Genomic DNA, 72,089 nt, shown 5'->3' with positions numbered 1-72,089 from the left:
GAATTCACTCTCTCTGTCTGTTTTCAAGCTGGGACATCAGTCTTCTGCATTCAGACAGGAACTTACACTATTGGCTCTTCTGGTTCTCAGGCCTTCTGACTTGGATGGAATTACACAACTGGTTCTCCATCTTCATCTGGACTGCATCTCCAGCTTCAGACAGATGATTGTGGAAATTTTTAGCCCCCATAATCATGTCAGCCAGTTCTTTATAATAAATCGTATGTGTTATATATTATTTATTTATTATGATAAATCATCTATATTTATAATTATATAAATAATCATATATAAACTATATGTTTACATATCAAAATTATGTATGCATATATACACATATCATATATAAGGACATAGATATCTCATATATATCACATATATATATATATCTCATATACACATATGTTCTTTTTCTCTGGAGAACCCTAATAGTGTTATTGCCTCTATTTACTAATGAAAGAACTAAGCCTCATAGAAGTTAAGGGAGAGACCGAAGTTCACCATGGAAATAGCTGATCTTGAATTTAAACCCAGATCTCCTTGACATTTGAGACTATGCTGTTAACTACAGCTATACTGTACTACAGTGGTCCCCAACCTTTTTGGCACTAGGGACCGGTTTCATGGAAGACAGTTTTTCCAAGGAGTGGGGTTGGGGGTGGGGTGGCTTCAGGGTGAAACTGTTCCGCCTCAGATCATCAGGCACTAGTTAGATTCTCATAAGGAGCACACAACCTAGATCTCTCACATGTGCAGTTCACAACAGCGTTTGTGCTCCTGTGAGAATCTAATGCTGCCGCTGATCTGACAAGAGGCAGAGCTCAGGTGGTAATACTTGCTCACATCCTGCTGTGTGGCCTGGTTCCTAACGGGCCATGGACCAGTACTCGTTCATGGCCCAGGGGCTGGGAACTCCTGGGGTACTGCTTTAAATATGACCTCACCTCTGGAACTGGCCTCTTGTGAGGGCAATGCATTGGCAATTTGTCTCTGGATAGAATCATCCAGTAAAGTGAACTATTTAAAAGAGTTCTAGGTGAAATGCTATGTAGGAATATGTCAGTCAGGGTCCCATCAGGGAAGCAGACCACTATTAATGATGTGGAGTAAGCGATTTATTATAGGAATTTGATCTTACACAATTGTGAGGTCTGGTAAAAAAGTCTATGAAAGGTTTGTTGCCCTGCACCTGTTGGTGGGCCTGAGGTGTCAGCAGGTCAGTGGAGCTGATAGTAGGGAAGCAATGCTGGATATAAAGCAGGAGAGAGAGGAAAAAAACTGGAATCTGCATCAGTTCCTTACCACCTCCAACTTTGATGACACAGGTGATCTGCAGAAAATGCTAACACTTTTTGCTATATTTCAGCATATGCACCTGGCTTGGGACTTGGAGGAACTGAAGAAGGAGATCTTGTGAAGCTGGAGGAGCTGAGGGCTGGCTGTGGCCCCACGCCAACAAGGTGAGACAGCAGATTAGTGATGATGTGTGCAAGCAACAGTGGTAGGTTGTGATCTACACTGACCTTGCTTCTTCACTTTCTGAATCTCATGCAAATATCTCTTGTGGCAAACCCTAACCTAGAATCATACAGGAAAGGGAATTTTGGGGGATGAAATTCTAGATTAGTTAAAATAACACATCCCAAAACTGCCTTAAGGAATTATTGAAGGGATTGTGTGATTGGATACCTATGTTTGGCACACATCCACACTGCCAAATTAACTTCCTCTACCCAGAACGCCTTCCCTCTCTTCACCTTTTGCTAACAGACTCTGCCTCCCTACCAACTGGGTGAATAAAACAGACTGTCCCTGACTTCGTGGAACTTATAAACAAGTCTACAACTTTGAGAATCAAAATATTAAATTCATACATGTGGGTAACTCAAAGAGATTTATCATGAGTAAAGTCATTTTAATTACATGGGAGAGTTGAATACATTGGTGATCCATGTTCTGGGAGACTCTCCCACTCTACTCTCTACAAAAAACACTGAAAAAATACCGTCACACTGCGACTAGCTATTTGCTCAAAGGGTTGCCATATCTTAGATGCACATTTTCCTTCTGAATTCCTCTGTTTTGGAACTATATAATGGAGTCTGTAATAAAATCTGTATAATAGAAAAGATTTCTCTTATTCCAATCAAGGGTTCCTATAAGCCATGGAATGATTTTTAAGCAATGAGAATGACATGGTCAGATTTGTGTTTTAAAAAGATTTATGTGTGAATATAGAAGAGAGGAGCTAGAACAGGTGTAGGTAATGAATTAGCCTGGTAGTTGGTGAGAATCTGGTAGTCTGGATATGGAAGGTGATGTTGGAGAAGGAGAGAGGCAAGTAGATTTCAGAGACACTTGAGAAATGAAATCAATAAGAATTGATAAAGCAGATATATGGTGAGGGAAGAAACTCTTCCTAATTTCCTCTTATTCATTCTTATTTTGAAGAATAACTTCAAAATTCTGGCTTGTGTGAATAGATGGATAGAAGTGCTAGTCATCAGGATACCAAATGTGGAAGTGTTGTGGGAAAGATTATGAGGTCACTCATGGATCTGTTGAGACATGATTAAATTGGAGAAGCTCCTGAGACCTAAATGGGGGTGTCAGTTGTGTATTTCAGACCTGGAGCTCAGAGAGAAAAAAAAATGGATTGGAGACATAAGTTCAGGAGTCAAGCATGTATAAGTAGTAATTAAAGCAATGGAAATCATAGAATTTTCTTTTTTAAAAAAGAATATTAGTAACTATAGTATACAGAGTGGTGGACATGTTTTGGCCATCTTTTCATTTTGAGGTAAATTTTCCATCATGGAAGCCCAGGGAATTAAATATTCCCCCTACCCACCTGTGGAAAGTAGAGAGCAGGTAGGGGACCTAGACTCAGCCAAGCTGATACTCCCACTCAGGACTTTAACTCTAAATTGACACAAACATGCAGGGACTCTTCAGAAATTATTCATAGTGGTGACAATGGCAGTGGCAAAAGTTCAGCCATTAAGATGGGCAAACTTTGCCAGCAACAATGTCATAACAAGCACGTTCTTGTGGTGTGGACTTGAACATGCTCTCAGCTACTTGGCCTCTACTGGATCCTTCACATTTTAAAAGCAGGCTATTTAATTTTTCTATTGAATATGTGAGTTGGGTGATACATACTCTATTAAATCATTTTGCTGCTTAAGTTAGTCAAAGTTGGGCTCTACTGTTTTCAAATAAGAATCCTGTTTATATAATATGTATGTCAGTAAAGTACATACTCTATTGTAGAAATTAACACATTACATTGTGATGATACATTTATACATCTGCCTCCTCTATCAGACCAAGGTTTTAAAAACTGTAGTTCATGACCTAATTAGTGGATTGTGAAATCAATTTAGTGGGTCATAACCAGCATTTTAAAATGACACAGAATAGCACATAATAGAAAATAAAAGTAAATGAATAGAACAGAGTAGAAAAACAGAGGCTAAGCTTTGTTTTCTGAAACCTCTCTTGGTTATATGCATTGAATGTTTGCACTGGCCATAATACAAAGCATATTAACGCAAAAACCACAGTGCCCTCACATCTTCTTGGAGTATAGAAAGCTGACAGAAAGTGTCATTGCCACACTAACATTAAGAAAAAGCTGGATAATCTACAAAATTCTAACTTTTCTGGAGCCCATCAGAGAGGTGAGGTTACAGGGTAACCAGGTAAATAAATTGCAAAAGTCAAAAAGCCCCCTCTGAAGACAGATGGGACCCATGAACTGATTCACCTTGGGTAGAGCATGAGAGGAAGGAAGATAAGGTAATTCAAGATTAAAGGACAAGCAAAACCAAGAAAGGGACATTATATTAGTACATTTTCATGCTGCTGATAAAAACATACCCGAGACTGGGCAACGTACAAAAGAAAGAGGTTTAATTGAACTTAATAGTTTCACATGGCTGCGGAAGCCTCACGATCATGGTGGAAGGCAAGGAGGAGCAAGTCACATCTTAGGTGGATGGTGGCAGGGAAAAAAAGCTTGTGCAGAGAAATTCCTATTTTTAAAACCATCAGATCTTGTGAGACTCATTCACTGTCACAAGAACTGCATGGGAAAGACCCATCCCCATGATTCCATCATCTCCCACCAGGTCCCTCCCACAACACGTGGGAGTCTACAAGATGAGATTTGGGTGGGGACACAGAGCCAAACCGTATCAGACATCTTATGACAAGGTGGAGTATAAGTGGAAGCATTTAAATACCCTTGACTGTCATTGGAAACCATGCTGCTGTGAGGTATTTAGTCAGGAGGCTACATTTTAATCAAAGTGATGTTATTGAGAGTTTATTTAAAATAACATAAACACCTATGCAACAAATGTATTCCTCTTTATAGAACAGATGTGTTCCTGAAAATTGTGCATAGAAAAAAATTGTTCAATTAAGTCTGTTTTCTTCCATTGTTGTCACTTAGTGATATGTTGTATCAATTTCTCACTAATCTTCATTGACCTCTAAGCTTAACGTTTCTTTGCCATCCTCCTCTTCCAAATTAATTAATCATAAAAGCATCAGGGATATTTTGATGATTGAAGAGATTTTTTTTCTATAAAGAGAGAAACATTTCTAAAGTCAGCAATGGTCACTTAATTTATAGTCTCAAAATGGACAACACCAATTCTCACATTTAAAAAACTCTAAGTGGAATACTGTTGTATAGCAGCATATTGATTCTAAACATAAATATTTATACTCTACAAGGATTGTTCAAAAAGTAATTTATATGACTTTTTAAGATATTGATTTTATTGAAATGCAAAATAATTATTACAAAAATATAAACAGAACTTCCTGTCACTTTTCCATATAAATTCCTTGTAGAGTAAAATATTGATTATGATATAATGGTATTGATTATAATAGAATTATGACATAATCAATGAAATAAGTTTCACTGATGATGAAATAAAATGTAGTGTCTTTAGTTGCTCTCTGTCTGCTCATATGCTTTTTTTTTACTTTGAGATGGGGTTTCATTATGTTGCCCAGCTGGTCCTGAACTTCTGGGATAAAGTGATCCTCCTGCCTCAGTCTCCTTAGTAGCTGGGACTATAGGCACATGCCAGTGCATCTGGCTTATCTACTTTTTTAGAGCATTGATGGTTTCCATCACTTCCTTCCCAAATGTGATTTTCTCTTTCTCCAAAAGCTGCGCTATTTGAGGGTTGCTCAGCCTGATTTCTCAGCGGCTTCTTCTTGACATGAGGATAAATTTTACAACACATTTTAACAAGGCTTCAAAGGATCTGACTTGGCCTCCCGCTCAGCAGCACTTCTGTGTTCAGACTAATCTCTGTAATCTATCCTCTAACATACTGAACTTATTTTAGTGCCTTGTTCTTTATTTTTTACTTATTTTTATTTTTAAAAAATTTTTGTAGAGATGGGGGTCTCACTATATTGCCCAGGTTAGTCTCAAACTTCTGGACTCAAACAATGCTCCTCCCTCCACCTTCCAAAATGCTGGGATTACAGGTGTGAGGCACCACACCCAGCCCTCTTAGTGCTTTGAATAGGCCATGCTCTCTCCCTGCTAGGCCTTCTTAGCTGAGTCTGGGGAAAGGGGCTGTATTGTCAAGTAAGTTTAAGAAATTTGTGTACCATCACTGCCCCTTACAGTTTCACAGTACAACAAAAGCAAATAAAAAACCATAAGAAATCCTTGACTTAATTTTGTCTAACCCCAAATTCCACAAGCTTATTTTTCCTGTGTGCCTTTTTTCCTAATACATACTGTATCCTGAAGTATTGGAGTTCTATGATACTTCAGGGAAAGCTAATCAAGACAGTCTGTCCTTGATGGTTTCACAAATTCTTTGGCAGGCATGGGCTCCATTTCATTACACAGGAGACATTAGTAAGTTAGAGATCCAGCTTCTAGGGACTTTCTGTCTTATTCTTTCTACTGTTTCCCTGGACATCCTGGACATGCCCATGCCCCCCAATCCTGAGATGAATTCCAAATATTGTCAACAAAATGAGTATATTTATTCTTGGACAGTAAGACTAGGGATGAGGGAGTAATTCTCCAGACATATTGCAGGCAGATTTGATGAATGCAGTGACCAATTGGATATGAGGGTGAGGGTGAGGGAGAAGATGAAGTCAAAGATGACTTTGGTGGTGAGTCCATTAACCAAGAAAGAAAATGAAAAGACATATTCCCACCATAGCAGGAATGATTTTAAGTTCTGGGGATAGAGCAATGAACACAGAGACAATGTTTGTTTATTTGTAGTCATGTAGTTCTATGGAATATCTAGCTGGAGCCACCTGGTAATTCATAAATAGCCTTCAAGCAGACAGAACCATATGAGCAATACATTTATCTTGTAAATGTACTTCTTGAGCAATTCTCACAGTGTAACAGTTATCTTCCTATTAAAGCACTTCCTCTTAATCTACTGTTAAAAATATGTCATTTCTGTCCTTTGAAGGTCTGTAAAGTAGTAGAGGTTTAAAGAGCATGCAATGGAAAGAGAGGGTGGATGAGTTGTGATTCCTGCATAAGTCTTTTCAGCCGCAATAGCACAAGGGAAAAGCCATCAGCAGTATAAGCAACAGTTGAATGTGATGTGCCTACTATCAGCACTTGATATGTGCTCAGCACTTAGTAGGTGCTGAGGACTCTGTCTTGGGTGCTTTCATGCATGTCATCACATTCCCCCAGAAGTGCAGCATTTTCAACCCTGGAAATAATTGAAAACGTGTCAGGAAGGTAGCTCTATTCTATCAGAGGGAACGTGTGTTTTTCAAATGAACCAATAATAGACAAATTCCAGTCTATGTAATTCAATGTAATTTCAAAATCAGTTTTTGAAGATGAGCACAAATAAAATTTAAGAGGCTTACTAAATTTTTTCTGTCATCAATAGTCCCTAAGATAGAGAAAAAGAAAACCATAAACTAGAAATTGGTTGAAAACTCTCAGGAGGTCTTAGCTTCCCTAAGAAAAATATATTCAATTCTTTATTTAACATGAGTTCATTCTTGGCTTGAGTTTTCAGAAATCTATGTTATGCTCAAACCAAAAGGAGAAAGCTAATGTGCAGTATATTCTTTAATAAAATGGTGACTCAAGGGTCTTTTCTCCTGTGTCATCAAGAAAGCAGGTCAACAAAAGGCTTTTCTTAATCTTGTTTTTTTTTTTTTTCTCTTCTATGTTTTATAATTTTTCCCAAATTAAAATCCATTACTTTTGTAATAAGGGGAAAAAAGCAAGAAAAAAGGATAATGGAATTATTCTTAGTAAAGTGTATTAAACCCTCAAATATTAAAATTTGCAAAAACAAGTTACTAAAAAAAAAAGCATTTTTTTTTAACATGATGAAACAACCATCCCGATGTCACATTTGGTTTCCTTTTGCTAATTTAAGAAGAAAGTGTTCAGGGAGAGTTTGAGGTATTAATCTACCTTGCTATCAGCCTTCCCCACCTCTTCTCAAATGACGTTTAAAAAGGTCGATTTCTATGTTCAAGTCCATTTGTCTAGTACCTGGTCCTGATGTAAGCTTCTTTTAATTACAGTTTTTTAAAACAGTCCCAAGCCTTGACAAGTCTGTTTCTCCCAGAAGCAAATTAAAGAATCAGAACTCTGAATATCTGATTCACCATTTTCATGACTAATCGATGGCAAAAAAAAAAGAGTCAAGATTATAAAAACACAAAAAATTAAGCCCGTAAATTATCAGCTATACAAGCAAGAATCAACCAGTAAATGGACAGAGAAAATGGGGTAGAGTCATACAATAGAATACTATCCAGCAATTAAAAGGAATGGGCTACAGACACATGCTATGATATGGATGAATTTTAAAAACATTATGTTATGTGAAAGAAGCCAGATACAAGAGACCACATGTTATATGATTCTGTTGAAATGAAATTTCCAGAAAAGGCAAATCTATAAAGACTGAAATCAGATTACTGGTGCCTGAGCGGGGTGGGTGGTGAGGAGAATTAAAAGTAATGGGCAAGAGGATCTCACTGAAGTAATGGAAATGCTTTAAAACTGATTTATTGCAATGGTTGTGCAACTTGATAAATTTATTTTTAAAATGATTGAAATGTACACTTTTTGAAATGAATGATTTATACAATATATAAAATTTGCCCTAATTGGTTATAAAATAAGTTAATTTTAAAAATAGAAATAATTTTAAACTTTGGTTTATTTTTATTCTTTTTTCCGACACCTTTATTTCTGGATATATGAAACGTATAGTCAACTTTAAAAAGATATGTTAACCCCAACAAAGAGCTAGACTTGCAGCTAGAATATAGACTACAAGGGGACAATGTATTTGTGGGTTGCATGGTCAACTACCAGCCTTAAATCACAAATATGCTCGATTGAGGCGAACAAGCACAGAGATTAAGAGCAGTGTTTGGAGTCAGACAGATCAGCATCAAATCTTGCCTCCACTATTTACTAGCTGGGTGAACTTGACTAAATTCCTTAACAACGTACAAAGTGAAGATTATAATGGTGTGACCACAGAGGGTTGTCAGAATTACATGAAATCATATTTTGGGAACATATAAATGGAGGCTACATGCCATTACTGAGTGATAGCTCAATAATTTCCCCATTCATTATAGTTTTAAAAGTATATAGTTATTAGAACAAATACATTAAACCATTTGAAAAACACTATATTTAAGTAAAACATTAAAAATTTTTAAATGAAGTTTAGAACTGGACTTGAATTTAAAATCCACACTATTAATGCCACAATAGTTACTCTCAACATAATGTGTCCCATAAATTAGTGTTGTTATTTTAAAATACATCTGCAACACATTATTTATGTCTTTATTACAGTTTTAGAGTTAAATTGGGATATTAGTAAATTTATTAGGGCTTATAATTTTTTGTTGATACATATTCTACTGACTTTAAAAGTAAAATATGGCCGGGCACAGTGGATCACGCCTGTAATCCCAGCACTTTGGGAGGCCGAGGCGAGCGGATCACGAGGTCAGGAGATCGAGACCATCCTGGCTAACACGGTGAAACCCTGTCTCTACTAAAAATACAAAAAATTAGCCGGGCATGGTGGCGGGCACCTGTAGTCCCAGCTACTCGGGAGGCTGAGGCAGGAGACAGGCGTGAACCCGGGAGGCGGAGCTTGCAGTGAGCCAAGATCGCGCTGCTGAGCTCCAGCCTGGGCAACAGAGCAAGACTCCGTCTCAAAAAAAAAAAAAAGTAAAATATTTAAATGTAGATTTTGCATATCAGTGTTTAATACAGTACAATATGTTAATCGAAAAGTAGTTTTTAAAAACTATGTAGTTCTTGTGACATTAAGCCCTAAGATATAAATTAAAGCTTAATCCAGCTTCACTTTCATCTCCATATCATAGTAGATTTTACTTTCTTCTTTACCTGGCTAGCTTATATTTAGCTGTTTCTAGGGCTAGGATGGATAGCTACAATATTTTAGATAAGCATATTATCAGAACTTTCCAACTTCTTAGCCATGGATTATCAACATCCTAGATTATTTCTTCTATAGTTTTGAAAGCAAGGATTTAGTCTTTTCTTCTCAACCGGTGATTACTGGTTTATAGCCATCTTGCCAATATCAACTAGCAAAAGAAAGAAAGGCCAGAAACAAAATAAAGATAGAATCTCCTTTCTTGTTCATAGTTCTTGTCTTCCCTGACCTTCTCTCTAAGCAACACAAAGAGAAGAGTGAGCATTGCAAACTCTATCTCCACCTCAATAGGATGGTTCCTTTAACAATCCAATGATAGTCATTTCCCATAAAGAGCTCTTTTTCCTCCTGAAAGATATCTCTTGCTGTGACCGCCCTTCTCAATATTGCTTGAAATTAAATTCAATGGTAGTGTCTTCACTGCTGAGGCTTCCCATGCAACTTGGAACTGTTACAGCTTAGACATAGAAAAAGGCATTAAAAAGAATGTCAGACACTATCCTAATCCAATTCTTTTTAGTAAGAAAGTTGTTTGTGATACAACTGTTTTAGTACAAGTTTCTTCTAACTAATATTTCAAAAATTTTGTGTCCATACATGTGTATCTATTTATGTGTATAGAAAAATACTCTGAAACAGAAGCGGTTCTAAACAGACCTAAAAGGTATTATAACCACTGTGGTTCTCAAACTCCTGTGGGCTTCAGAACCACTTGGAGGATTTGCAAAACAGATTGCTGCCTCCTTTCTCTCTTACTCCTTGCTCCAGTTTCTAATTCAGCAGATTTAGGATAGAGACATGGAATTCACGTTTCTAACAAATTCCCATGTGCTGCGACTGCTGCTGGTCCAGGGGCTACACTTTGAGAACCATCATTCTAGAAGCCCAGCTACACTATCTGCTGACCCCAATTCTTATACAGTCCCCATTACAGATGCAGTATTTGAACATCAGAATGGAAAGAGTTTCCATTATGAATCTCCTGAATGAAGAATACCTCTGAAACCATAACTACTCCAAGTGCTTTTTTTTAAACACAGACTTCTGTTGCCTAGGGAACAGACTGAGCTAGAAGAGGTTTCTTAACCAGAATGTTGCTCAGTTCAAGATTTTATTTTCTACAATCCAATAAATGTCTCCAAGTAGGTCATTTTCTTTTCTGTATCTCAGTTACCTAATCTCTATATAGAAATATATATGTATATATGTGTATGCATATATACAGTCTGTGTGAATATATACACATCCTATACACTTGTTCTAAAATAATAAAAAGTAAAAGAATTAGATTGTAGTTTTTTTACAAGAATTTAAAGCAAGAGATGACACACATATGTTACTGATTCTCACATTTGTCCTTTGTATAGACATTTTTAAATTGCATAGCATTTTATCTTCTTCCTTCTGTGCTTGTGGGACATACACAGTGAGAAAAGTATCATAATGTAATTAATAGTATATTGTAACCTGGAAAATTCTTAGTATAGGTTTGACTTTATAGAATAGAGGTGCTTCTAAAAAATTGAGTATAAATGAACCTGGTTGTCAAATCCAATTCTCTTACTGATTCTCATTATGAAACTGAAGATAAGCTCCTTTGGGGGGGAAAATTGGCTCTAGTACATAATAAAAGTATACCTGAGAATATAGTAAGTTCTTTAAATAGAAAAATGGTAATTTTCTGATAAAAATAATAATAGCCAATATGTGCCACAAATTATGAATACCGAGTAGCTAGGGTCATTGTCATGTTTTATATGCTTGCTTAAAGGTCAAAAAGAAAAATAACTGTCAGCCTAGCTGAAAAGAACTTCCTGGATGAAAACATAACTAAGACTTTGCAAGCTCCTTAACAGTGAGCAGTAGGATGGTGTCAAAGTTGCTTGGGATGATTGGATCAGCAGCACTTCGTTGTGGAACTAACGGGCTTTTAAAAAATATATATTTTTGCCTTATTTGAAATGGAGGGAAAACTAAGAAAGTCAGCAATTATAAGATATAGCAATGAGTGTTAAAGAAAAAAATCAATGACACTTGTTAAAACAAGACATTTGTAAGAAATACTTTATTCTGAAACTTCATGATGGGTGTAGGGAGCACTGCAATGGGGTTTTAGAGTGAGGGAGAGAAAGATTGGTCTCAACTCTGAATACGGCACAACCAAGGAGGAATTTATAGCCAAGGAGAAGTGTGGCAGTCAGCAGATGAAAAATTACGAAGAGGAAACATCATGGGTAAGGGGGATTCTGGCTAAACAGATCTAACGGGATTCTTGCTGAAGACAGGCTAGTGTATTACCTGAGGGGGTTGGTAGAGGATGAGGAACCTGATCAGATATTGAGGGTGATCAGATATGAAGGGTAGGGGTTCTTGCTAAACTGACTTAGCACTGTTCTTTGCTAAAACTGGATTTTACAAGAAAGTGCATAGATGAGTCTAAGAAAAGGTTCAGAAGCCTGACGAAAGTTGAGCTAAGCAAAAAATATTTGTCATAAACAAATGCTTGGAGTAGCATGTCCATTAAAGCTGTAGGCCAGGAGACCTGAAAATGCTCTAAAGCTAGTCAGTCTGGCATCTATCAAGTTAGTTCCCTGGAATTAAAATTTTAGCAGAGGATTTCTTGAAGAGGCAGTGCAGCAGGATGATAATACCACAGAGTCATAATCAGACAGGCTAGGTTCTACTCTTGGCTTTGTAGCATTTAAGCTACATGACAACAACCTTGCTACCATAAACCAGCAACATTGGCATTGCCTGGAAGTTTATTAGAAATCCCAAAGCTCAGTCATAGCCCAGACCCACTGAATCAGAATCTGTACTTTAAGAAGATCCTTGAGTAATTCATAGGCACATATATAATAAATGCTGGATGCACTGCCCAGTTTCTCCTTCAGAACTGAGAAACTTAATCTCCTAGTGGCTGCCCTTTTCTAGAAAGTGCACTTGTCTGGAGAGAGACGCTTCACCAAAGTCATGTCCCCTTCTCCAAGGGCAGTATTCATCACATGACTGTCTATGTAGAAGTCCTAGTCCCCTCACCCTAGCTGGAACTACTCTGAAGGGTCACTTCAGCTTCAGAGTTCCCAGGGCATTGATGAAGGATATTGTTATTACTGCATTCAGTATAAGTTCTCTTCCTGTTCAATGCCACTTCTTTCTCTTCCCTTCTACACATGTTTATCCTGAGAGACCTTCTAAGGAAACTCTACACACTAATATCCATCTCTCGATGTGTTTGCTGGAGAACCCAATCTGCACCAACACTGACTTTTGAAAAATCTGAGCCTTGGTCAGGTAAATTAACCTCTGGCTTTTTAGTTTTCTCATTTATAAAATGGAAATAATAATAGTATACTCCTTACGGTTTGTTGAGGATTAAATTACTTATATTTAAAAGTACTTAGAGCAGTGACTGTTTCGTGCAGTACCCAAAAAGTGTTAGTCATCATTATATAGTGGGTCTGTAGACATAAAGTTATATTAATATCTGTCATGATCATATTCCTTGTTCAAAAAACACTATTATTAATATGCAAAACCTAGGTTAATTGGGGAATTATCTATTTACTTATGTATTCAGGCACTTTGTATGGGCCAATGGGAAGGAAGTGCAGGTACACATATACTGACATGTTATCTGAGTTAGGGTAGAGAATATTAAGCTGATAAAAGCCAGTGGGTTACACTCTCTTCAGTACATAGTGACATTCTTATTTCCTCTTAAACAGAGAACAGTATAAAACAGAGAAGAGCTCTACAATGTGAATCAAAAAGACAGTGATACATGAAAGCATTAGAATCAAATAATTTCAGGAGAGAAAGGGTTCTTATCCATCTAGCCCAACTATTCATACAGGAATAAATAAATCTAGCTGCCACATCTAATATATATATTTAAAGCTTATCTTGTTTCTCCTTTCTGCAGGTTTAATAGTGAAGGTTACCATTCTGTCTTTCCAGAAACCAAACACATATATATGCATGTATACATACACACACACACACAAAAACAAGCAAACAAACAAACAAACAACAACAACAAAAAAACCCATACACTCACAGTCTTGGAATTAATGCCCTGGACCCTTGTTTTTCTACTGATTTTGGCTCCATTTATGTTTAGCTGAATGAACCAGCACTATCTTCTGGATGGTACTCCTTTTCTTCAGTCTCCACTGGGCTCTGTAAGGTCACATTTTTAATACACACATCACTACAGCTCAAGTCCTCAACTCAGTGATGTTATACATCTAGTCTTTGTCAGATTCCCCTTCCTGGGTACTTTTGGGAATTCTCAGGAATTACACTGGCCAGCCATCTGGATGTGAACTGCTGTCTGCTCTTCACATATACCTCTGTCAACCCCTTTGTGGGTCACATTTTGTGGGCATTCCTCTTTCTGCGCTCCTCTATACTTCCTCCCTGCAAGTGCGAGGGAAGGTGGCAATACCCTTCTCTCAATTCTTTCCACTGATGACAGCATCTTGATGGCAACCTTTAACCAGACCTTACAGAAAGCATGGAGATGACAGAAGTAATTTAGTTATCCAAGTTATCTTTGCTGTGTAACAATAGAGGCTTAAAACAACAACCAGCACTTATTATAAATCACACTTTTTTTGGATTCCTTTGCATCGTGGTGTCAGCTGAGGCTGCAGTCATGTAGGGGCTCAACTGAGCTGGAATTTCCAATTATATGAAACAATACAAAGCAAAGTTTGCAATAAAGTTAATTCTACAATTTCTATAAACAGAGAGGCATGAGACCCAGGTTTTAGTGTTCAAAAGCTGGATTTTCACACTCACTTGGGACAGGAGATGTGACTGGGCTCTGGATGAGGTGGGGAGTTAGGACTGCATATCTCTATATAAGAGGATCTATAAATACTATGCTCTTCAGCCCAGGTAAACCTGCTGTCTACCTGTGTTTTAGGGTAAAATTATTGTTTTGCTTGAGCAATCGAAATCACACATCTATGCTAAACAATAGTTAGAGAAACTAAATATATACTTCTCATGAAGTGTAGAAATCCCAGGTACAGAAATTAACGTAAAATATGTTTTAGGGCCAGTGAAACTCCTGTCCTTCTCTAGCAGAAACAGATGCAGAAAAGAACTATTTTATATAGACATTTAAGGAACCTAGGATATTAAGAAATTTCATGGAGGATGGGTACATAAAATGGTTCAAAATGAACAATTATTAATCTACAAGAGATGATTATCTGCCAGAGTCTCTATAATAGTAGACGTACCATGCCATTTCCCTATCATAGTAGAAGCCATAGAGAGAATTCACTCCCCATGAACTCAAATAATAACAAGCTAAAAGAGACTATGAAAAAAGTATCCTTGAAATGATTCAATAAGACAAAATTTTAACATATAACATGACATGACCCAAGGATAAAAATAAGAGGTCAACTTGAAAATAAAACAGAATTGACAGAAATGAAAAATTGAATCATTGAAATTAAATATATATTAGATAAGTTTAATAGCAAACAAGACAAGCTGGAAAAAAATAGCAAACTGGAAATAAGTCTGAGGAAATTATCCAGAATGTAGAATAGAGAGAAAAAAAGATGAAAACATAAAAGAAGTTAAAAGAATGAATGAATATTAGAGTATGTTGAAGCTAGACCGAAAGGAGTACATACTGTATGTATAATTATATGAAGTTCAAGAACAGACAAAACTAATCAAGGTGATGGAAGTAAGAGGAACGATTACCTCTGGAGACAAAGTGTAATTCTGCTTGAAAAAGGACAAAAGGGAGACTTCTGTGCTGCTGGTAATATTCTATATCTCAGTATGGATTGTGGCTACATGGATGTGTATATGTATATGTAAACATGCAAGTTTTTCAAGCTCTATGTGTTCAGTTTGCGGACTTAGTTCACTTCGCTCTACGTGTTTCATACCTCAAAACAAAAAAGACAAACAGCAACAGACAAGTTAACAGACATGGTAAATAGAATGAGAAGATCCAACGTATACTTATAAAATAAGGCCCCCAGAGAGAAATGAAAGATGTAACATTAGAAGAAACTATAACAGATAATATTTTCTAATTGAAGAAAGACCTGGGTTCTCAGAATGAGGACACATTCAATGCCTGGAGAAGAGTAAGTTTAAAATATAAATAAATGCCACCTAGATGTGTCTCAGTAAAATGGCAGGATACCAAAGACAAAGAAATTCTTAAAAACAATCACTGAGAGAAGAGAAGTTACCTGTGAAGAAACAAGTAGACTAACATTGGATTTCTCTAAGACAGAAAATGATTGTTAGACTGGAATTCTATACCTAAGTAAACTAGCACTTAATACTAAGGGTAAAAACTGCTTGCTGAAAGTTTCTTAAAAGATGTAAAAAAGAAGAATTAGAATGCAAGAAAAGATGCAGAGCAAAGAAATTGGCAGACATGTGAGTAAATCTAAAAAAGTAATAGCTTTTGGGGTATGAGTGATTTTTGGTTAAGGATGAACTCTGTAGTGGTGAGTTCTGACATTTTAGTACATTCATCACCCAAGTTGCATACATTGTGCTCAATATGTAGTTTTTTTTAATCCCTCTCTCCCCTCCCACCCTCCCCCTTCTGAGTCTCCAAAGTCTATTATTTCACTCTGGATGTCTTCACATCGTCATAGCTTAGCCCCCACTTGTAAGTGAGAACACACGATATTTGGTTTTCCATTCCTGAGTTACTTAGAATAATGGCCTCCAGCTTTATCCAAGTTGCTGCAAAAGACAATATTTTGTTCCTTTATGACTGAGTAGTATCCCATGGTGTATGTATACCACATTTTCTTTCTTTACTCATTGGTCGATGGGCACTTAAGTTGGTTCTGTATCTTTGCAATTGTGAATTGTGCTGCTATAAACATCTGTGTTCAAGTATCTTTTTCGTATAATGACTTCTTTTCCTCTGGGTAGATACACAGTGGTGGGATTGCTGGTTCAAATGGTAGATCTAGTTTTAGTTCTTTAAGGAATTGCCACACTGTTTTCCATAGAGGTTGTACTAATTTATATTCCTACCAACAGTATAAAAGCATTCCCTTTTCACCACATCCACACTAATATCTTTTTTTTTTTACTTTTAAATTATGGCCATACTTACAGGTATCTCATTGTGTTTTTAATTTGCATTTCCCTGATGGTTAGTGATGCTGAGCATTTTTTCATATGTTTGTTGGCTGTTTGTACACCTTCTTTTGAGAAATGTCTATTCATGCCCTAGTCCGCTTTTAGATGGGATTGTTTGTTTTTTTCTTGCTGATTTATCTGAGTTCCTTGTAGATTCTGGATACTAGTCCTTTGTCAGATGCATAGTTTGCAAATATTTTCTCCCATTCTGTGGGTTGTCGAGGGATGCTATTAACCATCTACAATGCACAGGACCGTCCCTCACAACAAAAGTAAAAATGTCAATGGAGGTAACCACCCTTTAGAGAAAATTACATACACACACACACACACACACACACACACACACTCGAGAAAATTTACAAGGCTGTTCATTGCAGCATTTTTGTAGTTTATGAAAAATAAAACCTGAGAACAATGTAAATGTAAATGTAAATTGAGGAGTAGACAAATATACCATCATATATTTATACCATCGTATAACACAGTGAAATATTCTACAACAGTTAAAATGAATAAATTAGATCTATTTGTCGACATGACTAAAGCACAAGGAGAGTTTTGAGTGACAAAAGCAAGTTGTTAAAAGAAATGGATTTATGCCGCTGTATATGTAATATTCTACAAACACAATGTGATACTCTAATATATTTAGGTAGATTTTCTGCCAAAATGGACATATATTTCCCCTTCCTGCATCTGTCCCTATGGAAAGGCCCCTCCCACATGAAGTTGCATGACTTGCTTTGGCTAATGGTATCATAGCAAACAACATGGCAGAGACTTAAAAAGTGCTTGGACACCACTTTAATCTTGGTTCTCTTGGGAACTCTGGTGAGCACAACAGTGTCAATGAGTAAATAAGCCTCATCCATTCTGTTGAACGATGACCAAGGTGATTAATATGCTAAGGATGCTAATGAAAAAAGTAGACAACATGCAAGACAGATGGGTAATGTAAACAAAAAAATGAAATATTTAAGAAAGAATCAAAAAGAAATGTTAGAGATAAAAAACACTGTGACAGAAATGAAGAAGGGCTTTGATGGGCTCATCAGCAGTCTAGACATGACCAAGGAAAGAATCATCAAGCTTGAAGATATAGCAATAGAAACTTGCCAAACTGAAATGCAAAGAGGAAAAAAGAATTTTAAAATGAAACACAATATCCAAGAACTGTGGGATGATTTCAAAAGATGTAACGTATGTGTCATAGGAATAACAGAAGAAGAAGAAAGGGAAAGTGGAACAGAAGAAATATTTAAAGTAACAAATGCTTGGGGAACTTTCCAAAATTCCCCAGACACCAAACCACAAATCCAGAAAGCTCAGAGAACACAAAGTAGGATAAATGCCAAAAAATCGACTTCTAGGCATATCATATTCAAGCTGTGGAAAACCAAAAATCTTTAAGGAAGCCAAGTTGGGGGAGGTGGGCATGGTAACATCTTACCTGTAGAAGAACAAGGTTAAGGATTACAGTGGACTTCTTGTTAGAAACCACGCAAGCAAGAAATAATGGAGTGGAATAAAGTGTTGAAAGAGAAAAGCTAAGAGTCTAGAATTCTATCCAGTGAAATTTTCTTTTAAAAGGGAAGAAACCTAGACCCTCTGACAAATAAAAACCGAGAGAATTCATTGCAAGGTATCTGCCTTGCAAGAAATGTTGAAAGTGCTTCACAAAGAAGAAAAATGATATAGGTCAGAAATTCGGATTTACATGAATAAAGGAAGACTATTGAAGAAGGAATAAATCAAGGTAAAATAGCGTATTTTATTTTTCTCATTATTAGTTGGTCTAATGAATACAGCTGTTTGAAGTTATAATAATAACAATGGATTGGGAGATTATAACATATGAAGAGGTGAAATGAATGACAGCAATGTTTTAATGCATGGGAGGGATAAAATACATTTATCTTCTTGAAACTCTTATCTCTTGCAGTCTATTACTTTGGAAAATGGACCTTTGTGACTGACTTGACAAACCACTGGAATATTATTACCTCAGGATCTGTATTTAGTCTTTTTTTAATTATTATTGTTATACTTTAAGTTTTATGGTACATGTGCACAACGTGCAGGTTTGTTACATACATATACATGTGCCATGTTGGTGTGCTGCACCCATTAACTCGTCATTTAGCATTAGGTATATCTCCTAATGCTATCCCTCCCCCCTTCCCCCACCCCACAACAGTCCCCGGTGTGTGATGTTCCCCTTCCTGTGTCCATGTGTTCTCATTGTTCAATTCCCACCTATGAGTGAGAACATGTGGTGTTTGGTTTTTTGTCCTTGTGATAGTTTGCTGAGAATGATGGTTTCCAGCTTCATCCATGTCCCTACAAAGGACATGAACTCATCATTTTTTATGGCTGCATAGTATTCTATGGTGTATATGTGCCACATTTTCTTAATCCAGTCTATCATTGATGGACATTTGTGTTGGTTCCAAGTCTCTGCTATTGTGAATAGTGCTGCAATAAACATACGTGTGCATGTGTCTTTATAGCAGCATGATTTATAATCCTTTGGGTATATACCCAGTAATGGAATGGCTGGGTCAAATGGTATTTCTACTTCTAGATCCCTGAGGAATCGCCACACCGACTTCCACAATGTTTGAACTAGTTTACAGTCCCACCAACAGTGTAAAAGTGTTCCTGTTTCTCCACATCCTCTCCAGCACCTGTTGTTTCCTGACTTTTTAATGATTGCCGTTCTAACTGGTGTGAGATGGTATCTCATTGTGGTTTTGATTTGCATTTCTCTGATGGCCAGTGATGATGAGCATTTTCTCATATGTTTTTTGGCTGCATAAATGTCTTCTTTTGAGAAGTGTCTGTTCATATACTTCACCCACTTTTTGATGGGGTTGTTTTTTTCTTGTAAATTTGTTTGAGTTCATGGTAGATTCTAGATATTAGCCCTTTGTCAGTTGAGTAGGTTGCAAAAATTTTCTCCCATTCTGTAGGTTGCCTGTTCACCCTGATGGTGGTTTCTTTTGCTGCGCAGAAGCTCTTTAGTTTAATTAGATCCCATTTGTCAATTTTGGCTTTTGTTGCCATTGCTTTTGGTGTTTTAGACATGAAGTCCTTGCCCATGCCTATGTCCTGAATGGTATTACCTAGGTTTTCTTCTAGGGTTTTTATGGTTTTAGGTCTAACATGTAAGTCTTTAATCCATCTTGAATTAATTTTTGTATAAGGTGTAAGGCAGGGATCCAGTTTCAGCTTTCTTAGACCAATGGAACAGAACAGAGCCCTCAGAAATAATGCCGTGTATCTACAACTATCTGATATTTGACAAACTTGACAAAAACAAGCAATGGGGAAAGGATTCCCTATTTAATAAATGGTGTTGGGAAAACTGGCTAGCCATATGTAGAGAGCTGAAACTGGATCCCTTCCTTACACCTTATACCAAGTCAATCCCAAGCCAAAAGAACAAAGCTGGAGGCATCACGCTACCTGACTTCAAACTATACTACAAGGCTACAGTAACCCAAACAACATGGCACTGGTACCAAAACAGAGATGTATTTAGTCTTAGATTTTTTAGCCATGCAGCCTTTTCTAGCTTTGATTTGTAGTACATCTAGAATCACCACAACTTTCAAGAAAGACCTTAATCATGTGCACTGTCAAGTCAACCTTTATTTGCTCCCTCTTCCATAATCCTATGTCTGTAAACCAGAAGTAGAATTCTATGGAACTTGAACTAAACTCTTCTCAGACTGTCTTTTGATAAAGTTGGAATCATGTGTGTGTGGAGGCACTGGTTGTTGGAGTTTTTAGGTGCACTAAACTAAACTACAGCCATTTGGCTTGGTTGGCCTTTAAGTAATTTCTTTCATTGTGTCCAAGCTAAATCTTACTACTTCTTATAAATTATCAGCAACAACCAGGTTTATTTAATTCTCGGTGGATTGTGGAGGTTTTGCCATGCCACCCTAAATTATTTGCATTTTAAGAGACAGCTTTGAGTCAAACAGAGTTGACATTTGAACCCAGCTTCCTTTAGAGCACATTTTAAATTCCTATTACCATTAAATGATTTATTCTATTTTTTTCTCCACAAATGTAGTAGGTAGGCTTATTTTTCTTTTTAAAGCATCTGTTTTCTTCTGTAATTTTCCATAGGCAAGAATGAAATTGAAAATCTGTAGCCTTAGCAGTTTTAAAAATTGTATCCTTATGATGTCAAGAGGCCAGGGAGAAAACTTCATAGGCAACTTGCTTTGGAGCAATTGCTAAAAATATTTTTTCCATAAAAGGTATGATTTTTCTGCTGGATATTTACAAAGATAAATAACCCCATAACCTACAATGAGACAGCTTCATTTCATGAAATTACAAAAGAAACATGCATTAGAAGTAAAACAGCAACAACAAAAATAGAAATCTAAGTCATTAGAGGGATTTGTATGGAGTAATAGACATTTTAAAAACATACTATTAGCAAATTGATCGTATATACAGTAACTTTCCAGCTATACTTGTTTTTACCCTGTAAAATACAGTAAACAACTGCATTCCTTGAAGTTTTGACAATTGACTCTTTATTCTCCATTCCCCAGAACACAATTAACTAGGTTTTATTTCTTATTCACATGGCACTGCATGCTCAGTTTAGAGATATTAAAAGAATAGGATTAAACTCATCTTTTATTGTGTAGTATGTGAAAAGTCTTTAATGGATATGATTCCAAAATAGCCTGTCTTAATGCCAATGCCATGGAGCTACATGAATTTATATTGGATATTTACATTTACTTTATAAGAAGGAATGTAAACAGTGCCTGGCACAATGCTTGGTTCATATAATTGTCATTACAATAAGGTGTACAATTCATAGTACAAATGATCATTTAAAGAATACAACGTACCTGTACCAGAAGGCTCCCCAATGGCTATTATCAGTTAGGGTTTTTCATGGGAGGTGACTGAAACACATCATGACAGTACTGGCTCTGGACTGTGTAACACAATCAGGCTGATCTGGTCAGCCAGGCTTCCATGTCACCTGGCTTTATCTAATGAGAGGCACTGGTGGGAGTGTGGCAGGCAAGAAAAAGGGAGACGCCACAGTATTTCTTCTCTCCCTCTTTGTCTCCAGCAGCTTCTCCTGCTGCAGCTAAGTCTCTTTTATTGCTCTAGCTTCTGCCAGATAGGTCTACTGTGGTTTCAACTTCTTCCAGGCAACTCTGGCCTCCTAGTTCTGATAACACCACTTTTTCCCTTTATCCCTCCAGCCTAAGGGTGACAGTAGCTTCCTGCTATGGCTGATCTCTAGGTTGTTTCACAGTGTGAGGTTGGCTTCACAGATCTTTCGTCACCCATTTATAAACCCCTGCATCTGGTACAAAAACACAAAAGCAGTTTCTGTTTTCCTAGTTAGACCTGACAAATACATTGACTAACTTGAGAAGCAAAAGGGTTTATTGGAAGACTGATGTGATAGTTTACGAATTGAAATGAGAGCTGAAAAAAAACACAGCTTGGAAATCACAGGAACTTGGATGGTTTTAGGAAATGCAGTACCAGGAATCTAAGGACAATCTTTTGATCACTGCCATTATATGACTCAGCTGCAACTGCCTTCTGCCTGTATCTCCACTGGAGATTCAAATTCCCAGAAGAATCAAGATCAAGATTGGGGCACAGGCCTACTCCTGTTGTGGTGGTGGTGGTGACTGAGAACCAAAAGAATCCCAAATAATGGAAGGCAGAAGAGTTCATCACAGGATGGGATGTCGGACAGACAAAATAGCAGAGATCCATGACTGTAACATTGACTTGTCGTGGTCAGACTTTGGTCCTGAATCTTATAGGCCCAGGACACTGAATTTTTAGGCACTTTGAAAATGAGTACATATCCCATTTTAATACGGTTTGCAGAGATTGCGCCTATCAAATGGCTAGTTTACTAATTTATAATGAAAAATACAACGGTCAGGTGAACTACATATTTAAGATGGCCTAATCAGCACATTTTGTATTAGCCAAACCACATGTAAATCAAATAGTGGAAGATTGATTGTGAGCATGAAATGAGAACAAAGGGTGTCATTTGAGAGGCAGTTCAAATAATAACAGGTGTCTCAAATACTGAGACGTCTCGAGAGATGTCTCTCCGGTAAAGAGGTTTAAGACACTTACTCAGTGTTGTAGGTTGGATTCTCTGGAAGCAGATGCTGAAACAATTAGGAGTACACTATGTTAATTAGGAATCAAAACTGTGATGGAAGGGGGAGGGATCAGGAAGGGGCAGCGGGAGAAGTTGAATTGTAAGGCAGGACAGACCTATCAAAGACTTGGCCCACCCAGTAGGGAGCTCCGGACAAGTCCTACCCATTATTGTTGTCCAGTATCGGACTGAGATCACCAGGCCTTCATACTCCTGCTTCACTGGGTCACTGAGCATCACTTACCCCGGGAAAGGCTTGACCCTGAAGGGGCCGTGTGGCACATCTTTACATTTACCACACTCGCTGTGGGTGTAAGCTTGCTCTGGAAGCGGCACAACTCAGAGCCACTTAGCCAAGAAAACCTCCTCTTTTCAACAAAGCCTTGTGATCCGTCAGGCTCTGCTTCTTCTGGAGTGGTGCTTCCATGTGCCCTGACAATATCTGCCTGTTACTCTCCTTTCTGTTCACTCTGTGTTTCTCCAAAAGAGAATATACAACAAAAGTAATTTCTGCTAAAAAATATCCATCACTTTGCACTTTTATCACCTTGAGATGACTGCTGGATAACTGTGATTAGTATTTTGGATATCTCCAAACCTTCTAGACACACAAGGACAATCGCTTGTTCTGCTCTCACTCATGGCAATACATATAGTGTGGGTGGATGGCCCTGCATTGATTCTGAGGGCAACTTTGGTTGCATCGACCATACGTAACAGGTGTTCTTTAAATATCTTTTTTTCTTTCCTAATTTCCTATTTTCTTTCTATTCTTCTTATCTATATATATGGGATTAATAGAATATTCAGTAAGAGATTAGACCCTAGTGTGGCCTGGTGTGCCATCTCCCTTAGACTGAGACTGCATCACACTCTCTCAAATTACCTGAACTAGAATAAATTATAAAGACAAGCAATCCTTAGCATACCTGAGACTGCATCACACTCTCTCAAATTACCTGAACTAGAATAAATTATAAAGACAAGCAATCCTTAGCATACCAAGACAAAAGAACCATAGACAAAATGTACATGTGTTAAAATGGCAGTGTTTGCATTTCAAGAAACATGTCAGTGATAATGCTAGTCACTCTCAGTTTAATAATAACAGTTATTTTTTCTTCTCCATAAAATCTGCCATAAAAACCCGAGTTGAAGTTGACACATCATTACTTGGTGAAGGCATTCTGAGAGCCCCCCAGGCATGATTCACAGCCGATGGATTACAAAGGGGAAGGGGGAATTGGGAGATTGTATCTCAGTTACTTTCAGAAACCAAACATATGTATGCCTTTGAAGAAAAATATAAGGCCACTTGAAGCTTAATATCAAATTAAATTCTACTTCAATTCAGTCTTTTACAAGGTAACATCCAAAAAATATTTCTGATGTTATTATTATTTGTCTCTGCCTGTCATCATGGATGAACATTTATCCACCACTTGCCCTGCTTCCAGACACATTCTTTTTCTTTCCTCCCAAGCCACAAGCCCCCTATTGTCTTCCTTTTCTTCTGCAATTTTCTTCCTTATGATAACTCTCCATCGTATCTACAAGCAAACCTTCTCTCCATTGAAAATTGCTTCTTGCCTGGGCCCAGTGGCTCACACCTGTAATCCCAGCACTTTGGGAGGCTGAGATAGGAAGATTGCTTGATCCCAGGAGTTCGAGACCAGCCTGAGAAACACAATGAGACCCCATCTCTACAAAAATATTTAAAAAATTAGTCAGGCTTTGTGGTGTGTGCCTGCAGTCCCAGCTACTTTGGGAGGCTGAGGTGGGAGGATTACCTGATTTTGGGAGGTCAAGGCTGCAGTGAGCCATGATCGATTGAGCCTTTGCACTCCAGCCTGGGCAACAGAGAGAGACCCTGTCTTAAAAAAAAAAAGTTGCTTCTTGCCAGTTGGCAATCAAATTGAAGCATCATAGAACAGAAAAACAGAAGGACAACATAATGTGCAATAAGCAAATGCTTAATTATTTAATCAAGTTTAGAGTCCATAAAACCAAAACACATGCATATTTAATTTTTATTCACATGCCACCTCATAAACACTCCATAGAAGTATACAGAATGTCTATTTGAAACATAGATTGGGGGTATGGCTTTGTATGTACATATAGATATAAAGCTTGTATTTTCTTGGGTATATTCAATTCTGGGAATTTGCAGGGAACCCATGTAAAATGTTTTGATCTACTCTGATTACGCTGCCTGGACAGTAAGAGTCCTCAGTTTCAGTTGTATAAAATTTGGACTCCATTCAGTTGGCCTACACAACATAATAATAGAAAAAAATGGTCTGGGCATTTGTGGCTCACTTTTGCTACCTGCCATTTTGTGCAATCAACTGTTGAAGCTGCTGTCCCAAATGTATTCCCTACATTGATTTATTTCTCTTGTATTATAGAGTTATGATATTTCTCTCTTTTCTTCTTTTTGCAGCTAGGTTGTCTTCTTTTTAAAATGCACTTGTGAGCATTTAAACTAATCAAGGCAACAAATCAATCTGTAACACCTTGAGAAATTCCTCCAGGTTGAAGAAAACGGGGTGCCTATGACAGACTCTTCTATGATAAGGTGTCCCCACCTGCCTTAGGGTATGGCACAAAGTGTGTGTGTATGTGTTCTGTCTATATTGGTCCTCTCCCCATGCTATTTTACACAGAAGGCGGTAATTTCAGAGGTAACAATCAGAAGTAAATTCAATAGTCCCAATATAATTCTAAATGAAATACAACTGTAATATTTCAGAAAACTTTAGAACCCTTAAATAGCTAGAATATTCAAAATACACAATGGCCCTGTATTTTAAAATTTCTTGATTCATTCCTCATAAATTTCTTCTTGCTATTAACAGACATCCCCTTTGGCAAGCCAGATATCACCAGTTTGGTCATCTTCATTTTTATTAACTCCTAGATCAAGCCGTTTCCACAGCATGCTGTGGATTCCTGCATTAATCTGAATTCATCTTTCTCAAACAGGTCTCTGTCCCTTAAACTCTAACCTCAAATGACAGCAATTTTGGGAGGTGATGGAAGTGTTCCACATCTTTATTGGGTGGTGTTGGTGATCAAACTCCATATGTTTGTCAAAACTCATAGATCTGTGCATTCAAAGGGACGGATTCTACTGTGTATAAGTTATACCTCAACAAATCTGACTTAAATAAAAAGAAGAGCTCTGAACAGACGGTTTCCATTTACATGAAATTCTAAGTCAGACAAAACTAACCTACAGTAAGTTTCTCAACCTCAGTGCTATTGACAATTTGGACTGGATGGACCTTTGCTGTAGGCAGGGCAGCTTTATGGGAATGCAACCTATGTAGTGTCAGCTCTTTGAAGGGGCCTGTGCTTGGCTTCATGCTCTGCTGTCACCATTTAGAATTTAAGTATTTGACCTTTATTTCCCGGGTTCACGCCGTTCTCCTGCCTCAGCCTCCCAAGTAGCTGGGACTACAGGCGCCCGCCACCACACCCTGCTAATTTTTTGTATTTTTAGTAGAGACGGGCTTTCACCGTGTTAACCAGGATGGTCTCTATCGCCTGACCTCGTGATCTGCCCGCCTCAGCCTCCCAAAGTGCTAGGATTACAAGCGTGAGCCACCGCACCCGGCCAGTATTTGACCTTTAAACTTGTATTTTGTAAGTGAAATCCAGTGGGACGATGGAACGCGCACATGCCCAGGTGTCTTTGTGGGCATGTGCAGGGTCAAGTCCATGAGCGCAGCCAACATGAGCACAGACCAGCGGACAGGCGGCCCAGTGCCTGCATGTGTGCCCGCAGTAGTCTGGAGTGCTGTGATGCCCCGAAGAGGAGGCCAAGCCTGGGTTGTTGGTGGTGCCACAAAAACTGCAGGTGGTGGCAGTGGCCATGACCCCAGCAGAGAGGAGGGGCGCTGCATGGGGGCTGTGTTAGGACCAACAGTGGAAGAACAGCTTGCCTGTCTGTCCCCAGAGCCCATCATCGCATCAGCTATGCAAACGTTAATTCTCCAGTTCAAGTATCAGGACAGGGACTGCTAGCACTCAGGCAGTAAACTTTGTCAATAAATTATTACAAAATAAAAACATACAAAAATGGGCATTGCAATAAAGCATATCATGGAGTTATTCAACTTCAAATAATTTAGAATCTCTTGTTATGCAAACTGCAGCAACATTGGAAAACAAATATCCACAGGCTTAGATATAAATACGAAAGACTGTTAGATGAAAAAGATCATTGTTTTTATATGAAGCAGCAAGTGAGCCAATTGTTAATGAGGAAGGCATTTTAAAAATTATTATTTTCTTGTAATTGAATGTACAGTGACAGAATGTATAAACAAGAATTTTGAATTATGTACAAATCATGAAGCCACTTTTGGCTTCCACAAGTTACAGAAAATGTCAGAGGAAACACTAAAATGCCGTTGTATAAATTTACACTTAAAATTAAATTCAGACTTAGATAAAACTGATTTGTATGAAGAGTTAAATCTTTTTAGAAAAATTGTCCTATGAGAATCATAATTTCTGCATATACTAAAATATATATATTTTGAAATAAATTATCAGAAATGTATCCTAATGTTGTCACAGCCTATAAAAATCTCTTAACACCTTGAGTAACAGTTGCATCAACAGAATATCCTTCTCAAAATTAAAAATAGCACAAATTATTTGCAATCTTGCATTTGCCAAGAGTGACCAATGACACTTCCAATTCTATCAATTATAAATGAGGTCGCTAAAATGATCTGCATAAACACAAGCCAGAAAAATCTTATAATCAACCAAGATCACATTAATAAAGTGGTACTATTTATTGTGTTATATAAAGTTATGACATCAAAATATGTTTCTGCAATTTGTGAGTTTATGTTGTTACTCCCGTGTTACTATTACCCTTGACATTTAATGAGTCATAGAGGCCACCTTTTCCTTGATGGCAAAATGGGGGCTTACATAGAAGGTTTCTAACACCCTTTTAGCTCTTAGATTCTATGATTCACCCATCAATAAGTGTCAATTATAGCCTTCAAATCTCAGCTAAGGCCGGGCATGGTGGCTCACGCCTGTAATCCCAGCACTTTGGGAGGCAGAGGCAGGTGGATCGAGACCATCCTGGCTAACACGGCAAAACCCAATCTCTACTAAAAATATAAAAAATTAGCCAGGCGTGGTGGTGGGCATCTGTAATCCCAGCCATTTGGGAGGCTGAGGTAGGAGAATCATTTGAACCCGGGAGACAGAGGTTGCAGTGAGCCAAGATCACGCCACTGCACTCCATCCTGGGTGACAGAGAGAGACTCCATCTCAAACAAACAAACAAACAAAACAAAACTCAGCTAAAACCCAGCTTCCTCAAGGTGTCTACACATCTTTCTGTCAATCTGAGCCTATAGTCAGCATTCGCCAATAGTGTGTACATGCAGATTATAGCTAATGATTTGATTGCTTGTTTTGCTGAGTGGACCATACAAGACTGAACTGTCTTTTAAAAATACTCTATTTGGAAACGAGCTCATAAGAACTTTGAATCTCAAATATGTACCATTCACATCCAGAAGAGAGAAATGCCTGTGATTAGAAACTGTGAATCTATTGGCACATTGTAGGCAGCAAACTGGGTTTATAAGATGAGGGGAAGGGGGCTATAACCCATGCACTACCCAGTGATACACTCCTGAATCTACATTAAGCCGCTTATGTTGCTGAGAAAAGTCAGCTTCAGAAAAATAGCTGGCACCGTACTTTTGGTAGGGAGACAGACCATATCATCAGCAGGTCAACCATGGTGGACCTATACTGCAATACCAGGCAACTTTAATAGGTTTTAGTTGGGCCTGACAATTTCTATGGTTTAGTTTGAATTTGCCATCCTTGAAACTAAGGCCTAACCAGAAACTGTAATTATGAAAACCCACATTATTTATTAGATCATATCCATAACGTATATGGTAATAGATCAGGAAATACATTTACTGGGTGATTGAATAAATCTGGTTGCCTAAGCTAGAAACAAGGAAACATGCATCCTTAACCCTTCCCTTTAACTATCCTGTCCTTCAGTTGATCACCAGGTCTTTTGGGTGATACTTCCTGAAGAGCTAGATATCTGCCACTTTCTCCTCATCCTCACTGCCATTAACTTAGTTCAAACTACCAACACCCCTGACCTTGACTATTGTTAAATGTTCTTAACAAGTCTGACCCAACTCCAGGCTTCTTAAGAACACAGCAGCAGAAAGTGGCCTTTCTAAAATGTTACTTCCCTGCTTAAAACTCTTTCTAGATTCCCATAGATTCCAAGAATACTCCTTAACATAACCTATATTTCATGGCCTTGCACGGCAAGGTGCAAGGCAAAGGGGAAGCAGTTACATCTTACATGCTGCAGCAGGAGGAAGAGAGTGAATGGGGAGGTGCTACACACTTTTAAACAATCAGATCTCATGAGAACTCACTCACTATCATGAGAACAGCAAGGGGGAAATCTGCCCCCATGATCCCATCACCTCCTACAAGGCCCCTCCCCCAACATTGTGGATTACAACTGGACATGAGATTTGGGCAGGGACACAAATCCAAATGTTATCAGACCCCATCAGGTACCCCCCATGTTTTCCCTATGACACCCCATACTATTATAATTATCTGTTTATTTGTTTGGTCTATGGAGCCATTGAATTTGGCTTTGATTTCTCCACCAATGCTTTCAAAAACTGGCAGATCTCCCATTCCTTCTTACTACTAACATGTAGGACACATCTCATTGCTTTCAATAGCCTCAGATATTAAAGAACAATCACATCTTCAGATATTAAGAAGTGGCATCCAATCTAATACCAACTTTCCCATCATTTATCTAATTCTCAGTTTCTGCCCATGGTACCTCTAGGCCTGGGGTCAGCAAGAGGAATGAAAAGAATAGGGGCAAAGATATTTTTATTTAACTGAGGCTGCTTGTGGATCTCTTTTGATGGACAAATGCCCTGACCTAAATGCCTTCTCTCTCATAGGGTAGATTTGTGGATTCTTGGGTGATCCTCCTGGGGATCATCGACTGACTAGAGGTTCGCTCTGCTATAAACCTCTTCACTCCTTAGCTTCTGCATTTCAGCAGAATACTCTCAGAGTTCCCTTACCCTGAGGATCAGTCCTCTCAAACTGGATGACACCAGTTGGCTACCTTTATATAGAGTCCACCTGTCCCATCAGTAAATTTTTGTACTCTTAATCCGGCAAACTCCAGAAGTATAGGCCATTTCTATCACAACCATCTCTTTTTCAGGCTATTGCTGTATTCTCCACTAGTCTCCAGATGAGAATTACAACAATTTCCATACAGTTGAAGCTCAGGGGCACCACTTATTGTACTCCTGGAACCTCGCAGCTCTAATTTGTATTGAAGGGTCAGTGGGTATTTGTCCCTTATGGGGCAAGAATGAGAATCACCATAAAACTCTCTACTCCTAAGAATTAACTTCAAATAAATTCTTTTTTTTTAAATGAGGCTTCTCTTTTATTTTTATTTTCTTTTTTTTACTGATTGGACAGTAGTTTTTTCTTTTTTTAATTTTTTATGTTCGTGTGTATGTAGTTGGTGCATATATTTAGGGGTACATGAGATGCGAAATAAGCATATAATGGAGAATGGGTTATCCATCGTCTCAAGCATTTATCCTATGAGTTACAAACAATACAATTATACTCTTTAAGTTATTTTAAAATGTACGATTCTGTTATTATTGACTATAGTCACCCTATTGTGCTATCAAATAATAGGTCTTATTCATTCTTGATGAACGGACACCTTGATGGTCTTGGACAAGATCTTGGAGAATTCTCTAGATTATCAAGCAGAGACTCTTGCTCTCTTCCCTTACTTTCTCCCAAACAAACAGAACCATCTAAAACTATTCTGAGCCACCTGTAGCTGGGGGTGGAGTGACACAAGAACCCCGGTGGCCACCAGCACTATGAGTGCATTGGGTTAGATCTGAAGCCAGCACAGCACTAGGTCTCGCCCAAGGCCTGCTATAACCAGTCCCTGGCTACTGCCTATGTTTGCTTAAGGCCCTGGGGCTCTACAATCAGCAGGTGGCAAACGCAGCCGGGTTTGTTTCATTCCCTTTTGGGCAGCGAGGTCCCCCAGTCCTTGTGTGGGTGGAGAAGTGTCCAGGAGTCAGGGACTGAAGTCAAAAACCTTACTACTTGGTGCTCTATTGTATTGCAGCTGAGCTAACACTCAAACCACAAGACACAGTCCTTCCCACTCTTCCCTCGTTTTCTAAAGGCAGACGAGCCCATTGCCACTGCCACCCCAGTACTGCCAGACTACCAGAGATGTTCCCTTAAGGCCCAAGGGCTCTCAGGTAAGCTTGTGGTGAATGCTTCCTGACCTGGAACTCACCCTGCAGGGCAATGGGCTCCCCATTGGCCCAGGGTTGGTTCAGAAATGCTGTCCAAGAGTCAAGTCCTGGAATCAGGGACCCCAAGAGCCTACTTGGTGCTCTGCTCCATGGTGGCCATGCTGGTACCCAAGGTGTAAGATGAAGTCCCCTTTACTTTTTCCTCTGATTTTCTCAAGCTGAAAGAGTTTTGCCCTGTAGCCACCACAGCTGGTTTTGGGCTGAGTCTCGCCTAAGCTAGCAAGTCTCAGAGGCTCATCAAGGGCCTTGGTGTAGAACTTAGGTACCACTGCTGGTTATTCAGGGTCCAAGGGATCTTCAGTTAGCAGGTGATGAATTCTGGTAGGTCTGAGTCCTTTCCTTCAAGGCAGTAGGTTCCTTTCTGGTCCAGGGTGTGTCTAGAAATGTCATCTGGGAGCTAAGGCCTGGAATGGGGGCCTCATGACTCTGACCATTGCCCTGTCTTGCTGTGGCTTAGCTGGTATCCAAGATGCAAGACTAAGTCCTCCTCACTTTTCCCCATCCTCTCCTCAAGTGGAAAGAAGGGGTCTCTTTGGAGCCGCCAGCTGTGCAGCCTGGGGTTAGGGGAGGGGTGATGCCAGCACTCCCTTGGCTGCCCCAGCTTATGTCTCAGTATGTTGTGTGCCTCCCTAGTCCACTGTCTCTGGGCCTAGTTCAGCACTAGGTCTTGCCTAAGAGTTGCTGTGTTTATGGCCTAGACTGCCTTTCAAATTTCTTTGGAGACACGGAGTACTATAGCCCTCAGTGGTGAGGTTTGCAGGCACTCGAGTTCTGACAGCTGGGATCTGTGATTCCCCTCTGGCTAGGGTTGATTTAAATGCCGCCTCTGTGGATGGGCATCAGCTGAGTTTGGTCCAGTTTTTCTTTCTGTTCTAACAGGACAGCACTGAGCTCAATAACTCACAATTGATGTATTCTCCCTTCCCCAGTGCCCAGAGATGCTCTTCACACCATCCTGCTGCTGCTGGTGGTAGAGGAGGGGGGCACTGGTGATTCAAGGCTGTTTTTCCTCCATCTTCAGTGCCTCTTTCAGTGATACAAAATTAAAACCGGGTACTATGAGTGCTCACCTGATTTTTGGTTCTTATGAAGTTGTTTTTTTCTGTATGGATAGTTGTTAACTTGGTGTCCTTGCAAGGGAGAGCTTTCTATTCCACCATCTTGCTCCGTCCAAAAAAAAGAAGCTTCTCTTTTATAGACTGAATTTGTATGAAGAGCTTAGAGTCACAGAATTGACTTGGCTACTTCTTAGCAATTCCTTGCCTTCTCTTGAATATGCAGGCACTTGTCAACCATTGAGGCAGAGACAAAGTCCCACCTGACAAGTTGTTATTTATGCCTGTTTGTCTTCCCCTGAGGACTGGGCTTGTAGCTTTCTCAACCTTGTATTCCTAATGTGTAGCAGACAGCCAAGTGGTAATGAATTTCAGAGATTAATAACTAATTACTATACAACATGATATATTTATAATAGTCATAAGCAATATGCTTTGATACACAAGGAAGGAATGGTCAAATCTACCATTAGGAAAGACTCAGAAATGTAAACTCTTCCCTAAAAATATGTGTCCTGAATCACCAATTAGTCTTTAGGAAAAGGCATTAAGTTTTCTTCTCTATTTTTGACTTGTTTTTAAAATTCTTCTGTAAAGGAACATACAGAATCAAAATAACAAAATGGTGTGTTTTTAAAATTCTCTACCATCTTTTTAAAACATCAAAATTCATAATAATACTCATATCAGGCTACTCTGAATTTAGGATTTCAAACAGGAACGGTTTTAGTTTTAAGTAAATAATAATAAAAGTTAATTTCTAAAAGTATTGTCTAGGGTTTCTCCTGGTTCTGTTTGAAAGTAACAGAAGCTTGATGGATTTAACTTTGGCTGAAAACTGAGTTCATTATAAAGATGACAGTGGCCACCAGGAAACCCAAAGGCAAAATGTAGCTGGATTCAGGATCGAATCAGGACCAGAGACTATCCTAGAATGCCTGGTAGAGCCTTGAAATTCTTTACCACTCTGTTTCCAAGCTTCTTCTGTTTTGTAACACACATAGTTTAACAGTCACTGCTAATGATGTCTGAGTTGGCAGGTTACTAGTTTCACCACCCTTAATCTTGCTTGCTCTTAGTCTCAGCTCCAACTTCCTGTTTAGATCAGGTGCCCCAATCTAATCAGCCTTGGCTGTGCCACTGTGTTCATTATACGGGAGGCAGTTCTCAGAAGTGGGGATGGGAGACTGGACTTCTAACCTAATTGATATCTAGTACAGATATTTCAAAGGCTTGGTTCTTTATCTCAAGAAAACTTTCAACCCAGGGCCTTGGCAATTGATTTACCTATTGAGAACAGGCATTACCCATTGTATTCCTCTGAAATAATTTATATTCTCTTCAAAGATGGGAATATTCTTGCTCCTTAACACGAAAGCTTCATTGTTAGAACTTCCTTGTTATTTACACCAAGAGTTTCAGTCCACGGTTGCTGTTCCATTTGAAATTAGAGAAGGAAAACAACACAGCATCTCCAAATATAAATGAATCTTAAAATCAAATTTGAAATTCAGCCAAACTCCAAATTTACTGGGCTTCTTTCCTGAAGATAACTTGCAGGGGGCCCAGCAGGATTATAATCAGAAATTACATTTGACCTAGAAAAAGTGAAATCATATATTCTTCTTCACTTGAGAATATGTATATCAAGAATATATATATAATTATAATATAATAATATAATATAATATATACACACATAAACATATGTATACTACACACATATGTATATATTATCAAGTATGTATATAAATACATATTCATATATTTGATGAAAATATAAACTTGAATATTAGTCCATTCTCATGCTGCTATGAATAAACACCTGAGACTTGATAATTTATAAGGAAAAGAGGTTTAATTGACTCACAGCTCCACATGACTTGGGAGGCCTCAGGAAACTTGCAATCATGGTGGAAAGCACCTCTTCACAGGGTGGCAGGAGAGAGATTGAGTGCCAGCAAAGGAAATGCCAGATGCTTATAAAACCATCAGATCTCATGAGAACTCACTATTATGAGAACAGCATGGGGGAAACTACCTCCATCATCCAATCACTTCCCACCAGGTCCCTCCCATGGCACATGGGGATTATGGGAACTACAATTCAAGATGAGATTTGGGTGGCGTCACAGCCAAACCATATCAACTTGATATATGTCAAGATTACATTTAATCTTGATATATATAACTTGATATATGCATATAACAGTGTTAACTTTATATAGAGTACATATTCTATATAAATTTTTTTATATAGAATATGTATGTCAAGTTTATAAATATATCAAGTTTATTTATATATCAATTTTTATATATATAAGCATGTGGCTTTTGGCAATGATGCTACTCTTTTTTAAGTTAAATTAGGCTCTATGACTATGAAACACGACTGAACAGGCTTCTCCTTTGTATTACCATGTAAATGTCATTGGAACAATTTTATTTTACCACCATGAGACTCTTTATTAGCATTCTCTGTGTTTTCCTCTGGCTCTCCTTCCTCTCCTGCTGTACAGACATTCACAGAGCACATAATTCTAGCCTGCATCAAGGAAACAGTGGATTTCAGGGTCTTATAAATATTGAGAGTGAGGAATGTTCAGATAAGGGAACACTGGGGGAAGAATTAAAAAATGTCCTGAGTAGTTGAAGGCAAGCATAGAGTTCTCTCCATTCTTAAGGGTTCATTCCCATAAAGTTTCTTTTCTTCATTATCAGGCAAACATGGCAAAGAACAGGACAGTTTTAGAAGATATGAGATTCTCAGTGAATTTTAGACAGAAACATACACCCATAGGGTATACTTTATGTATATCTACAATGTAAACAATAACTTTATATATACCCACAGTGTCAAAAATAATGTGTAAGCTTTAAAAAGTAGTCGTGTATTTATTTCCATTAGTTCTGTCGACAAGATGCAGTTTTAAATCAGGAATATATAACTATTATACAACATGTAGAACATCCATAATTTGCTAAATGTGGGACTGAAGGCACAACACAGCCTCCAGGGTCTTCATGTTTATAAGCACTTGTCTGCATCGTCCAGGGCTGAAAAAAATAGCCACAAAGCTGAACCCTAATCCTCTAAAGCATTTGATGAACATACCTGTTTGGAAAATGGCAGGATAGCCAGTTATTTTAGTTGAATCTTTGCTTTCAAGTAAGAGGGCATTCCTCATTATAATGGACTTAAAGAAGTGGAAACAGGCATAGAACTTGTTACTTGGACACTGTGTGTAATCTTATTTTATAATTTTTGTCTCCCTCTTTTTTTCAGTATTCCCAAATGGGCGGCCTGAATCTGATTGGAACACAAACTGTGGTTCTTTGTTCCAACACATTTTGATTTTTCCAACACATTTTTATTTTAGGTGAGATCAAGTTGACCTATTTATATTTATGAGGCATCTGTCGCTCCAAAAATCCTGGATAAGAAAGAATGAATCAGACCATGGGACACTGGCCAAGACCGAACTAATTTGCTATTGCCTTCTTGGGGCCAAGACAATACGATCTCTTCCTAGTGAAAGGAGTAAGGATTTCTTTAAAGAGAATGGTTGTTTCACCTGTTAATAATCCTGGGATCCAGCGAAGCTCGAAGGAAGAAACTTGACAGTCTTTGGAGCGGGAAAGAAAGGGAATTCCTCTTCTTTCTGTCCTTGACGCAGAGCCTGGATGAATCCTAAAGGAGTTACGGTGGAGGGAGTGAGGATGGCAGCTGGCAGAACTCTACTATTGCCAATGGCAACCCTGTGACTGCACTGGCTCCAGGACTCACAGCACAGAGAAGAAGATCATGGGAATGCCACAAAGAAACTTGCTGGTGGACAAATTTCTGGCAAGTAGGCCTGTGGGTACATATGCAAGGCTGAAGATATTGTGGTATATTCAAATATATAGCTTCATTTGACATCATTACCCATAGACTATTTTGCCCTAATAATGTAAAGCTCCCTTTATTTTTATAAATAAATATTAAAATACTAGTTTCTAGTTTCTTTAATACAGAAATAATAGTTATACACAATCTAAACATTTTAATAGGCCGTCCCCTGCTTGGCAGCAACCCTGGTGAGGTCTCATTTTGATTCAAGGCTAGATCCTGTACTTTATTCCAAGTACCTCCTGCTCTTAAAAGACTTGCAGTCTTTAAAATTACATCTTGGGAGGCCGAGGCGGGCGGATCACAAGGTCGGGAGATTGAGACCATCCTGGCTAACATGGTGAAACCCCGTCTCTACTAAAAATACAAAATATTAGCCAGGCCTGGTGGCGGACACCTGTAGTCCCAGCTACTCAGGAGGCTGAGGCAGGAGAATGGCATGAACCCAGGAGGCGGAGCTTGCAGTGAGCCAAGATCGCACCAATGCACTCCAGCCTGGGCGACAGAAGCTCTGTCCCCAAAAAAAAAAAAAAAAAAAAAAAAATTACATCAAAAACTATATTCTTATATGTTCATAAAATAGAAGAGAATATTAAAAATAAAAATGTTGTATAGCGGAATTGTTTTCTCTATTGTTTTCCTTTTATTGTTTTCCTTTTAAATATTTTAATCCAATATTTGTTATGTGGCATTAACATTATGGTTTCAAAGAATATTTGATGGCCTGGAAGAATATGATAAGTGAGAAAAAAGTAGAATGCAATTTTGTATATATAGTGTGATTCCAATTTCTAAATGAATATTTCATATCCATAGAAAACAAGCAATGGAAAGAAACCCAGTACATTTTATAAAAATTTTATTTTATTTTAAGTTCTGGGGTGCTTGTGAAGGACGTGCAGGTTTGTTACACAGATAAACATGTGCCATGGTGGTTTCCTGCAGCTATCAACCCATCACCTAGGTATTAAGCCCAGCATATATTAGCATCTTTCCTGATGCTCTCCCTCCTTCTCCACCTCCCAACAGGCCCCAGTGTCTGTCGTTCCCCTCCCTGTGTCTATGTGTTCAAATGAAACCTGATAAATGATTAGTACTAGTTCTTGCTCAGTCGTGCAATTAAGATATTTTTTATTTTTTCTTCATATTTTTTCAGTTTGCAATTTTTTAAATAACAAGAATGTTTACTCTTGATACAAAAGAGAATTTCTAAAAATGTAGCCTTAAATACTGTTAAAACTCTAGGATATGTATTCTTAAGTGCAAAAAGTAGGAAAAAAAAGTATGAGAAAAGATTTAAAAGGAATACTACAATTTAAGTAGTAATTGACCTACCTCCAAAGTCAAGCTCTACACTTTAAATATGCACAGCTTTTTGTATGTCAATCATTCCTCAACAAAAGGGCTTAAAAAAGAAATTTCATAAAAGCAAGCAAAAGTATGTAAATAGTGATTGGATTAGGATGGCAAGATTGTGGATGACTTCTTAATTTCTCAATTTCCTTTAATGTCATTATACTTCTTCCTTTTTTTTTTGAGATGGAGTCTTGCTCTGTCGCCCAGGCTAGAGTGCAGTGGCACAATCTTGGCTCACTGCAATCTCCGCCTCCTGGGTTCAGGCGATTCTCCTACCTCAGCCTCCCTAGTAGCCAGGATTACAGGCATGTGCCACCACACCCGGCTTATAGATGGGTTTTCACCATGTTGGCCAGGCTGGTCTCGAAATCCTGGCCTCAAATGATCCATCCACCTCAGCCTCCCAAAGTGCTGGATTACAGGTGTGGGCCACCACGATGTCATTATACTTATTTTATAATGTAAAAGCCTAAATAAAAATAACTCTTTAATGTACTCTAATTCTAAAAAAAAAAGTACTGAGTTAAAAATTAAAACAATAAAAACAAATCTAATTGGTAAACAGAGTAAGCACCAAGAAAATTATAGAATTTTTTCCCTATGATAGAAATGTATAGATAATTACCAGAACTGTGCTACCTAGATACAGTATTATGTGAGTGAGGGGAAGTTGCCAATTACTAAAATATCTGGAGGCAGGGTGGGGAAGATGAGCCAATGCAAGCTTTGGGGCCAATCTACCTGGGCTTTAACTCTGAATCCACTGCTTCCTAGCTAAGACACCTTAAATACATCGCTTGATTTTCTGAGTATTAGTTTTCTCACCTGGAGGTTGCTGTGATGGCAATTGCTACTCTCAGGGTTGTTGTGTGAAAACTCATGTGGGTGAACGTACATGAAACGGTTTTTAACATGAAGCACATCTTTAAAATGCCAGTGGCTCTGCCATTAACTCCTATACAGTCCCACAGCTGATACATTCTTTATGCTGAAAAAGTCTCTATCGTCCCACAGCTGGGCCGAAAACTATCCACCGTGTCAATTCTGAGCAATTATGTAAAGACTAGTTTCTCAAACTCCACGGTGACTCCACAATCCTAATTACTCCTGAGCCATAATTTTAATAGACTTTTAAAAATTGAAGTGTACATGCAGAAAAGTGCCTAAATAATTTTACACACATGTAAAATTCAATGAAATTTCACAAAATGAATACACCCATGTGACCATTCATCCAGATTTAAAAATAGGTCACTGCCTGCGCACAGGAGCCACTCCTAATCCAGCCACTCCCTCCCACTCACTCCTCCCCCTCCTCCCCACTATTTTGACTTTTTTTTTTTTTTTTTTTTACTACTTTAAGTTCTAGGGTACCTATGCACAACGTGCAGTTTTGTTACATACGTAAACATGTGCCATGTTGGTTTGCTGCACCCATTAACTTGTTATTTACATTAGGTATTTCTCCTAATGCTATCCCTCCCCATCCCACCACCCCACGACAGGCCCCAGTGTGTGATGTTCCCCATTCTGTGTCCATGTGTTCTCATTGTTCAATTCCCACCTATGAGTGAGAACATGCGGTGTTTCGTTTTCTGTCCTTGCGATAGTTCGCTCTGAATGATGGTTTCCAGCTTCATCCATGTCGCTACAAAGGAGATGAACTCATCCTTTTTTATGGCTGCATAGTATTCCACAGTGTATATGTGCCACATTTTCTTAATCCAGTCTATTGTTGATGGACATTTGGGTTGGTTCCAAGTCTTTGCTATTGTGATTAGTGCTGCAATAAACATACGGGAGGTAGAGGTTGCAGTGAGCCGAGATCGAGCCATTGTACTCCAGCCTGGATAAGAAGTGCAAAACCCCATCCTGGAAAAAAAACAAAAAAAAGAAAAAGAAAAAGGAAAAAGAAAACACAGGAGATTAGGGTACTAAGACATGCAAATCTTTAACACACCAGAAACACATCAAATGCATTTTTACCTTCAAAGGAATCACTCCAGCTAGACTAAGCTACATTACAATTATTAAATAAAATATTTTATACCTCTTATTTTATGATCATCTCCAGAATATAAATTTAATTATTATACATCTATTACTGTGTAAAAACACAGTGATTCAAAGAACTGAAGACTGAAAGTCAAAGAAAAGGCAGGATTCTTTCCCTCCAGGACAAATATACTTTCATGCTATTTCTTGTCCAACATCTCTTCTTACATTTTCCCCATTCCCTTTCTTTTTTTTTCAACTTTTATTTTAGTTTCGGGGGGTACATGTGCAGGTTTGTTACATGGGTACATTGCATGTCACTGAGGTTTGGTGTACAAATGATTCCATCACCCAAGTAGTGACAATAATACCCAATAGGCGGTTTTTCAACCCTTGTCTCCCTTTCCATCCTCCCCGCCAGTAGTCCCCAGTGTCTATTGTTTTCATCTTTATGTCCATGTGTACTCAATGTTTAGCTCCCACTTATACATAAGAACACATAGTATTTGGTTTTCTGTTCCTGTATTAATTCACTTAGTATAATGGCCTCCAACTACATCCATGCTGCAGTAAAGGACATGATTTCATTCTTTTTTATGGCTGCATAGTGTTCCATGGTATATATGTAGCACATTTTCTTTATTCAGTCCACCATTGATGGGCACTTATATTGATTCCCTGTCTTTGCTACTGTGAATAGTGTTGCAATGAACAATTGAGTGCATGTATCTTTTTGGTAAAATGATTTCTTTTGACTTGGATATATACCCAGTATCCATTCCCTTTCTAACCCACAGAGTGTGGCAACTGTGAAGTCTGCAATTCAAATCTCCTTCTGCATGCAATTCAAATATCTATTGGAGGAGTGGTGGTATAGTCAATTCACAGGCCCCAGATGCTGCATCTTGGGATGCACCATTGTGTTTATATCAAGACCATGCTTCCCCAAGGCTGCTCCCAGCCAATGAGCATGGTGGGGGTCTAGAAGGAGGACATTCCTACCTGACGTAGTTATTTTCCAATGGACCATCATTTTGTGGGCACTTCCCATTAGCCCAGACAAGACTTTCTTAGATCTGTGCTGTGGCCTGAGGCTCTTCCTACTTAGTCCTTCCTTTCCTCTCTTCTTTCCCAAATATCAAGCCTGCATCACAGTCTGAAGGCTCTCCCTGCCTACTCCAGCTCCCTTCCAGTCTATCCTTTCCTAGCATTTCCCCCAATACATTTCTTGTAAATCTAATCCTTTCTTGGCATCTGCTTCTCAGAGGAGAAACTGATTCACAGGGCAAGTGCAGGACCAGAGAGAAGCAATTATTGTCACTCACATCAGTGACCTCAGTGATTGGTCAAAGGGCAACCTATGGACCCCCCACCCCCACCCCAGGACCATTGAGAATGCTTTCTTGGCAATTGGTTAACCTCAAGTAGAATTTGTTAGTGGAGGTAGGGTTCAGAGGCAGTAAAAAAGCAATCTCAGACTCGCCTGAGGCCACTGTTCCCTGGCAGAGGACTCTTGTCTGTAATTAGAAAGAATGAGGCCAAGTGTTACAGAGAAACAGGAATGAGAGAAAAGTTGGGAACAGAGCGGTAGGACCTGAGGGGATCTGGATTCTGAAATCTGGGGACCAGCATCATCCATCATGTCTGATCACAAGTTAGTAACTATCCTGTTTGAATCTGGTTTTGATCCCTTATTTACAAATCCTGATTATTGGCTACCATCTTTCCATAGCTTCTTTTGATTCTAGAATAAAGCACAAATTCCTTATATTCCCACATTTTATTTTGAAAAATTTTCAAACCTACTGACGATTTGCAAGAGTAGTAAAGTTAATGCCTTTAGGGCTTTCATCAGTTTCATCAATTGTTAACATTCTGCTACATTTGTCTTATTGTCCTCTCTGTTTCTGTATGTACATACAGTTTTTGATGAATATTTGAGAGTTAAACAATTTACAGATGTCATACTTAATCCCGAAATACTTCAGCATTGTATCCCCCTAGAACAAAGGCATTTTTCTATATAACCAAAATGCAACCCCACATTTAGAAAATGTAACCTTGATATATGCATTATCTAATATGTAGTCCATATTCAAATTTCCCTAATTGTCCCAAAACAATGTCCTTCATAGTTATTGGTGGTGTTGTTGTTGGGTGTTATGGTCTGAATGTGTCCCCTAAATTCATATGTTGAAGTTTAATTGTCAATGTGGTAGTATTAAGAGGTGGGGCCTTTAGGAGGTAATTAAGTCACGAGGGTAGAACCTCCATGACTAGGATTCGTGCTCTTATAAAAGAGGTTGAAAGGAACTGCCTTGTCCCTCATCATGTGAGGACACAAAAGGTATCATCAATGAAACAGAGAGCAAGGCTTCACCAGACATCAATCTGCTGGCACCTTAATATTGGACCTCCCAGCCTCCAGAACTGTGAGCAATAAATTTGTGTTGTTTATAAGTTACCCAGTCTAAGGTGCTTTGTTATAGCTTAAATGGACTGAGACAGTGTTTTTTTTTAAATCCAAGATCCAATAAAGAATTATGTAAGGCTTTTAGATGTCATGTCTCCCTTAGTCTCCTTTAATTTAGAATAGTTTCCCAGACTTTTTCTGTCTTTTGATACCTTGACATTTTTTAAGAGTCCAGTCAGATTATTTGGCAAAATTTCCTCAAATTGGATTTGTCTGGTTGTCTCCTCATGATTAGATTCAGGTTAAATATTTTCAGGAGTAAACAGAGGTGATGTGATGCCCTCAATGTATTTGCAAGGCTGTTTGCTGGCTGGCCCTGCCATCTCTCTGGCCTCATCACTTACTGCTCTCCTTCTGACATTTCAAGTCCCAGCCAAATGAGCCTCTTATAGCTCCTGCAGCCTGCCTCTCTTTTCCAGCTTTTACACACACATCTCTATGTCTGCCTGACATTCCCCTTCCCTACCCTGCCCTTTGTTCACTTGGGTCACTAATACATATATTTCTGGTCTAACCTTAAATATCACTTTATCCATGAGGACTTCCTTGACCCCTTGGAGTGAACAAGCTTACCCATGTACTTGTCCAGTTATTTTTCCTTCTAGACCACTGGTCTTGAAAGTGTGGTACTTAGATTCCTGGGATCCTCAGACCATTTCAAGGGATTCATGAGGTCAAAACTAGTTTCATGATAATATTAAAATGTTATTTACCTTGTTCACTGGATTGATATTTTCACTGATGGCACAAAGCAATGGTGGGTAAAAATACTGCTGGTGCATTAGCAAAAACAGACAGTGGCAATAAACTTACCATTAGTCATTGTATTCTTATTCACTATGAGAAAAAATGCTAGTTTTACTTAAGAATGCCCTTGATTAAGCACTAAAAATGGTTAATTTTGTTAAATTACTGCCCTTGAATATGTATCTGTTTAATATTCTGCTTGACAGAATGGGAATGTATGCATTAAGCATTTTTGCTGCTCATTGAAACCCAATGGTCCTCTCAGGGAAAAGCTCTTGATGACTGTTTGGCTTGTGAGCTGAGCCAGATGCTTTCTTCAAGGAGCACCATTTTTACTTAAAAGAACATCAGACAAACTATGATTGTTCAGACTTGACTATTTGGCAGATATTTTCTTAAAAATGAACAAAATGAGCCTGTTACTTCAAGAAAAACAACTCACAGTATATGTTGCCAATGGTAAAATTTGAGCATTCAAATAAAAATCGGAATTTTGGAAAAAATTGTACCTGCCTGTACAAGCTTGACAGCCTCCTGATACTTGAAGATTTTTCTGATCTGATCAGTGCTGATATTAGTGAATGTGATTCTTTTTTTTTTTTTTTTTTTTTTTTGAGATGGAGTCTTGCTCTGTCACCCAGGCAGGAATGCAGTGGCGCAATCTCGGCTCACTGCAACCTCCACCTCCCGGGTTCAAGCGATTCTTCTGCCTCAGCCTCCCAAGTAGCTGGGACTACAGGTGTGTGCCACCATGTCTGGCTAATTTTTTGTATTTTTAGTAGAGACGGGATTTCACCGTGTTAGCCAGGATGGTCTCTATCTCCTGACCTCGTGATCCGCCCACCTCGACCTCCCAAAGTGTTGGGATTACAGGCATGAGCCACCGTGCCCAGCTGTGAATGTGATTCTTAAATAAATAATGAAATGTGTCAACATTTGAAAGAGTTGTATAACTCAGTGAATCAATGTTTTCCAAATGAACAATGCATGTTCACTTGTTGAGTTTCAGAATAGTAGCAAAAAAACAATTTTCACAGTTAAGAGCCTATTAACGCATTTATGCCTAGTGTTCCATTATTGGAACGCTAAGCATGTGGGAGTTATTTATATCCTACTGCTCAGGGTCATCGCCAAGGTCTGATTTTTCACACATGTCTGCAATTCAAAAATTTGCAACCTCCAGCATAAATGGGATAAGACCACTGCTCTCTTTTCCAATTACATATCTGGTTGAGGCCAGATTTTCCTCACACATTTCAACCAAATCAACATATCGCAACAGATTAAAGACAGAAGCAGAGATGAGGATCCAGCTGTCTTTTATTAAGTCACACATTAAAGAGATTAGCAAAGTCGGAAAACAATGCCACTCTCCTAATTAATTTTTGTCTTGGAAAATATAGTTATATTTTCATAATCATGCACTCTTTGTGTTTACATATAATGGGTTTATTATGCTATGTTCCTTTTTTTTTTTTTTTTTTTTGAGACAGAGTCTTGCTCTGTCACCCAAGCTGGAGTGCAGTGGTGCAATCTCAGCTCACTGCAACCTCTGCCTACTGAATTCAAGTGATTCTCCTGCCTCAGCCTCCCGAGTAGCTGGGATTACAGGCGTGTGCCACCACGCCTGGCTAATTTTTGTGTTTTTTAGTAAAGATGGGGTTTCACCATGTTGGTCAGGCTGGTTTCAAACTCCTGGCCTCAAGTGATCCGCCTGCCTCAGCCTCCCAAAGTGCTGGGATTACGGGTGTGAACCACCACACCCAGCCATATTATGTTATCTTTAAATGAATGGATAAATAAATGTTTTTAAAATGTCCTAGTTTTAATTTCTATTACAATAAATATTAATAGCTATAACCTACATAGCCAAAAGCTCTTGGAGGGTCCTCAACAATTTTTAGAGTGTTATAGGGTCTGGGGATTTAAGTTTGAGAAGTGCTGTTAAACTAAAAGTTCTGTGTGGGCAGAGGCCGTGTCTGCCTTGTTTTGTTCACGGCTATTGCCTACGTGGCAGATATTTGAAAAATGGCTAACAGTATTTGCTGGAAAAAGCAATTAACTTACTGAGTGAATAAATGGGTGAATGAATGATACTTAAAATAGACCTTGCAAGGCAATACAGACAGAGGTAACAGTCTGACAAAAAAGACCAGCATCAATTAAGGATTTTAGGATAATAGCAAGCAATTAAATGTGTAGAGCAATGAGCACCATGGCAAAAACTTAGGCTACGAACTTAATCCTGAGTTCAACTCCTGGCTCTAACCCTTCCTTATTAGCAAAGTCACCTTGGACAAATTAACCATTCTGAGCAAATAAAAGCATTCTGACAAATGAAACCATTCAGTCTGTCAGCTGAGTGCACTAATGCAAGTTACGACTTTCTGTGCCTCCATTTTCTTTTCTTTTCTTTTCTTTCTTTTCTTTCCTTTTTTAAAAATTATACTTTAAGTTCTGCGATACATGTGTAGAACGTGCAGGTTTGTTACATAGATGTACATGTGCCATGGTGGTTTGCTGCACCCATCAACCCATCATCTACATTAGGTATTTCGCCTAATGCTGTCCCTCGCCTAGCCCCCCACCCCCGCCGACAAGCCCCGGTGTGTGATGTTCCCCTCCCTGTGTCCATGTGTTCTCATTGTTCAACTCCCACTTGAACAATGCGGTGAGAACATGCGGTGTTTGGTTTTCTGTTCTTTTGTTAGTTTGCTGAGAATGAAGTGAAGATAATAACAGCACCTACCTCATAGTAGTAAAGTGCTTAGAGCTGTGCTGTCCAGCATGGCAGCCACAGCCACATGTGGCTACTGAGGCTTGAAATGTGGCTAGTGCAACATTAGAAACTAAAATTTTAACTCTTTTAATTGATTGAAAGTGAAATTTAAAATGTTAAATCCAAGGAATTTTAACAATTTGGATGAGAATAGAAAAGGAAATGACTTTTTGGTACTTGATTCTTCCAGATATGTTTGTAACAACTTGGGTGTGTAATCTACTTTTTTTTTACCGTGCATTTTTTAAAATATAAACACAGTATTTATTGTGTTGATTTCATTGGAATTCAAATATTTCCAGTGAAAGTTTAGCATCCAAATTAAGATATGTTATAGGTGTAAAATACACACCGATTTTAATGACTTACTACCAAAAAAAAAAAGAAAGAAAATGTGGAATATCTCATTAATGATTTTTTATGTTAATTACATGCTCCTTGACAAAATATTTTATTAAAATCAGCTTCACTTGTTTCTTTTTACTTTTTAATGTGGCTATGAAAAACGTAAAATTACATATGTGGCACACATATTTCTATAGAACAATACCTTAGCACATTGTAAGCACTATAAAAACAGCTAGCAATCATTGTTTTATTATTTGTACTATAGAGATAATATTTATCCTACAAAATCCTATAAGGATAAAATGAGACATTGTTTAAAGCTTTTAGTGCAGTGTGGGGCACATAATAAGAGCTCAGTAAATGGTACCTTTCATTGGTAACTAGAGAGGGCATCGTGTGTTCATAGGAGACTGCTGGTTGATGACAGAACTGGAAGGCTGAGTGGGGGTTGTATAATAAAGTTTTGAAAATCAGGCTGAGAAGTTGAGGCTTAATTATCTATGCAACTGAGAGCTACTGAAGCACATGATCTGAGATGTGTTTTAGAAAGATAATTCTGACAGCATGTATCCTCACAGGGAGGATGTGAGTTTTGAAAACAGTTCTAAGCCATTTGGAGCAGTCTGCTGCGTAGGTTGGGTGATCATGCTGGGAAACGCTGTCTGGGGTCACAAACCAAGTCTCAGTTTGAGTGATGAGTCTGGTTTCATGGGAGCTCATAATCCAGCTTCATGGGTGATTCTGAAAGAGAAGTTTCACAGGCATTTTTGAAAACCAACCGACAGCATCACTGGCTTAAGTAAATTGCCTTCCGCTTTGACTATTCCAATGTGTACATTTTGGTGTATTTACAAAAACAAGCAAATAAATGTCTCATTACATTTTAGTTTATTTGTGTACTCTAGATAAAAGGCTCTTTTGTTATAGTTTTGGTAAGAAAAGTCTCCTGATCTCAAACACCCTAATCAGTGCTTTAAGTTCCTTTTTAAAAAAAATTATTATTATTATGGATATCTATTAGTTGTACATATTTATGGGGTACATGTGATATTTTGATACAAACATACAATGCATAATGGTCAAATCAAGGAAATTGGGGTATCCATCACCTCAAGAATGTATCATTTCTGTGTGATAGAAACATTCCAATTTCAGTCATTTAGTTATTTTGAAATATACAATAAATTGTTTTTAACTATAGTTACCCCATTGTACTATCAAACGCTAGATCTTATTCCTTCTATAACTCTATTTTTCTGCCCATTAACCATGCCCTCATTATCCCCCTCTTCCCACTGCCCTTCCCAACCTCTGGTAACCATTATTCTACTCTCTATGAGTTCAATGTATTTTTTAGTTCCCACATATGAGTGAGAATATGTGATATATGTCTTTTGGTGCCTGGCTTATTCCACTTAACATAATGTCCTCCAGTTCCATGAATGCTGTTGTAAATGACAGGCTTTCATTCTTTCTATGGCCGAATAATATTTCATATATATATATACATACACACACACACACGCACACACCCCACATTTTCTTTATCCATTCATCTGTTGATGGACACTTAGATTGATTCCAAATCTTGGCTATTGTGAATAGTGCTGCAATAAACATGGGAGTGTAGATATCTCTTCAATATACTGATTTTATTTTGGGGGGTTTATACCTAGCAATGGGATTGCTGGATCACATGGTATTTCTATTTTTAGTTTTTTAGAGAACATCCAAACTGTTCTCCACAGTGGCTTACATTCCAACCAACAGTGTATGAGGGTTCCCCTTTCCCCACATCCTTGCCAGCATTCATTATTGCCTGCCTTTTGGATACAAGCCATTTTAACTATGGTGAGATGATATCTCATAGTGGCTTTGGTTTGCATTTCTCTGATGATGAGTGATGTTGATAACTTTTTCATATCCTTATTGGCCATTTGTATGTCTTCTTTTGAGAAACGTCTGTTCAAATCTTTTGCCTTTTTTTTTTGCCCAGGCTGGAGTGCAGTGGCGCGATCTGGGCTATCTGCAAGCTCTGCCTCCCGGGTTCACGCCATTCTCCTGCCTCAGCCTCCCGAGTAGCTGGGACTACAGGCGCCCACCACCACGCCCGGCTAATTTTTTGTATTTTTAGTAGAGACGGGGTTTCACCATGTTAGCCAGGATGGTCTCAATCTCCTGACCTCGTGATCCACCCACCTCATCTTCCCAAAGTTTCTTTTGCCCATTTTTTTGACTGGACTATTTGTTTTTTCCTATTGAGTTGTTTGAGCTGCTTATATATTCTGGTTATTAATTCCCTATCAGATGGGTAGGTTACAAATATTTTCTCTCATTCTGTGGGTTGTCTCTTCACTTTGTTGATTGTTTCCTTTGCTGTGCAGAAGCTTTTTAACTTGATGTGATCCCATTTGTCCATTTTTGCTTTGGTTGCCTGTGCTTGTGGGTCATTACTCAAGAAATTTTTGCCCAGTCCAATGTTCCAGAGAGTTTCTCCAATGTCCTCTTGTAGTGGTTTCATAGTTTAAGGTCTTAGATTTAAGTCTTTAATCCATTTGTATTTGATTTCTGTAAATGGTGGGAAATGGGGTCTAGTTTCATTCTTCTGCATATAGATATTCAGTTTTCCCAGCACCATTTATTGAAAAGACTGTCCTTTTCCCAATGTATGTTCTTGGCACCTTCATAAAAAATGAGTTGATTGTAAACGCATGGATCTATTCCCGGGTTCTCTATTTTGTTCCATTGGTCTCTATGTCTGTTTTCATGCTAGCACCATGCTGTTTTCTTTACTCTAGCTCTGGGTATAATAGAAGTCAGATAAGGTGATTCCTTCAACTTTGTTCTTTTTGCTTAGGATAGGTTTGGCTATTCTGGGTATTCTGTGGTTCCATAGAAATTTTAGAATTATTTTTTCTATTTCTGTGAAGAATATCATTGGTATTTTGATAGGGATTACCTTGAATCTGTAGATTGCTTTGGGTAGTATGTACATTTTAACAATATTGATTCTTCCAGTTCATGAACAGGGAATATCTTTTTATTTTTTCTATGTCCTCTTTAATTCCTTTCATCAATGTTTTATGGTTTTCATTGTAGAGATCTTTTACTTCTTTGATTAAGTTTATTCCTAGAGATTTTATTTGTAGCTAAATTTGGGATTACTTTCTCAGTTTCTTTTTCAGATTGATCATTATTGGCATATAGAAATACTACTGATTTTTGTAAGTTGATTTTGTATCCTGCAATTTCACTGAATTTATTTATCAGTTATAATAGTTTTTGGTGGAGTCCTTAGATTTTTCTAAATATAAGATTATATCATCTGCAAACAAGCATAATTTGACTTCTTCCTTTCCAATTTGGATGCCCTTTTATTTTTTGTTGTTGTTGTTGTTGTTGTCTAATTGCTATTGCTCTGGCTAAGACTTCTAGTACTATGTTGAATAAAAATGGTGAAAGTGGGCATCCTTGTTGTGTTCCAGATCTTAGAGGAAAGGCTTTCAGTTTTTCACTGTTCAGTATGATGCTAGCCGTAGGTTTACTGCATATGGTTTTTTTTATCATGTTGAGGTCTATTCCTTCTATACCCAGTTTTTTGAGAGTTTTTAATCACGAAAGAATGTTGAATTTATCAAATGCCTTTTCAGCATCATTGAAACGATCATATGATTTTTGTCCTTCATTCTGTTGATAAGATGTGTCACATTTATTGATTCACATATGTGGGATGAATCCCACTCGGTCATGAAGAATAATCTTTTTAATGTGTTGTTGAATTCAGTTTGCCAGTATTTTGTTGAGGATTTTTGCATCAATGTTCATCAGACACATTGGCCTTTAGTTTTCTTTTTTTGCTGTGTCTTTGTCTGGTTTTGGTTTTTCTTGTGTGTAAATAAACCCACCCTTCCCTAGGAAATCCCCAGGTCCCTAAAGAAACAAAATTGATATCCTATAGTCAGCACTGCCTTTAGATCCAAGCAAAAGTAGCCCCTGTCTTGGCCCCATATTTTAGAGGGTTCTGGGATGGCCTTTCTGTTGTACTTCTCTCCTTTATTAGTTATCTAATTATGCATTAAAAAATCACCATAAAACTTAGTGGCTTAAAGTGACAATAGTCATTTATATGTGAGACAATGAATTTCTCTTTTTAAGCCACCCTGTTTATGGCATTTTGTCATGGCATTCCAAGCAGTCTAATATGCTTGTGCTCACAGGACAAAATGGAAGCAGGGATAGGAACTACAGTGTCAGTGAGCCACAGGCTGGGGCCCTCTGTCCTCTGCCATATTATTTCAATATGAAACTTTAAGGAATCTGAAAATTATGAACTCAAACTTGACCAGGTTGTTATGAAGGCATATATACATATATCAATGTAGTGGGATACAACTTATTTTACCTATCAGTTTGTTGGCATGGTTTTTACCTTTTAGGTAACTGGATATATGGTATGCAGGCAGCCTCCATTTGTGCCCTTATATTGCGCCTCGCAGTGTTAGGGGTGCATAAGATTTTAGTTCACATAGTTTTTTATTCTAGGAAAGAGGAAATCTTAAGTGTGTGCTATGTTGCATTACGATTATTGTAATGAACACACCAAATTCCAAAAAGAAGTGTGCTGTTACACATCAGGCCCAGTGTGGTGGCACAATTTGGGCAGGGGAACTTTCTCTTCCTCAACGCATATTTTGATAGAGCATTTCCCAAGATCAAGACTCTACTGTAGGTATCAACTGCACATAAAAATATTTCAAGGGGACTGCTAAAGTTCTTGAAAAGAAAAGGCTATGGAATGGGCTTTGAAATAAAGTGCCGTAATAGTCACTGTTGGTGCCCATCTAGGTCCCTTTTACTGGGCTGGAGCACCCATCTCTCAGCTGCTTTGAGTGTTCACTGTTAATAGTTCAAAGCTTGCCCCCTGTCTGAAGGATTGCCCATGGCTGATGGGCACTAACTCATTGGGGAGGTTACTCTCTATCCCCACATCACCCCAACAGACTGACAAAGTGGGACATCTTTGTGGTGTTATTTATGCTTCACAGTCCCTTGTGGATCAGACCAAGATGAGTCATTACCTGAGACCACATCTTTGCCTAGCCTCTTCCCTGGCACTATCCTAGTTCACTCCCTCTCCTTTAAGTTTCTCCTGAGAGCATTGAGCACTCTCTCAATACTGTGCACTTGAATACCTATCTCAGGCTCTGCTGCTAGAACTGACTTGAGACCATTGAACTTGATAAAGTGTAACAACTATAAACTAATTTCTTTCATAACTGCCCCTGGAATCCCATTTTGTGGACTTTGAACTCTCATCTAATTTAAAACTTCTCCTCCATTAGGTCTAAAGCAGGCTTGAAATCCTGCCGTGTGGAAGGGAGTGGGGGTAGCGTTGGCTTCACCATTATTTCTCTACATCTTATAGTCTTCTTACCTCCACCCACAGTGCTGCTGCAGGGGTCCCCAGGGAGTAAGATGAAGCTAGATAAGGAGCAGAAAAGACGTTTCCTGATGGGTACAATTGGAGTGTGGCACTGATGCCCCCTGGTAGGAGGGATAGCCAAATGCTAAATGCTAAGTCTTTTGCCTCTGAGTTGTAAATTCCCTAGAGACACTGCGCGCGCGCGCACACACACACACACACACACACACACCACACATGCACACACCACACACACACTACACCCACACACTACACACACACCACACACACACCACACACTACACCCACCACACACACAACACACATGCACCACACACTACACACACACCACACACACACCACACCACACACACACCACACACACACACCACACACACCCCACACCACACACACCCCACACCACACACACACCCCACACACACACACCACACCACACACACCACACACCACACACACCACACACCACACAGACCACACACCACGCACACCACACATGCACACACCACACACACCACACACACACACCACACACCACACATACCACATACCACACACCACACACACCCCACACACACCACACCCCACACACACCACACAAACACACCACACATGCACATACCACACACACCACACACACATACCCCCCCACACACACAACACACCACACACATACAACACACACCACACACACAGGGGTAGACGGGAGACGGCTTCAATTGTAATTCCCTGGTGTGATATTGTCCCTCCCTGACAGCCATTTCCGATTCCCGTTCCACCCTCAGCTTCTGCATGTAGCAGTACTCTAGCTTTCTCTCTGCCCAGGTGACCTCACCCCAGAAAGGATGATCTCTTGGGAAGTGTCCTTTTCAAGACAACTGACAGCAAGATCCCTTCCAAGGGTTCCATATCTTTGCCTCCCACCTTCCCCCTAAAAAGTGACCTCCCCACCATGCCTCTATTTTTCAGCTCTGGTCTCTTTAGCTACAGCCTCTCACCTATAGATTTTTCCAGATGTGTATCAGGCACCTGTCCTCATATCCCTAAATTCAAGAAGATGCAGGTAAGCTCTCTGGGTAGCTTGCTTGACACATCCTCCTCATTTGGTTCACAGTGATGGAGAAATACTTCTATTCCCTAGAAAGTGGAAACTCCATGGTCCTCTGACAACTCTCTCTAAAGAAATACTTGTTCTCCCTCACTTAATCTTCAACCTCCCTGACTCTGGCTGAACCAGGCTCCAGCCACTCCCTTTGCAACATGGACGGTCTACATGGATGTTCTAGCTGGTTTAGTGACTCACATCGGAATGTGAGAGTACTTGACACCTACTGCTGTCAGTGCCTCAGCTAAACCAACAAGTGGGATTTTATCATTCTACTGTACATGATAATGATAGCTAAGTTTATGTCATGCCTACTGTGCGTCAGTACTGTTCCAAATCTTTTCTTCTACATCAAAAATTATACCTCAATCCCTACACTGCTCTCTGTGAGCCCCCAGAACAGCCAACACTCATCAGCTGAGGTATTCCTTGAAATATTTCACAATTTTTCTACCTGGTATATCTTTAAACAAAAATGCATGTCAGCAGTTGGCACATGGAGAAAGTCACTACCAGTTTTCCATAAGTTTAAAAAATATTTTGGGCTGTCCTGTGAAAAGTTTCTTTTTCCATCTCAGCGAGTTCTCTAGCTGACGAATGTTCCCAAACCCATATGGCTGCTGATGGTAGGAACCCAGATTCCTGACTACACAGAAAGTGGCCCTTCTGCCTCTGCAACTTTGGGTTGAACAGCAAAGCTGTGCCCTTGGCCTGAGCACTGAGAGCCTTTCTACATCAAGGAAAAACACTTTTAGTGTTCCCTCCTTATTCATTTATGTTTGTCCCCACTCTCCTGACCTTGAGGACCTTTGTGGAGTTATTACAATGTGAGCCAACATTGCAAATGCTGAGTTATTCAGACCTCTAGACCGGGTGACAGACTTAAAGACGTATAAGCCACCCCCATCCCCAAATAAACAAATAGACTGCTCCAAAAAAACAAAAAAACTGGTGTGTGTGTATAGATAGATAGATATAGTTATAGTTTTTTATATAGTTATATATATATAACTATATATGTTCTTTTTTTTAATTAAAAATAGATTTGTGTTGGACAGTAGCAAACAACAGACCACCAAACATGGTCTGAAACAAAATACCTGGTCAGGGAGAGCCACATTGCCTCCCTCAAGTGTGATTTCAGCAGGCCTCTCCAAGCAGAAATGGAAAGAACTTGGATATGGCAAAAAGGACATACACCCAGAAGGCAAGATTCTGAGTTCAGGTCTCTGGTTGGCCCATGAGGCAGAATGTAAATTCTTCCTTTCCTCTTCTGTAATAAAGGGAAATCTGGTTTCAAAGAAGTCCACAATTGGTTGAGTGAATTTCCAGTGGGCCTGGGGTCATTCAATAAATTGGCTGAATTCTCAGAGCTTAGCAGTTTTTCTTTAATACACATGCAAACAAGAAAGGGAAATTCCCAGGAATCAGAAACAAAGGAGTCTTTAGATAGTATAGTAGGTGGGAGTTAGAGCTGTGAAGCCCTCCAGGCATAAGTCTTAGATGCCTGTTAAGGGCTGAGGTTTTGATGCCCAAGCAGGAAGCAGAGTGACATAGGCAGGCAGGCAGCCAGAACAGATCTCTGCACAATGTCAGGGTCAGAAAAACTCTGCTCCATCTGTAATCTGGATCTAAAAAGTAGCATTTGGAAGTAAGCTTTCCGTTCCAGGTCTTGGGTGGAAGTATCATTAGTGAAAAACAGAACCTATGACTGAGCAACATTGGACAGGACCTACAAGATGAACTCTTTGGGCCTGGCAGAACCAGCCAAAAATCCCTTCATGGAGAGGCCTCCAAACTCAGGGCATCCCCAGGCTACCCAAGGAAGATGAGCTATAAGTTCTATGTACTATGCTATAAGTATAAGCTACAATTACTATGTTTTATGGCTTTCCACAATAGGAAGGAATGCTTCAAATACGCAGCGTGAGGCCCTCTAGAAATCATACTTTCATTTATTAATTAATTACCACTGTGTGCCAGGCACTGTGCCAGGTTCTTTACCATTTATTGTCTTAAGCCTTCCTAACAACCACATTCTATGCCACATCCTTAACCTAGGCAGGGTAGCCTTTCTATTGGCACTATTTGCAGAGAAACATGAAATCCCACTCTTATCATATGCCTGGAACTTCACCACCTAAGATTCATTCTTTGGGGTCTCAACAGCTTTCCATCCCTATGTGCACACACAGCCCCATACTTGACCACAAACACTAGGCAATATAGTACAGTGGAAAGAGCTCTGAAATAGTACCCTATGTCCTGGGTTCTTGTTTAGGTACCACTGTCCTGGCTTTGAGATGTTGGTCAAGCTACATACCTAGGATGGTGTTCAGCACAGAGTAGATGGTCAAAAAAGAATAGTGTGTAATTCTTATTATTTATTTTGCATTCCTGACCAAAGACTCAACATCCGTGAGCCTTACTGACATGTCACAAGAGCAAATAGAACCCTGCTGCATGGCATGGGAGGGTGCGTAAGCACAGCCCTTCACCAGAGAGTACCCAGTCTTGCTTAAGACAAATCTGGGACACACTTAGAATGCAGAGGGTGGCAAAATGTTTTAACAGTTCAACTTTTGTACCAAAGTCTGTGCTCATGGGTCTGGAAGCTGCCTACCTTCCATGAATTTCCCCGCTTCTTCCTATTCCCCTGCTCCCAGCCCAGAGCACCTACTTCATTTGCACTTTTTTTTTTTGCAGATTTATTTTATTATTATTATTATTATTATTATTATTATACTTTAGGCTCTATGGTACATGTGCGCAACATGCAGGTAAGTTACATATGTATACATGCAGGGCACCTACTTCAATCTCCATAGTCACCATGATGCCAAATACTATTGCCCATGGTTTTACATTCTTCAAAGTGGAGCACTAAGACAGACTAATTCCCTCTTACCAATATTGACTTCTCAAAGTATAACTTAGATTCAACATGCTTAAAATTCCCTTCCCCATCAGAAGAAAGTATAGAGCAAGGCAATGATGGTCCAGGGACAGAGAAACTTGCCCCATCATGCAAATATTCTACTATAAATCTATAATCATTTTAGAAAGAAATTTTCTGTGCTGATTTCTATAATTTGGGTACAACTCTGCTGTACACATGGGTGGTATAAGGCACCCTTGAAATACATACATTTGATGTAAATTGAAGCGTTGTCTCTGATAATCATCACATTTGCAATGACAAAATAATTTTGCTTCTTAAAATTTAGGATGGGATCTGATTTGAAGGCCCAGGCAGAATTATTTAAAAACTATTCCTTAAAGTTGCTTCAAAAGCCCTCTTAGTAGATGCTGAACACCTGTTTGTCTTGGATTCTGATCATGTTTCTCTCTCTCTCTGAAAAGTATGATTGGGAGGAAAACCTGACCCAACGTTTTCCTGCTTTGCCTTTCCCTGTGCTTCTAGCTATTCAAGACTCTGCCCACTCTGAGAGTAAATGAAGGCAAACAGACCACAATGAGTGATGGTGCTCAGTGAGCTTCCCGCTTCACTGGAAACCATGGAATCAATGCCAGCTCATGAGGACTTTCTCAAAGGCACTCTCAAAGAAACTTTAAAACAAGCAGGGGATAAAGTTGAGACCTGAAGTTGAGGGAATAAATAAAACTGTGATTAGGTGAGGAGCAAAAATGCAGACAGGAAGTTTTTCAAAGCTCTCTTTTCAAATGGGAGGTTAGCATGGTAAACACACTGTAACACACTTTAGACTGTGAATTGCAGCCATCTTCAATACCTTGATGAAGCAGAAAGTGGGAGGGGATAGTGAACTGGGTTGGAGTCTCAACTCTTCCATTTAATAGATGGAAACCTTGGGAGAGTCACTTAGCCTCAGGGAGCTCAAATTGCTTTACGTAGAATATGATTATTACGGCTCCTTCTAGCAATATAATTGCATTCTAACTTCCCTACTCTCTTATATCTAGACATGGTTTAAAAATGAATACCTAATGATATGCATGCTCACTTGAAATGAAGATGTGTGATATTGCATATTATATTCACATGTGAGCTTTGAACCCATTCAACTATCACAAACATATATTCAGGCAAATAAGAAAAAGTTCAATGCTTCTGCTTGAAATGGTGAAAATTATCCACCAAAATGGTCGATAGGCACTTGAAACTCAGCATCTCCAAGAATTCCTCGATCTTCTCTTTAAATCTTACTCTCTTTCAATGCTTGTGTCAGCCAAATTACTATACCCACATCACCCAGGCAACAAAACAGAGCCTCTTGGTCTTTTCTCTTAGCCTCCACACCTAGGGATGACTAAGCCCTAAAATTTTACCTCCTCACTGTTTCCAGACTATTTCTCTGAGAAGGGGTGAGAGGCATCACAGCTCAGACTCCCACCTTTGCTTACCTGGACCGCTGCCTGTCATCCTGCCCTCCACCTTCCTGTAGCCATTGTAGCACCAATAACTTCTTCTTGAAAACCCTTTGCTGGCTTTATTCATACTCTCCCCTGGAGTTCTTTGCCCCACTTGCCATGTCATCTCCTTTCTGGGCTCTTCATCAGGTTAACTTCTACATACCCTTTAAAACTCATTTCTTGCATGAACCCTTCTTTGCTCTCCATTTTCCTGCCATGCTCCACGAGGTAGCCCCACTAGCCCACTACCCTTTGCATAACCATGCTATACACTCATCGTCTTGAATTGCAACTGTGCCTGCCTCCCCAGCCATGCTGTGGACTCCTTGGAAACAGAGGTATGTCCTTGCATCTGTGTCACCCAGCAGAACTTCTGACCCATACTAGCTACTTAAAAACTTTAATTCATTCTTTTGTTTTTCTGGCTGCAGAAATGCCGTTGCTCTAAAGCAGAACATAGCCATGACCCAGTCGCCTAAATCTATTCAGTGAAGACAAACAGAGGTGAATTGAGATGGAAGCTCAGGGCCTCAGATACATGCCAGAGTCTTTGTCTGATGCCAGTATCTGCATCTGGAAGATACTGAGTTGGGTCAAGTTGATGCTAACAAACTGTGTTTGAGGCAGAGCCATTCTGACAGCCATTTCTGCTTACAGGTGAACATTGTATATGGCAGATGCTACATTAAGGTAATTATTTTACACAAAATATAATCAATTTCCCTGTATGCTTTCTTTCCAGCAAATGATTCTGCATTAAGCAAAGTTTAATGTTTTGGCCTGCCTAGGTGGCTTTTTCTGGGATGGCAAAAAGAAATGCTCTAGAAACTTGGCCAGAAATTTTCAAGTATCACTGTGTCTTCAGATATTGGACTATATTGATCAAGGTTTACTAGTTTCGATCTACATGGTCAATTTCTTTGCAAATCACCCCCTTGCTTTAGACTTCATTTTCTCCATCTGCAAAATAGAGGATGGATGAGATTATCTCTAGGATCCTTTTTTATTTCTTAACTTCTACTATTCCAGGATTCTTATTTGTTATTTCACTTTCCATGTGATCTCTTGTCTTAAGTCAACTGGTGGTACTGAAATTTAGTGGCAAAATAAATAAATTAGGGGATTATTCCTTGTATAAAACTGATTTATTGTTGTATAGAATTTACCTTTAAATAACAAATTCTCCTTGCTCGTTTAAAATAGATTTGATTACAAGTATTTGATTTGCATACCTTCTTCATTAAACAATGCAGCATTTATTTGTAGGACTGGCCACATAATCTATAGAATTCAGTGCAAAATGAAAAGTTCCAGGCCCATTGTTTAAAAATTAGTAAGACTTTCAAGATGGTGATGGCAGAACATTAAAGCAAGGTTAGGGCTCTTCTGAGAGTAGGACACTATGCAACCTCTGACCTTGTCTATCTGTGTTGTTTTCCATATACCCATTAAGCAACAAAAGTGTTTGTTAGAAGTAACTGTGCCTTAACATTTCCTCAAAACTCTGTATCTCAAGTAGATCCAACAAAAAGGAAAAAAGATGCACAGAAGGAAACATCACTAAATTTTTTGCCACAATCCAACTTCCTTTATGCCCACTCAATGAAAGAGCCCTGGGCTAGAATCAGACACGGGCTGCATGTCTGGCTTGACCACTGGCTCATTAGTGTGACTTTGGGTGACTCACTGGACTTCCTGACCACTTAGTATTCCCCTCTGTAAAATGAGGGAACTCATTTTTGGCACTAGGATTCTGTGAATCTTTGCTTGTTTCTGATCCAAGGCTTGTTTCCATGGCCATGTAATTATTTTTAACTTTTAATTGAAGTATAACATATATATATATATATATATATACGTATATATATATAGAGAGAGAGAGAGGTGCTCATATTATACGTGGACAGCTTATTGAATTTTTGCAAACTAACCATGTGTAACCAGCTCCCAGATCAAAAAGTAGAACATGACCAGAATCTCAAAAGCCCATCTTCTGTTCCCTTCTGGCAGCCCCCATTGCCACAAGAGTAGCCACCATCCTGATTTTTAATACCATGAATTAAATTTACCTGTTTTGAACTTTAAAAAAATTGAATCATACACTGTGTATGCATCTGACTTCTTTAACTCCGTATTATATTTTGAAACTTATCCACGTGTTTGGAGACCATTCACTCTCGTTGAGGCAGTGTTCTATTGGACAAATACACCACAGCTGAATTACCATTCTACTCATAGTGGGCATTTGAGTAGGCTTCCTTTTTGGCTGGCCATATTTGCCAGAAAACTTCACCATTTCTAATTCTCAAGAATCTGAGGAATGAAAATTAGTTTACTTTCTTTGATTTTGAAAACAATGAGGTTGAAATATCCTTGTACAGAGGTTTCAAAAAGCTTTAGACTCATTCTTTAATCTTAGAAGTGTACAATGGGCAGAAGATAATTTTCTTCTTCCTCTTTTACCTCAACTTCTGCTTGACATTTCACAATCGCAGGTGAGGCTTCCTAGCCTGCAGAAGAAGCAATTGTTGTCATCGTTCATTAGCATCTGACCAAACTCTGTCAGATGATGATAATAAGACAGAAATGGCTTCTGAGTATATTAGGAGGAAAGCCTTCCTTCCAGAACTCAGGAAGTCTGTGATAGACCAAACCAGACCAGGGTTTGGGTGCTGGGAACAAATCACACGTGCCAGGAGCAGTGAGCACTTACAGTCCTGGACAAGATACAGATGGGGGGCCAGGCTCTTCAGGCAAACAGGAGAAATACAGTTTCCAGAGGTATGCGAATAGACAAACCTGGCAATCGAGGCAGGAGATCTATGGTGAGGCAGCTCAACAGAAGGTAACCGCAGTTTCCCTCCAGAAGGAACTCAGCAACAGAAGATATGCAAGTTGTCCTTTCACAGTCTGGGCAGAGGTTGGTCTCAGGGAGAACTATGAGTCACCACTGGCCAGGGGCATAATTCCAACCCTGGAAAACCTGTCAAGAACAAAAAAAGACCCAGCAGCCAAGTGCTGGGACTCCAGGCAGTTTACTCAGGCTCAGATAGCCTCCTGGGACCTATCTGGAACTGTTCTACCAGAGCCAGAACATAGCCAGAGTAGACGCAGCAGTAAGATTGAACAGTGCTATCGTTCACTAATTCAAAAAACAATTATTGAGCTTCTAGCCATATGCCAGGCCCCATGCTAGGCATTGGTGGTGAACAAAACACACATACTAATCACATCAGTTAGGATGCTTTTGGCTGCAAGTAGCAGAATACCCAACTAAAGATGGCTTAAACAATAGGGCTAATTAGCAATCTCACATACAAGGCCTAGAAGAATACTGACCTAAAGCTGTCTCCGTAGCTCACCAATGTCAGGACTCTGGCTGAACTTCTTAGTTTCCCTCATGTTCACAAGAAAGGTGTAGTAGTTCCGTGAATCACATCCTCACATGATAGTATTGAAAGTAGGAAGGACTAAAACAACTTCTCCTTACATGTATTTTTTTATTTTTAAACCTGAGAGAAAAAAATATTTTCTAAAAGCTTCCCTGCTGAACTCCTCATGTCCCCATGGCCAGAATTGGGTCATGTAACTACGATTAAACCAATTACTGGAAAGGAGAATGAGATGAACACAGTTGCTTAGACCAATCATGAAGCAAGCCCTGGGGATACTTGCCCTGATACCCAAACGAACTCACAACTCAGGGCCATGTCAGCAGAAGAATTAGTATGGCTGTGGGCCAGACCATCAAAAATATTGCTGCCACCATCCAAACTCCTGAAAAATGGCTCCTTTCACTACCTTGGAGTCAAGATGGGTCTAAGAGTTTGGAAATCTCTTTTACTCAACAAAACCTTAGATTCTATTAAAAGATACAAAACTACAGCTAGATAAAAGGATTAAGTTCTGGTGTTTTGTAGCACTGTAGGATAGTTACAGTTAACAATACTATGTAGTTTCAAACAGCTAGAAGGAGGATATTGAATGTTCCCAACACAGAGAAATGAGAAATGTTTGAGATGATTGGTAGGCTAATTATCCTAATCTGATCACTCCACAATATATGTATGAAAATGTCACTGTATATTCCATGAATCTGCACAATTATTATTTTTGAATTTAAAAAAATGAAATTAAAAAATAAAACTTACTGAATACTGCCCCTGGGCAGGTATGTGTCGGATTTAACCTACAATGAAGAGGTCAAAGACCTCCAGCTATGAGTTCTAGAAAGCGTCAGCCATCAAAGCACCCACTTCTTTAAGCTCTACCCAAACAGATTTCTGCTAAAGACCAGCTCATGTTTAATTCAGCCTGCTCTCTCTAACACTGGCACCAAGGGGGTAAAACAGAAACAGCAGCTGCTTTCTGTGCCCTCAGAAGTTTGGCATGTCCTCACTTTAAGTCCTACCACTCAGAATATTACTTCACCTCTCCTTGAGTCTATTTACATTTTTGGCTTAGACAGCTCCTGGGATAGTAAGTTCCATTTGCTTTGTACTTGCTATGTAAGACAACACTATTTTCAACACGTCTTAGAATTACCTCCTTTAAGTTTTTAAGGGTTGCCTCATCTATTCATTAGTGTTTCATTTATTAGAGGCTGGCCTGCAACCCTATTACAGATTGTTTATTCTTTAGAAATACATTTGAGAAGGAAAAGGCCAGAATAATAATAGTTGGTATTTATCAAACAATTATTATGTACTAGGAAATACTCTTAAGTGCATTTATATGTATTAACTAATTTAATAATTGAGCAACTCTGTGAAGGAGGAATCTTTTTATACATTTTTTTTTTTTTTGCAGCAGAGGTACAGTGATGTTAATTAACTTGCCCAAAATCACATAGCTAATAAGTTGGGGAGTATTATGCCACATATCAAAAGGAACAAGATGTTTGCCTCCCTGCAGGGCTCTTGGGTTTTTTGTTGTTTTGTTTTCTATTTTTTTGAGATGGAGTCTTGCTCTGTTGCCCAGGCTGGAGTGCAGTGGCGCTATCTCGGCTCACTGAAACCTCCGCCTCCTGGGTTCAAGTGATTCTCTTGCCTCAGCCTTCCAAGTAGCTGGGATTACAGATGCATGCCACCCTGCCCAGCTAGCTTTTGTATTTTTAATAGAGACGGTGTTTCGCCATGTTGGCCAGGCTGGTCTTGAACTCCTGACCTCAGCTGATCCACCTGCCTTAGCCTCCCAAAGTGCTGGGATTACAGGTGTGAGCCACCGTGCCCAGACAGGGTCTTTTTCATCTTATGGCTTGCAGGCATCTCAGGGGACTTGCTGAGATGAAACAAAATCATATATATTTTCTCTTTTTAAAACTTAATTAATTTTTTAAATTGGCAAATAAAAATTGTATATATATGTACAACATGTTGCTTTGAAATATGTAAATACTGTGGAATGGCTACATTGAGCTAATTAAATATGTATTACTTCACATAACTTTTTTTTTTTGTTGGTGAGGACACTTAAAATCTACTCTCTTCACAATTTTCAAGAATACAATACATTGTTACTAACTGCAGCCACCATGTTGTACAATAGATCTCTCAATTCTTCCTATCTAATGGAAATGTATCCCTTGACCAACCTCACCCCCTCCCTCAGCCCCCACCACAAAAAAAAACACGTATCTAATAGACAAAGCCAAGCCTAGCCATGGATTCTTTGCCCCTTTGTCAGCTGCTGTTCTGTCCTCTCAGACTGTGCTAGCACCTGTCACATTACTCAGTGAAAAACATGCAAAGTCTCTCAGGCAGATTGTCTCTGGATCGTAAAGAGGTCATCAGAGCAAAGTGGCAATTTGAGAACAGCTGTAGGAGCCACATTTCCCTTCCGGGGTGGTTTTTAGCATGGCTTTCCAAGTTCAGGGCAGACATAGCTGTCTCTCCCCATTCAATCACATACCCACTGAACTGTACGGCCTTTTGACTGTCTTGGGTGCATGTCTTGTTATAAGTTCTTTGAGAATTGGGACTATGCCTTAATCACGGGTCTAACAACTCCTTCCCCTGAAACATTTGGTGAAAGAGTCTGCCTTTTGTGTGAGCTCCCTTTCTCCAACAAGACTGACAGTTTTCTGAAAGCTTCTGTGGCATTTCCTTGGCATATAGTCCAATTCTGGACATTGCCAGGACTTGGAAACCACAATGAGATACCCCTCCCAAGACCTGGGATTTCAGAGAAAAACCTAACTGGTGGCTTGTGTTTGTTTTGTTTCGCTTTACATTGTTCTTGCTAATTCATTAGGGCAGAAGGAAGCAAACCTCTCTCCAACTCCCACTTCACCGAACTATTGTGTTTCTAAGAAGTTTGAGCCTTTCTTACCATCACCTTCACCACCTCCACCCCCACCTGATGGAAATCAGATGCTTCTTATGAGGAAAATGGAAGTGCATTGTCCCAGAAGGGAATGGTTGAAGCCTGGTGCTTTCAGTTAGGTGAAACAGAAGAAAGGATGGCACAACTACCCGAGGGAGGTTCTCTGATAACAGAAAGGGTAGCTTTGGGAATTCCTACAAACGGCAGATAAACCCAATACCTCAGAGGGAGGATGGTTGAGGGATGTCCTTGGGTCCAGGGCACTAAGTGCCTAACATGAAAAGAGACATGACAGGCCTTCAGTCTGCAAGAAGAGTCCTATGTTACAGCATCATGGAAGAAGCAGTCATGGATTTCAGGTAACAGTAACAAAGGTGACCACCAAGAAGAGAGTCAAGTCCTCATCCCTCCCCTACAGTCATGTAAATGCTATAGGTTATCAATATGACCCCAGGGAGAGTAGGGGTTTGTCCTGAAAACATTACTAAGTTGAATTTGTAACCATCCATGGGGAGTATGGCCCAAGCAAGAATAATTTTTATTTAGAAAAATGTAAAGATGTTTGAATTGTTTTATAATTTAAACTTTTAAATTTGAAATTTTAATTTTAAAAAATAAAAAGAAAATATTATGATGTATTTTGAATCTAGGTGTTGTGGAACAAATTCATACCTACTAAAAATTCAGATTGTCCTCTGAGAGTTAAACTCTAGACCAGGAGTGGGCAAAGTATAGCCCATAAGGGCAAATCTGCCACCTGGTTTTATAAATAAGTTTGTACTGGAACATAACCACACCCAGGCACTTATGTATTGTCTATTACTTTCACACTACAATGTCAGGATTGAGGAGCTGTAGCACAGACTGTATGGCCCACAAAACCTAAAATATTTACTGTCTGGTCCTTTACAGAAAAAAGAGAACAAAATCTGTCAATCCTTGCACTAGACCAACAGAAAATGGGTGTGGGCAGCCTTCCCCTGAAAGACTCCAGATGGTTCCCCATCAGCAGAACGCCTCAGAGCCTTCCTGAGCAGGTGAACAGATTTGAGACCTCTGTGTAACTTGATTGAAACACTGGATATATATGAGGCGTGGCCTTCCGTCTGAAATCTTTATTACTTCCTGTTTTTGAATTCTAGAAGCTTTTCCTGGAATACCAAGCTACTAGTGTCTCATAGATTGCCACATTTCTAGGTCACCTCATGAACCAGTTGCCATTTTTGATGATTATTTATCACCTTTATTGGCCAGTAGTTTTTTAATGCTTCTTATACATAGTATTAGTTAGGGTTCTCTAGAGGGACAAAACTAATGGAATGTACATATATATAGAGAGAGTATTGTATTGTATTAGGGTTCTCTAGAGGGACAGAACTAATGGAATATATATATATACATGGGCCTTCCATTACTAGCCCATGTAGGCTGGGAGGCTAGGCCAGTCTCACTTTTCACATTTTTCTGCTTGCTTATATTCTAGCCAAGCTGGCAGCTGACTAGATTGTGCCCACCCAGAGTAAGAGTAGGTGCCTTTTCCCAGCCCACTGACTCAAACAGTTAATCTCCTTTGGCAACACCCTCACAGACACACCCGGAATCAATACTTTGTATCCTTCAATCCAGTCAAGTTACATTCAGTATTAACCATCACATGCATAAAGTACTGTGCTAAGCACTTTATACACATTTCACACTCAATATTTAAAATAGCCCATTGAGGTAGATGCTACTTTCCCCTACTTTGAGATAAAGAATCGGAGGCCTAGGAAAGGATAGAGAGAAGTGCCAAGGCCATCAATCTAACAAGTAGCAGAGACAGACTCAGACCTATGTCTGCCTGACTCTAGCTCATATGCTTAGAGCCATGTCTTTTCCAATGTTAAGCTTATTCCTGCTACCAAGCATTTGTCCAAGCTGCAGTTAAAGAAGTGGAAAAAGTCCCTCCTTTTTTCTTTTGTATCTATAACGCAAAGCTTATCTCAAACTCCACTTTCTCCAGGAACCCTTGAAATACTTGTGGTCATTGAACCTCACATCTCTTAACCACCTAAACATAGACCATCTTCTACTACTCTCAAATTGTTCAATATGTGTGAATCATTCTTCTCAACCAGTTTTTAAATGTGTGAATCATTCTTCCCAACCAATTATTAAACGCTCCCAGAGAAGAAATTGTTGCTGAACTTGTTGCTTAAATTGTTGTTATTATTTTTTTAGAGATGGGGTCTTGCTCTGTCTCCAGGCACTCATGGGCTCAAGCAATCCTCCTGCCTCAGCCTCCCTAGTAGCTAGGACTACAGGCATGCACCACCATGCCTGGCTAATTTTTAAAAAAATTTTTGGTAGAGACAGGGTTTTACTATTTTGCCCAGGCTGGTCACAAACCTTAAATCGTTTTTTAAACATAACCACAGCCCTTGATTAATTTGTATGCATCCAGAGATACGGTGGAGCTTATACGAAGGTCTGAAGATTGACCTTGTTTGTTGTTATCATTATTTAATTATCCCAGTTGCTTTCTGGTTTAAAAATAACATTCTCCAACTGGAAGGCAAGGCAAATCAGGAAGAGTTTAATCTCATTTGTTGACATAATCTACTTTCAGACAGAAGAAGTAGGACAAAAGTTTAACTAGTCCTTTGAAAATTTCCTGCTTAGAAACGAAACTATACATATGTGCACACACACACATGCACGCACACACATACCCAATAATATGTATGTGTGTATGTATACATATATAAAAACATATACACATATGTACACACAATTATCCAAATGTTTTGTAAAATATTTTTTACTTTATTTAGCTGGAATGAAACAAAAGGTTAACAGTGATTATATCTGGGAAGTAGAAATATGGCTAGTTTTTATTTTCTTCTTTATTCCTTCCTGTATGTCCCAATTTTCTACAGTGAAAACGTGTTAGAGTCAGAAATTAACAATAGGTGATATATTTTTAAATATCCCTGCTTAGTTCCTAAGAGAAATGATGATAAGTCACAGACACTTGCCAAGATCAGAGTCATGACATTCCTCCAACTACACAATTTTACGAAATATCTTGTTTCTTGCTGGATGTCAAAAAAGTCTGAGCATTCAGTTGGTCTTTGCATGACACTACTGCTTATCATTAAGATTTATCAAACACTCAATCAAGGCTGATCATGAGACTCTGCAATAATTGAGCTAACTAGTTGCATTGTGTCTACCGGTATGGTCTAATCGCATACATTCAAAAGTGGACATTTCATTCTTAGAAGAGGTTCACACATCGGAAAGTGTTCTAGTAGACCAGCTGAGAGCGAATGGAACACAAAGAAGATATACTTTAATAGGAGAAACATGGAGTAGAGATCTAGGGCCTCAGTGGTGAAGCACTGTCTAGGTAGACTGCATATTGAGAGGAGATCTTTGTGGACACTCCTGGGGACTGAAGCTGTCCTTAAACCCCTAAAGACTTATGGGCCAACTATTGCAATTTTAGGCATTCTCAAAATATTATGTTAGTTTACTAGTTTCCAAGAGAGATTACTTGAGTTATATGGGCAGTTTTCTCTAGTTTAGGCTTATAAAAAAAAGTTCTTTCTGAGAGAATTAGTTCCCATTCTTCTTGTATATATGTATGTGCCATTTATCCCTGGTTGGGTATTCATGAGGAGGTTCATCAGGCCCATAGGTCAGGACTCTGTTATTATAGACTCCAGAACCGGGCAACCTTAAAATACAGTATGCCAGGATTTCTTTCTAAGATTAGACATTTCCTGATCCAGTCAAATACTGACTGAGAAAATAATAAGCCAACTTTTCGAACTTTGCATAAGCAAACCCAAGAGCGGCCTTTCCTATCCAAACCACTGCTAAGCCTACAGTGGCCACTTTCCCAAGAGCTGAACTGTCTATTTTAAGTAGATTATAGTAACTATCATTTTTTTGCAAGATATATGTGAATTGTACTTTTTTAAAAATAAAATGTGTCAATTAACTGTGGAAAATAGGCTGAAGGAAGAAGTTAGAAGTCTAGAATCTGGAAAGATCCACAAAGTACAGAGATTCTGGCAATGACATAGCATAGCAACTCTTGGAGACATAATAGAGTTTGTGTTTCAGTTACTCACTGCTGTGTAATAAACTACCCCCAAAACTTGTGGCTTCAAACAAGAGCCATTTTATTATATCTCATGATATTGAGCACTTTGTTACCACATTCTTCCCAAGAGGGTTCAATGTCCTTTGGGCTCCAGGCTAACATATAGATAAGAGATATCAGTCAGGTTTTGCAGAATCTTAGGCTATATGATGCCACGAGGCCTACCTCTTCATGAGAGAAAAGTTATAAATGTCTCTGGGCTACCTCAAATGGATACAGTTTAATCAAAATTTACAGGGTTTTATTGCAACTTCATATATTCATCTCTGTTTCAACATCTCTCCACCTTCCATTTCATAACAACTCTTCACATTTCATTAGGAACAGTGGAGAAACCATCAGGTAAATGTCTTTTTGTTAGCTATTGGGATTTGGTAATACCTCACACCTATTTTCAATCATAGAGAGGTTTCTAGAAAAGTCTGGGTTTATTGATATCTCATCGCATTAAATCGACAGATGAAAAACAAAATTGTCTAGATACGTAGGAAAAGGCAAAGGCAAAATATATTAGAGAAGATACAGATTATAACTAATTATAGTTTTTCAATATGTGAGGAAGTACAGAATGACAGGACTGATAAAGGATGAAGGTTTCCATTGTAAGGGTCAGAAAACTCAACTCACAGTGCAGTAAGTTAAATGGAATATATTGGCACAAGTCACTGGATAGTTTGGGGAGAGATCTAACTGGCTTCAGATTACATTTGATCCAAAGCTCAAATGATACCAGAATTTGGTTTCTCTCTCCTTCCTCTTCTCTGCTCTCCCTTTCCTATGTTGTTGCCTTTCAAGGAATCCTCTGCTCCATAGTCCCAAGATAGCTACCAGTAACTTCTGGGACTAATGGTTTCTAGGTTTAAATCTAGATGGGAAGAACCAGTGATAGTTCTCTAAATTTTCAGCAGAATCTTGTTCTCTCTCATTGGCTCTGAGTGAGTCTTACGTTCACTATTAAATCAATCAATTTGTTCAAGAAAATGCATTGAGTGGATTGTTTTCAGCCTGAAATACTTTCTCCATTCTGAGTCATAAGTGGGACGAACTCTTCTGGAAGTACCCGGGATGAAAGGTAAAAAGAGATTTTGTCAAGGAAAGTTGAAGGGCCATTACAAGGAGGAAGAAAATTCTGGGTGACGAAAACAGATGTTCAGAGTTCTGGTTCCAGGTAAGATGGTGTAAACACATGCCAACACTTCTCTCCCACTAGATACAATAAAATCTAGATAAACTGCAAGGCACAGGTATTCAAGGTCTCTGAAAAGTGAATATCCACAGCTGTATTTAGAAAGAATACCAGAATTCAAAATAATACCAAATTGGCTGGTGGTAAGTTTATCATTTTTCCCCTCCGGTATCATTTGGCCTGAACTCATTGAAGCCTGAAACACAAAAGTGAGCCCTGTGATGCAGACAGAGAGGGATCCATGAGAATCCCTCTAATTTCTCTCTAATTTAGGGACAAAGAGCAGAAAAGAGATATCCTAAAGCACAGAGAGAACAGGATAAAGCCCCCAGTTATTTTCTTTCCTTCTCTTCTCTCTCACTCTAGTCCCCAGGCAACCTAGTGACAAATACATGGCAAAGAAGAACCAAATGGAAATCATATAACTAAAATAAGTAATAACCAATATAAAAACCCCATGGGATAGACCCAATAGCAGAATGTACTACTTCCTCAAAACCCATAAACTACCAAAACTTTGGTTATGACCCTTCTGCCTTACTCTTCTCCATTTAAGAACTCTTATGATTACGTTGGCCCACCTGGCTAATACATAGTAATTCTGCATGTTAAGGTCAGATGATTAGCAATCTTAATACCATCTATAACCTTAATTCCCTCTTGCCATATAACATAATATATTAACAGGTTCTGGGGAAAAGGATGTAGACATCTTTAGGGGGCTATTAATCTGTCTACCACAAATAGGCAAATGAATAAACAAACTGCTATACCTCCATACAATGAAATCCTATACAAATCCTATACAATTCTATACATCTATACAATAAAATCAGCAGTGAAAAGGAATAAACTTTTGATACACAACTTGGATGGATCTCAAAGGCATTATGTCAAGTAAATGAAGCCAGTCTCAAAAGATTATATATACTATATGAGCCTATTTATAGGACATTATCAAAAACATAAAATTATAGTGATGGAGAACAGATGATGGGATAGAGATGGGGGAGGGTATAATTACAAGGTGATAGCACAAGGAATTCTTTAGGGTGATGGAACTCTTCTGCATCTTGATTATGGTGGGGGGTAACATGAAAGCATATATTTGTTAAAATTCATAGACTTGTAACTCCATGTGAGAAGAAAGTCAATTTTATCAATGATAATTTTAAAAATAAAATTTCCAAGTAATACAACTGTACACTTAACATACACACACACATACACACACACAACACACACACACACACACACACAGGCTCACTATGGTGCTTAACAGTATTAATGAACAGGAAAACTGACTAAAGAGGTTACGCCGGACTCTAGAACTTTGATAGTGAATTGAAAAAACCTTTCCTAGTTCTCACCAAAGCTTCCCTGAAACAATCTATCTGAGCCTACATTTTCTCACCTTAAAATAAGGATAATATTAACCTTATTGGCTTATTCAGATTAGATGACAATGTGTATGTAAATATTCTGACACATAAAAGGATGCTCAATTGTGTGAATTTTGTTTTTACAAACGTGTTGGTGTGTCTGGACTCTACTGTCTTCTTTTTCTCACAGACAGGACTTCAGGGTCTGGAATAACCTAATGCTATGAGTGGAGAGACAAATCTTTTAAGGAGAGATAGGTAGGATCACACAAGCTACTAAAGACTCTCCTGATATGTGATAGCTCCCAACAAAAACATTATGTAAGGTCTATCTATGATATATATTTTATTCCTATTTTCCAACATAAATGCAATCAAGCTTTTTCATCATCAACATCTTTACAGATATCTTCCTTGCCTTCCTCTAATCATATCCCCAGCATCTTATCCCTATACTTCCTCCATGGACCTCATAAATGGCTAGTGAGGTAGACTATAAAGGAATGGTCATCCGTACATTTATTCCTTTGTTCAAACATCACTTACCAAGTATATCCAATTGCTAGGATTTGAGCTCAACCCTGGAAATACAAATGCAGATCGGCCTCCATCCCAGTCCTTGAAGTATTCAGTCTAATTGTTGTGTGTCGCAAGACATGAGATTGGTGGTGGAGGCAGGGGGTGGTAGGGTCTATCACTTTAGATGTTAAAATAGATGAGTTTTCAATTTAAACTTTGAGAGCTACAGAAAGCTACTCCAACCAGAAATCCAAAAGAATTGAGTGGGAAACAGCATCCAACAAGGGAGACTACCAAAGAGTGAAGTAAAAATACATCTGAGAACAGGTGGGAACTAAAAATATTGAATAAAAATGAGCATCTTTCTTTCTAGACTCAATGCAATTTGCACTTGTCTCGCTCACAGAGTGTGAGGAATGTTGTCTACTTGGCAAATGAAAATTTGTAAAAGGACTTGGGTTTCTCATGGAGAAAAAAAATGGTGTTATACATAAGCCTAATGAGAATAATTATCAAGTGGCTACAACTGATGAGTTATATTATTAATCATACTGAGGTCTAATATTAGCATAGAATTAGAAATGACTTCAGAAAATTTCAAGTCTGCCACACTTTGCCTATTTGCTCCATAGTGAGAATGATCATGCATAATGAGACGTATATTTGAAGGTCTTTCTGTAACCCTGTCTTTCCCAGCTTACTGAGAGTAGATGACTCTGTTAAATTGGCCTTCAAACAATAGACCTTTATAAACATGAGTAATCATGGAAAAGGTGAAGGATATCTATTTTTCTCTACTTGGCATCTAAGATGTTGAATTTGGGATTTCTAAGATCTGATCTTGGCCTATTTTGAAGTAGTAAGATGAAATAAAGACCTCCTTGGAAGGTATAATACATTATTGTTTACTATATTGCATTATTATTTACTATATGTTGCGTAGTGCACAATATATCTCAAAGAAAACAAACTTATTTCTGCTATCTAATCAGTATTTGAAGTGATATATGTTAATTAGCTTGATGTAATTATTCCATATTGTATTCATAAGTCATAACTTCACTTTGTGCCCCATAAACACATACAACAATAATTTATGAATTTACAGTTAGAAAAAGAACACTTTTTAAAAGATTTCCTTGGATGACATTTGACAGTTTTTTGGTACTCATAAGATGTTATCCTTTTTTTGCCCTATATCTTTACTCACCATCGTTATCATACTGATTAGAGAGAAAAATGTGTTTTTTTGGTCAGTGGAAGGTGATTTGTCGGCAAATTTAGAAGCATGTAGCAGCAAGACAGGTAGATCTCTGCACTGTTACCCCCCAGACCCAGGGCTTACATGCCATATAGGAAGAGCATATGTGCTTCAGAAGTAATGTGTAGGATCACTGAAATTGACCCCTCAGGGAAAGGCAAGAACACTATGTGCCTCAAAGCCCATAATTTGCCAAAAGACAGGACTTAGGTAAGTACATATTTATGAAAACATCAAGGTTGTCTTGGCTTACACAAGCAACAGTAAATAAAGTCAAAAATCTTAGAGGCATTCCTGGGCCTGGGGTTAGTCAGAAGTCAACATGGCAGATTAGCATCCAACATGAAGTGGCATTATCCTGTGCAGTGTCCAGTGTTGTACATTTGTTTAAGAGGGAGTAAATGAGATTGAGCACTGGGAGCAATAGTA

The 72,089-nt window shown here is 38.8% G+C and overlaps 1 long non-coding RNA gene across 1 annotated transcript; it reads right to left on the bottom strand.

The window, feature by feature from the left end:
* Positions 1–46,023: 46,023 nt before the first annotated feature.
* On the bottom strand, positions 46,024–59,996 carry LOC134761023 (uncharacterized). Its single transcript, XR_010139243.1, has 2 exons — positions 59,635–59,996; positions 46,024–46,639 (listed from the first exon to the last, which is right to left on the bottom strand). It is a non-coding gene; the product is annotated as an uncharacterized LOC134761023 (long non-coding RNA).
* Positions 59,997–72,089: the final 12,093 nt, after the last annotated feature.

This window comes from Pongo abelii, chromosome 2 (genome assembly GCF_028885655.2).
Source record: "Pongo abelii isolate AG06213 chromosome 2, NHGRI_mPonAbe1-v2.0_pri, whole genome shotgun sequence".
Taxonomy (NCBI): domain Eukaryota; kingdom Metazoa; phylum Chordata; class Mammalia; order Primates; family Hominidae; genus Pongo; species Pongo abelii.
Note: the sequence above shows the minus strand (reverse complement) of the source record. Positions and strands in the feature narration are given on the sequence as shown.